The sequence below is a fragment of the Arachis hypogaea genome, chromosome 13, assembly GCF_003086295.3.
Source record: "Arachis hypogaea cultivar Tifrunner chromosome 13, arahy.Tifrunner.gnm2.J5K5, whole genome shotgun sequence".
Taxonomy (NCBI): Eukaryota; Viridiplantae; Streptophyta; class Magnoliopsida; order Fabales; family Fabaceae; genus Arachis; species Arachis hypogaea.
In genome coordinates this window covers 21869702-21941790 of record NC_092048.1, presented here as the reverse complement: position 1 = coordinate 21941790, position 72089 = coordinate 21869702, and the positions used below count along the sequence as shown (strand labels likewise).

The following is a 72089-nucleotide window of genomic DNA, read 5'->3' as shown; positions in this document are numbered from 1 at the left end:
CATATTTTCTATGTATCCCAATATGGAGTGGCAGAGAGTTGAAGATGAAGAGAAGAAAATGAGATGCATGTAGAAGAAAATAAAATCACCTTTAGCTTCTGACCTCTTCTTGATACAGATTGATGTGGGTGATTAAATTTTAACCTTTTTGCTAAACCTTCTCTTTCTTGCTTCTTTGGTGAACAACTTAGGAGTTAAGCTTTCTCTCTCTCTTTCTCTGAGTTCTAACCATGAGGGAACAGGTGAACGTTGCTTTTGGTGAAAGCAAATTGGAGGAATTTGAATGAGATATACAATCGGGCTTGGATCGGTTATCATTCATGCAACCCGTTTGATATCTTTGACCTATCTGAGTTCATTTGCTTTGATTCCTTTGGACTTTCTTTGTTTGTACAGCCCATCAACCTTGTTTATATTTTTCATCCACTTGGGTTGCTGCTTCATATTGATTTTTGGCCTGCAACACAACACCAAAATAATTAAAACTGATTGGATAATTAGCTCAATAATCTAATATTTATCATCATCAATTATGTTAGTTAATTTCTTAACTCAACAGACACTTATCCTTCCTGCCATGAAAATTTAGAGACAATACTTCACTGCTTAATATACTGTAAAATTTCTAAGGAGATCTGGGTGCGTTTTTCCTTGAATGGGTTCTTCCTAGCTGTGTCCCCCACTTGCTTTCATCAATGGTGGCAGGCGATGGTTAGAAAGCTCAAATTGAATCGAAACGGTAAAAAAGATTCTGCTATTTTGGCGATCCTTCTCTGATATAGCTGGAAGGAACGTAACTCTTGGGTTTTTGAGAAAATAAGAAGACCTCATCAAAAGTGATTTCCGCTTCCATCAAGCTGCTGGTCGAGCTCCAGATGTTGCACGCTCTATCAAGTCTTTTTTTTCCCTTGATTCAATAATTTTTCTTCTTCTTAAGTTTTTTTTTTTTGCTGTAGTGATGTATTTGGGAAGACACCCCTTTTCTTTGTTTGATTGATCTATTGTTGGACAATTATATTTTTTTTATTAATTAATAAAGTACTCTTAATTTTGAGAGAAAAATAATTTGTTGTGAATCTAAATTTTATTTAAAAATTTATCGTTAGTCAATAAATAACTGTTGCACAAGTTGAGATTTGAACGTTTAACACTTGCTTAAATGGCCAAATAAATTAATAACTGAACCAACTTAAGTTGTTTATCGACTTGTATTTTACAATTGAATGTGTACATGTATTGGTCCACCACTGAGGGATAAGAAATAAGAAATGGAGAATGACATACAATAGTTGCCTCATCGGGCCAAAAGGGCAATCAATCTAAGAAAATGTCCGCAAATTTCTCAGCTAGTGAGTAGTGACTACACATATGGACAAGCCATACCTGCAAAAAAAACAACACCGAGCAAAGCAAATCTTTCCCTTCTTTTGTCACCTTATAATAATGCAGCCAAAATTAAATAAAGAGAACTACTATTAGTACTCTACCTTCGTCAAAAAGAAAAGAAGGAAAGTTACAAATATTGCAAGGGCTTAGTTGACCTTTATATTTTTTATTTTATATTTTCTATTATGAAAAGATTGGGTGGAAAATTCTAAAAATCACTGTTAATAGTATATTATATTTCTCATCAAGACTCATTGGATCTTTTTAAAATTCAAATCTTAATTTTGAGGATAAAATGTGTCCAAGACTAAGTTTGTTCTTGTTGAGCTATATATTAGCTCTGTGCATTCTTCAACAATCTATATGGATCATGAGAGTTAAGCTCGTGCAATTCCTTCACTACCTGTATCAAGGCTCTTGTTCAAGCAAATAAATAAAACAATTGTTTTCCAGCCACAAGATTGATTGGAAGCTAAAGAGAGACTAGCGGTCCAAGTAATATTCAAATAGTTGACACTTTGTTGCGCATCACTCCGAGATGGTTCCTTATCAATCCTCATTCTTGGAAATCATAGATATATGAGCAAAATGAATTCAAATAATGTTGTTTAGAAGTGTTTTATCACCTTTTAAGTTGAAAAGTTACTTGAATAAAATATAGAGATAGTAGATTAAAAACTCAGTTATCAAGATTTTCTTGTATTCTAAATTTTTAGAGTTTTAAATTTGTCATTTCTTATGATAGGGTATATTTAGAAGGATTTTGACACTCAAGTTAGCATAAGTTGCAAGAAGCATTAAATTAAAGATCAAACATGAGTACATGTGTTTGAAATAATTTATATATCATGAGATTATAATATTATGAATTCATCTTTTTTATGTGATTTCAAGGTCACAAATTGTCTTTTAAATTAGTTGATTCTATGATAGTGAACTACACTTATTCTGTGAGATCCTGAGTTCAATTTTCTTACGCCTATATATAATAGTATTGTAATTTTTTCTTTAATAGAAAAATGATAGTTACAATGTAAGCCATCAAACTCATGAAGTTGGTTAGGTAATATAAGTATCAAGTAATAAAGAATTATTGTTATTCTATCTTTAATACTTTTAAAACGTAAAAGTCTTTTTTGAAATCCGAGATAATTTCAATTGTCAATCTGGATCTTTGGAATTTTAGATGCACTTGAGCTCGATTCTTGGTATTGGACCTAAAGAAGTAATTTAGAATAGACCTCCAACTCGAACTCGAAGTTAAGACATCAAGTTTCGAGTTACAGTGAATTGACAAAATCTTATTTTTCTTCGCAAAAACTAATTCAAAATTAAACTGAACTGAACTAACTTTGAAACAAATTCAAAATTAAAATTGAAATTCTAATTAAACCTAAAACTAAATTAAACTAAAATTAAATAATTAGCAAACAATCTCAGCAACAATTTTTCAACAAAAGAGTCATCAACGTAGAAAATAACAAAATTAGAGAATTCTAAACACTTTAATAATTCAAAACCTAATGTATTGAATCTAACCTAAATTAATTAACCCTAATTTACTAAGATTAGAAAACTAAATCCATTAGATTTGAAACTAATTCAAAATTAAATTGAAATTCTACTCAAACCTAAACCAAATTAAACTAAAATGAAAGAAATTGAAAAAGAGTTTCTCAAGAACCTATAATAAAGAACAGAACAAGAAATAAGGAAAGAGATGGATGTTACAGCCTTGGTCACCAAAGTATCAGTGGTGGCAGATGATGGTAATGGCAGATGGTGGTGACGGCGAAGGAGAGAGAGAGAGGGAGGGGAAGAAAGAGGCGTCGGCGTAAAGAATTGACGGCGACGGAGAGGGGTTTGCAATGGCGGTGGTCTCGGTGGCAGTGGCAAATGAAGGTGACGGCAGTTGGAACGAGAGAGAGAGAGAGAGAGAGAGAGAGAGAGAGAGAGAGAGAGAGAGAGAGAGAGTTCGAATAAGGGGGAAGAGATTCTTGATTTGAATTTACGACTCTTTTATCGTCGAATTTTCTGTAGAAAAATTACCGTCTCCATTGCGGGTCACCAAAACGCATCGCTTCACTAAAATCTGACGGTAAAGAATGTGCCAATCTAATTTATTTTCCCTCCAACTATTATCGGCGGATTATCATTGGAAAACAGAATCTGCCGGTAATTATTACTTAACCTTACAAATTCGACGTGATTATCGCCGATAAATCCGACAGTAAATTTATCGCTATTCTGCGATGATAAATTCGACAGTACTCATTATTTTTCTTATAGTGCAATTCTGCAAGTATACTTTGGTTTATTCTTTCTCATTCTTTAATTACTAGTTATGGATGCTTGTTACTTTTATATTTAATTTGATGTTAGGGAATAAATTTTTTCTTGTTTATCTTGAATCTATGTTTATTTGAATTATTCTTGCCTTTTTTGTTAATTTGCTTAATTTAAATTTAGATATTATTACTTGTAATGTTAAGTTCTATTCATACATGCCGAATGCCAAATGCCAAATGTTTAATAAAATATTTTTAGCTAATTCGAAATAATTCTCTTGTCTTAGCTTAAGAATAGGATCTATTGGATAAAATAAATTAACTTGTATCTGCCTCAATATTAGAATCATCATGAATGATTATGAGAGATAAAGAAGTTAGCAAATAAGATAAAAATATAAGAAACTAGAAGACTCCACACATTGCCAAGTTATTTGAAGATTTGAGAATTTATAACTCATATATTATTTTTTACAAAATTCTAGAAGAATCATGAATTGAAAGTTTCAAGTTGTGACTAAACTTGAAGAATTTGAAGCAAAATTGAATAAGAAAGTTGACTAGTCAAAGTTTCTACTAGTTTCTTGAATTATTACAACTAGTGTTTAGTTGTTATAAGAATTATTATTTTATTATGAAACTTTGTCTATAGACTTAAACTCCATGTACTTTAATTATCTCTTCACATGAGTGAAAATGTATTGAGTTATTAGAAATTCTGTTATACTTTATGAGTGTGTTGTTGGTGAATTTGAGAGCCAAAAAAAGATAATAGTGTTATTTATATGAGTGAGTGATCTTGGAGCCAATAAATTGTGAGTATTATACTTACATTTGGTATCAGAACTAGTTAATCCAATGCCAAGTGTTTGAGAGATTGTGAGGTGTGAGAGAGTTCTCACGTATTTGTTTGTTCATAGAGTCAGCATAGCAAATATTTTCACTGTTGTGTGGTCCGATCCCAAATTAGATGGAAAACTTGTTTACAGTCATTGCGGGCTTTGATATCTACCCATTTGAAGACTAGAACCTATGAAATTTTATTGAACTGGATTTGCAAGAAGGAGCTAATGCTGCCTAACAGAGGAGAGATCAATTGGCGCTATCTCAAATTCATCAAGAAGTAAAGTGTAAAAGAGGCATGAAACACGTTAAAGCTGTCGTACAAAGGTGCTGATAAAGTCTAGAAAGCAAAGCTACAATCTTTATAAAGAGAATATGAAAAGTACGAGATGTCTCAGAAACAGTTGAGTAACATTTTACTTGTGTTATAGATCTTGTCAATAAGATGAGAGTCTATGGAAAAGATATGCCCGATAGCAAAGTGTTGGAAAAAGTTCTTCGCACCATGCCGATGAAGTATGATCATGTGATGACTACAATACTAGAGTCCCATGATATCGATACCGTGACGATTACAAAGTTGCAAGGAACCATGGAAAGTCACATAAGCAGAATATTAGAGAAGTCAGAAAAATCAACCGAAGAAGCCCTGAAAAGCCGGGTGAATTTAAATAATATTGCAGAATTAAGCCATACACAATAAGGACGAAGTCGTGGTTTTAATTTTCAAAATAAAAGCAGAGAAAACTTTAGAGAAAGAGATCGCGAAAATTACAACCAAGGAATGTATAATAATTTTACACAATATAATCAAGGAAGAAGTGAAACAAATTTCAGACCTATCAACCGAGAAAGAGGTTCAGACAATTTTTATCAAGAAAGAACAAATTTCAATTTCTTTCCTTGTTGAAAGTATGGACACAAAGCAACATATTACATATTTAAATTTATGAGTAACAATCAAGCACACATTGCAAAAAATCAGCATTAAAATAATGATCATAATTCGGGTACACAAACTTTATTTTTTACAAGTAATTCATGTGCTGAAGATGAAAATATATGGTACCTGAATAATGCTTGCAGTAATCATATGTTTGGTAAAAAAGAAAAAAAAAATTTCACTAGATGATTCAGTTAAACTACTATTGAATTTTGGTAATAGTACAAAGATCCCTATTGAAGAAAAAGGGGAAATACCAATTAGATTGAATGATGGTTCTATGAGTTCTATTTTTTATGTTTTCTACGCTCCTGAACTTTATTGCAATTTATTTAGTATGTGGCAGTTACCTAAAAAGAATATAAAATAATAACTTATCATGGATATTGCACTATGTTTGACAACAACAAAAGGTTCATAGATAAAGAAAAGATGACTTCAAACATAATGTTTCTATTGAAAATTCAATATGCTAATCCCTCTTGCATGAGTTCTGTAATACTTGATGATAGCTGACTGTGGCATATGCAGTTTGGGCATTTTTATCTTTTTGGTCTAAACTACTTGTCAAGAAAATGACCTATTTCTAGTCTACCACGAATTCATATTCCTAATTGTATTTGTGAGATTTGTTAACTGGAAAAGAAGCACAGAGATCCATTCCCTTGATGAGGGATAAATGTTGGTCTAGAATTTCTCAAAGAAATTTCGTTGCAAGCATAGTCTAAACCAGCAATTAACCTTCAATCAAAGTTTAAAAGGTTGTCACAATACAAATCAAAATAACCGGGAGTATTAGTCTCGGGTCATTCTCCCTAGGAATTGCAATTGAGTTCTCAATTATTAGTTATGACGGAATATTTTGGGATTTTGTAATAAGAGACAAGAAATGTAAATAATAAGAAAGTAAATGACAATTAACTAATAAAGGAAAGAAAATTCAAATGGTAAAAAGGTATTGGCAAGGGTTGATGGTTAAGGATCGCTATCCTTGTTACTAACCACAACATGATAATTGTTAGGATCAATCCCATTTAGTCATCCTCTAATAATTAAAGGAAAGTCAAATGAGTTTCATTAATCTCAATCCATAAGTCCTAGCCACTCACTAATTGAATTAGTGAAAGCTAGTGTCAATGGACACCAATTATCAATGACTTGGACATTAGCAACTCAAGGTCACCCAAGTAACCAACCAAAGTCAAGAGGAGAAAAATCTAACTCATAACTAAAAAAAAAATATTTTATCAAATACCTAGAATGCAATAAAAGCAAACATCATAAAATGTAAGAATTAATAAAAGTTATAACTAACATAAGCAAAAAATCAACAATAGCAACTAATGTAAACATCAAAGACATGAAAACATAAAATTACATTGAAAGGAAATTGAAATTGACAAGAAAGTTCATGAAATAAAATTAACAACATAAAGGAATTAACAAGAGAAGTATATAAACTAAGATACTAGAACATATAAAAGTGAAGGAAAACTAAATGGAAGCAAGATTAAAAACTAGATCTAAGAAGAAATTAAACTAAGAACCATAAAACCTAGAGAGATGAGAGATCCTCTCTCTCTAGAATTCTACATCTATCTAAAACTTGATGAAAACTAAACTATGACTACTTGTTGTCATTCCCCTTTCAATCCTTGGGTTCAAATGCATCAGAAATGAGTTGTATCTGGGCTTCAATGGGCTTAGAAATCGCTCCCAGCGTTTTGCCTTTAATGTGGTCACGTGCTGCTTATCACGCATACGCATGGGTCACGCGTGCGTGTCACATGGAAAATGACCTTCTCATGCGTACGCGTCGCCATGAATCCTTCAAATGCTCATTTCTTCATGATTTCTCCACTTTGTATACTTTTTCTTCACTTCTTCTATCCAATCCTTGCCTTATAAATCCTAAGATCACTCAACAAACATATCAAGGTATTGAATGGAATTAAAGTGAATTAAAATTAACAATTTTAAGGCATAAAAAGCATGTTTTCACTCTTAGCCACAAATTAGGAAGAATTATAAAACCGTGCTATTTTAGTGAATAAATGAGAGAAAAGTTGACAAAATCCACCAAATTCAATACAAAATAAACCATAAAATTGTGATTTATCATCCCTATAAGAAAGTCATAGAGAGACAAAAGATTACTTGAAATTGTGCATTCAGATCTTTGTTCTGTAGAAGTTCCAAGCAATGGTGGTAGCAGGTACTATATCACTTTTATTAATGATTTTAGTACATATACATGGGTATACTTTCTAAAACAGAAATTAGAAGTATATGATACCTTCAAGACATTAAAGACATTTGTTAAAAAACAAAGTGGTTGTAAAATCAAAATTCTCAGAACAGACAGAGAGACAGAATATCTTACATGTTCAAATTATTTTAAGCAACATGGAATTCAACACTAACTAACAACAAGATATACTCCTCAACAAAATGAATTTGTTGAAAGAAAGAACAGAACTATCATGGATATGGTCAAATGCATGCTCAAGTCAAAATAAATGCCTAAAGAATTTTGGGAAGAAGTAGTCGCAACAGCAGTTCATATTTTGAACAGGTGTCAAACAAAGAGTGTTCATGATGAAACTCCAGAGGAAGACTGGAGTGGAAAGCAGCCTTCCATTCATCATTTAGAGTCTTTGGGTATATTACTTATGCCCACGTACCAGACTAGTTAAGGAAGAAGTTAGATAACAAAAGCGAGAAGTGTATCTTTATTGGCTATAGCACAAACTCAAAAGCATACAAGCTCTATAATCCAGAATCAAAGAAGGTGATCATTAATAGGGACGTGACATTTGACCAGAAAGACATGTGGGACTGGAATACAAAGACAAAAGCAGCCGATTGTGATTCCAAAATCATATGATGAAGTAGAAGAAATGTAACCTGACACAACTGAACAACCAGAATCATCTAGAAGGCCTCAAAGAGAACAACGATTACTTGCTGGATTAGCAGATTATGAAGTTGGCAATGACAACAATCAGTCCAATGAAAAAATCATAAATTTTTCTCTATTTTTAGACTATGAGCCATTGAACTTTGAAAAAGCCTCTAGAGACAAAAATTAAAAAAAAAAAGCAATTATGAGGAGATTCATGCCATCAAGAAGAATGCCACATGGGAGCTGACAGATTTACCAATAGATGAGAAGCTGATTAGAGTAAAGTGGATTTACAAAACTAAGTACAAACCCAACTGTGAAGTTGATCGTTTCAAAACAAGATTGGTTGCTAAGTGATATAAACAAAAACTAGGTATTGACTACTTTAAATTATTTGTTCTCGTTGCTAGATTAGATACTATTCATATGATTATTTCACTTTCGCCTCAAAATAAATAGAAGATACATCAAATGGATGTTAACTTTGTATTTCTAAATAGCACTTTAGAAGAAAAAGTGTATGTTGAGCAACTTGCAGGATATGAAATTTCTGGAAAAGAAGATAAAGTTTACAGATTGAAGAAAGTTTTATATGGGTTAAAGTAAGCACCAAGAGCGTGGTACAAGAAGATTGATTCTTATTTCACTCAGAATTATTTCAAAGGATGTTCCTTTGAGCATAACCTTTATATCTATAAGACCTGTGATTAAACCGACCGTTTAGATAATATAAAATGATAATTTAATTGTCCGAAATAGGTTTAAAAATATAAAAATATTTTTTTTAAATATAAAGGTGAAATTTTAATTCAATCAATTTTTCTGAGTTAGAAAATGTATCTTTTGCGAAAGATTTTAGTAAAAATGTGTACCGGTGCTTAAGCCGGCAGTACCGGCTCTAGTCTGTTCGGTATCGTATTTTTAGAAAAATAAGATTTTGAAAATTTAATTTATTGTTTTGAAAAGACCAAAATAATTTAGAATGTAAAACCGAGCACTAATCTTAAAAGTTTTGGCCCAAAGTGGACCAAACGCACCAAAAATACTAACAAGTTGGACCAAGCCCAAACTGGGCCCAAGGTCCAACATATATAAGGCCATTTAATGACCATTCAGCTCATTTCACCCCAAGAAAGAGTGAGGGTTCGAGCATGAGAGAAGAAGAGAGGATATTATTCACCTTCTTCTTCATTTGGTCATATCTTGAGCTACGGAGCTCCGATTGACGAGTCATTTGCAGCCACGTGAAACTCTCGTTGAGCTCTTCATTTCTAGCTAAACTTTGTTAGTAAGAAATCGAAACTCAAGCTCCATTTTCCAGCCCTAATAATTCTGTATTTTTGGGTTTAGTTTTTGAGCAAATTTTGTGATTTTGATTATTAGGTGATCTCTAGTAGCAGGTAATTGTTGGATTTTATCCCTAATCTCATTGGGAAAGATAAGGTCTCACTAAACCCTTGTGTTTAGTTATTTTTGTAAATCCTTGGTTTGATGTGATATGTTATATGATGTTAGATTGAGGTTTGGTGTTAGAAATCGGCCAAGATATGGTTTCGATTTTCTTTATGTAATATGTAATGTTTCTGGACATTTAGGCTAGTGGACCTTAGGATAGAATTGAATTGGTTGTTGAAAATTGTGGATTGATGATGTATGATGATTTAGATGAATGTGATGATTTTGATGATATTATGATGTTGTTGTTAATGAATGATGTTGAGGATTGATATTGATGTTGAATGATGTAACTTATGAGGATTGAATATGTCATAGGATGGATGAGGTTTATGAATGGTTGAATTGTGCAAATTGGTTAATATTGATATTTTGATTTGGAAGTTGTGTATGTGTTTGATTTGTGGTGAAAAAAGTTGGAAGAGAATGAGTGTAATAGGTGTCAAAATTGATGGAAATGCTATGAAATAGTGAATTGACGTAGGAGGTAGTGTTTTATTATGTTTGGGTATGTTTTGAGTTGTTTGGTTTTGGAAGTTTTGGAAAATGAGAGAATTGTCACTTTTGGTAAAAACCAGTTTTTGGTGAACTTTGACGGATCATAACTGAAGTCTCAATTTTCGAAATTGGTTGAAATTTGTCTTAAATTAAAGTTCATTCAAAAATCTTTAAATTGATATAAATTTTAATGAAAATTGATTTTTGTAGAAGAAGTTGTGAACGTTTAAAGTTTGGTATTTAAAACTGATTTCTGGAACTTTACATAATTCTGCAATTCTAGAATGGAATGCATATGTGAACCCCACCCATACGTGAGCGTGCCATTCTGTTTGGCACCTATGCGTACGCGAACTCTTGTATGCGTACGCAAGATGGGCAAAATTTTAAGTATGCATACGCATACACCATGTTTTGCTGAAAATTTATTTTTCTTCATTTTTAAGGGTTCTCTAGCTTTCCAAACTTCCGTAACTCATCTTTAAGACTTGTGGTTAATAATTAGGCCTAAGACTAGCATAGCTGGGTTTATGTTTGATATTTAATGGACTTATATACGGATTTTAGAAGACGGTGACTTAGGTTTGATATGTCAATTGGGTGGTTCTGTCTTGTGAACTAATGGGGGGCCTGGTGATGATGAACTTTAGATATTAATGTTGGATGATGAGATTGGAATGACTATAAAAGGAATTGTGTTACGAGATGTGATGTATTACTGAATTGTTATGATTGGTAAGTCGTTGTGCGCCTTAGACAAGGGTTGTGGCAGTCTCCCGCTTGTCTAAGGTAGCAGTGCCGGCGTAGGGGTTAAGGCAGTCTCCCGCCTACGTTGAGATGTAAGGACTGTGGCAGTCTCCCGCTTACATAATCTTTCTGCTGCTAGAGTGAACTCGGGCACTATAACTCACGGGGCGCAAGATAAAGTGTTAGGCACTAGAAATAGTGAGCAGGGCACTATAACCCTAGTCGTGGCAGAAAAGCGACATCCCGAGGATGTGTTGGGCTGGAATTTTGAACCGACAAGTGATATCACGAGCCAAATAGGATAAACATTCATCATTTGTATCTCTTATATGCTTGCTTTCTTTGATTACTTGAGTTATGTCTATTTGAATAACATGGCTAAATGCTAGTTGAATTACCTGCTATATATGTATATTACTTGTGTTTTACTTGGTTGCATTAAATGTGTTTTACTTGGCGTTGAGGAGGATCGGGAGGCAGTGGCGATGGGATCGCACGAAGGTTAGGTTGGTGAAGGCTGTGGGATACAGCGGTGTGACTAGTTTTAGTTAGAAATCCCCTAGGTTTAGATAACCCTGTTTATGGTTTATAGTTTAATTTATTTATTTTCGTTAAGGCTGAATATCTGTATCAGTGTGAAGTTCTAGGATTGCTTTTGGCGTCCCGGAACCTTACATCTTATATATTGGGCACTGTTACCGTACTGAAAATCTCCAGTTCTCGTACCATATATTATTGTTGCTTTTCAGATGCAGGTCGTAACCTACCTCGGTGAGTTTGCGGATATGGTGACAGGGCAGAGGAGGGTCTTTCTTATGCTTTATTTTACCTTACTTTTGTTGTAGTATTCTCTCATCTTTTTATTTTAGACTTTATGGCCTTAGAGGCTTGATTTGAGAGATAAGTTGTATAAGCTGTTTTAAACTTTCAAAATTCTTTTGTATTTCAGTTTGACTAGCCGGCCTAAACTCCGCAGGCTGTGACTAGTCCTCTTTTTGTATATCATATTTATACATATATCTTGTTTAATTTAATTATTAACTTGTGTATCTTGGAGCTATCTACAAGGTTTTATATATGTTATGTCTTGTTATGTCAGTATGTACGCGTTTAGTTATTGTCTCATGTGTGAACGCTTCGCGTTTTTGTAATTCTGCTTTATACGACTTTGAGCTTTATTCCTTCATCGGGCTTCTAGTTATATAAATTCTTGGACACATATTATATATTATAAGCTTTAGAACTGTCGTGGCACTTTGTTATCTTTTGCTTTACGGCTAGAGGTAAAGTTTAGGGTAATGGAGTGTTACAATATCAAGTTTGTTGAGCCTGAATATATCTTGATCATGTGTCTTTATGTTGATGCTTTTATCTTTACCAGCAACAATTCAACCATAATTGCAGAATTCAGGAAGATTATGATAAAGGACTTTAAAATGATAGGTATGGGCTTGATGTCTTATTTTCTCAGCATCAAAGTCATTCAGAAAGATGATCGAATATTCTTTTCACAGGAGAAATACACAAATGATATTTTGAATAAATTTAAGATAGAGTACTCAAAACCAGTTCCTATTTCAGTCGAAGAAAAGTTTAAGTTATTGAGAGAAGATAAAGGAAGAGCAGTAAATCCCATTTATTACAAAGGTTTGATTGGAAGCCTAAGGTACTTGACTGCAATTAGACCAGATATTATGTTTGGAGTTGGATTGCTTAGCAGATTTATAGAGGAGTCTTGTACCAACTATTTGCAAGCTGCAAAACAGTTTTTTCGATATATCAAAGGTACTTTAAATAATGGTATTTTTATGAAAATACCAATGAAGTAAATCTTGTCAGTTACACTGATATTGATTGGGCTGGAGATATTGAAACAAGAAAAAGTATTTCAGGATTTGCATTTCATCTTGCTTCTGGTACAATTTCATGGTCTTCGAAGAAACAACCAGTAGCACTCTCTACAACAGAAGCATAATATATAACATCAGCAAGTTGTGCAACACAAGCAGTTTGGTTAAGAAGAATTCTTGAGGAATTGAACGAGAAACAAAGTACTCCAACAACGATATTCTGTGATAACAAGTCAGCTATTGCACTTTGCAAAAATTCAGTGTTTCATAGAAGATCAAAGTATATTGATATTCGGTTTCACAAAATTAAAGAATTGGTGAATGAGAAAGAAATTTTAATTGAGTACTGTCCTATTGAAGATCAAGTTGCAAATATTTTTACAAAGCCGTTGAAGACTAAGTTATTTTACAAGTTGAAGAAGATACCTGGAATGATAAATTCTACAAGTTTGATTAAAGGGAGGCAATGTTAGATAAAATAAATCAACTTGTATCCATCTCCATATTAGAATAATCATGAATGATCATGAGAGATAAACAAGTTACCAAATTGGATAAAAGTACAAAAAACTAGAAGACTCCATACATTACCAAGTTGTTAGAAGATTTGAAAATTTACAACTCATATGATATTTTCTACAAAATCCTAGAAGAATCATGAATTGAAAGTTTTAAGTTCATGATTAACCTTAAAAAATTTTAAGCAAATTTGAATAAGAAAGTTGACTAGTCAAAGTTTTTACTAGTTTCTTGAACTATTATAACTACTACTTAGTTGTTATAAGAATTATTATTTTATTTTTTTATATAAAGGCTTGAATCCCGTGTACTTTAATCATCTCTCCATATGAATAAAAATGTATTAGTTATTAGAAATTCTCTTATACTTTGTGAGTGTATTGTTAGTGAGTTTGAGAGCAAAAAAAAGGTGATAATATCATTTATATGAGTGAATGATCGTATTGAGTCACATAATTATTGTTAACAAATTATAATTAAAGTGGCTAAATCAATATAGTTAATATAATTTTTAATAAATTGATTTAAGGTCGTAATTGAGACAAAACGCGTTCAATTTGTTTTGGAAAAGTATAGGGTACCAACATATTATCTGCCAACTTCTACCAACTCTTATTTATAATTGTGTTTCATGGAAGTGTGTTCGTGGATGTGTCTAATAATTAATATATTTTAAATACATATATAAAGAGACACATCCAGAAAATATATCTATAAAGACACTTCTATTAAACACCGCTATAAAAAAGACATTTTTATTAGACACATCCACAAACACACTTCCATGAAACACAATTATAAATAAGAGTTGGCAGAAGTTGGCAGATATGCTGTTGGTAACGTAGCGGAACCGATTTATTTTTCATTTGGAAAGCACCATTGTGTTTTTGCTCAATATTGATATTGGGGGTATTTTGTCATTTTGTGGGTACAAGTTTCAACAGGTGAAAGGTGTGATGAGTTGGTGTCACCAGCGGCCTGGCAGAACCATGGCAATACGCGGTGGCGTGCTGCGTCAGAAACCCAGCTAGCTTTGCAGAGATCCTCGCACATTTTCAAGGAGTTGTAAGTGCTATGCAACACGGGGTGAGCGTGTTAGGGATGGTCTGCATACAGCGTACAGTTCCTTCTTCCAAAAACTAGCGACGCAGGGCTGAAGCTCTTTAGATAGAGCTCAACCCTCCTCCCCCCCCCCCCCCCATTTCATGCTTTGGTATTGAATTTGAGAGAAGAAATCTAAAGTGAGGAAGAAGAAGAAGAGAGTTAGTAGTGTGACTCCTTAGTAGTGTGTTTTAAAAAAAAGAGTAATTATACATAAAAAAAATTATTAATTTGTATTAATAAAAAATGGTACGTAATTATACGACACTTAAAAAACATAATAATTATTTGAATGAGTTGATAATTTTTTTCTTGTAATTTAATTTTTTAATTTTTTTAATTTTAATTAATATTAACTTTTTTGTGTTAATATCAGATAATGATACATATTTTAATATTATTATTTTTTTATTTAATATTATTATGTTATTTAAATTTGTAAATATTAAATTTAATAAATAATATCAGTTTTTGTATATTATTATTTTATTTTATATTTGTTAATTAATAAACAAAGAAATAATATAAATATAGTCGTATAAATTTTTTAAATTCCTTGTTATAATGTGATTATTTTTCTATAGATTTAACAAATAATTTAAATATTAATATTAATGAATTTTTTTTATTTACAAAAATAAATAAATAATATGAATATCATAATAAAAATTGTTCAGATATTTGTTATGATAATTATTAAGGATAATAATATTATGGGTTAAGTACTGAAATCGTCCTTAAGGTAAGGGGTGAAAATCAAATTCGTCCCCGACCTTTTTTTGTTATTAAAATCATCCTCAACGTTATAAAACGTTATAAAATCGTCCTTTTTACCAATTTTATTTTTTTTATTACCAAATTATCCTTTATTCAAAAATTATAAAATAAAATAAAAAAAAAGAAAAGAAAGGCTGAGGGAGAAAGAGAATCGGGGGAAGGGGGAAAGGGGGACGAGAAAGAGAGGGGGGGTGGGGAAAAAGGAAGAGGGGAAGGGAAGGGGAAGGGGAAGGGGGGAGGAGGGACGGCGCCGGCGAAGGGGGGAAAGGGGAAAGGACGCGGGGTGGGGCGGGGGAAGGGGAAAGGACGCGGGGTGGGGTGGGGGAAGGGGTGTGGGGGAGGAGGAGTGGGAAGGGGAAAGGGGGAGGGGATCGCCGCCATCGCGCCAGTCGTCGCCATCGCGTCAGTCACCGCCGCGCCTTCGTTGCCGCCATCGCGCCAGTCACCGCCGCGCCTTCGTCGCCGTTCCTCGCTGCCTCGCCGCTTCCGCCTCCGCCATCTTCTCTCCTCGCCGCCGCCACCGGTCTTCACATACGCCACCGATCTTCGCTGCCGCCGCCACTGCTGCACCGCCGCCACTGATGCACCGCCTGCCCTGCACTGCTACACCGCCGCCACTTCTTCTTCTTCTTCTTCTTCTTCTTCTTCTTCTTCTTCTTCTTCTTCTTCTTCTTCTTCTGTAAATTAGATTTTTGTTGTAGAATTTCTGAATTTTTTGTGAATTATTGCTGAGTTTTGATTATTGCTTATTGCTGAATTTTGATTATTGTTGTTGCTGAGTTTGTTGAATTGTTGCTGAGTTTTGATTATTGTTGTTGCTGAGGGAGGGGGTTACGGGAGTGGGGTGAGGGATGTTACAGGAAGGGGGAGGGGTTGGGGGGGTGAGGGAGTGGGCTGAGGGGGGAGGCAGGAGGGAGTGAGGGCGAAGGGGGGAGTGAGGGAGGGGGAGGGCGAAGGGGGGAGGGGTGGGGTGAGGGAGTGGGCTGAGGGGGGAGGCGGCAGGGAGTGAGGGAGGGGGGAGGGCGGAGGGGGAGGGCGGAGGGCGGAGGGTTGAGGGGTGGGAGTTTGGGGGGTTGTTTTAATTTTTTTAATATTATTTTAAATTATTTTTATTAATAATGAAGGGTAATATGGTAAAAAAAATAAAATTGAAGTGGAAAAGGACGATTTTATAACGTTTTGTAACGTTGAGGATGATTTTAATAACAAAAAAAGACCGGGGACGATTTTGATTTTCAGCCCAGACCTTAGGGACGATTTCAGTACTTAACTCTAATATTATTGTATGTTATTTTATTTTTTATTTATGATCATATTTATATTATTTAAATTAGTAAGTAAACAGTATATTATAATATCTTTTATTTTATTTTTTATTTATGTAAAGTAGTACAATTAAATTATTATTATATTATATTTTATTTATTTTTTATTAAATAAGTATTATCTTCATTTATTTAAATTAATAGATATATTTAATGAATAAATATATTTTTGTTGTACCACCGTAACAAGAATCTTATAGTTTGTAAATTGGATTCATTGGAGACGTGGAACCTGATGGTAGAAGACGCTTTACAAGCAACGAGATTCTACCATGTTTCTAGAATTGGGGTGATAAGAGAATTTTACCCCTTACTATCTATTTTGGTGAAAAGGTAGAGGCCGGAGACTCACACCTTTGTATTGTCAGTGAGTGAAATTACCGTGACATTGGAAGATGTCGCTCATATATTTGGCCTACCCATTGATGGACAAGTTGTGAGCGGCTGGATAAATAGTAGTGGCAAATTCCTACAGAAACAGAGCATTGCGATTTTCGGCTACAAATCCGTTGTGAATAGTTCCACTAAATCTTATATAAAGCTAGTATGGGTTCCCCGTATCAGAGACACAGAGCCATTTGGAGACTTTGGAGTCTATTCAAAGATACGTGAGATGACAAATTTTCTGTTCACTGGGTTCGACCCTATTTGTGGATAAGTCGACGGCATATGCCCACGCGAAGTATCTACCGTTGCTCTGCGATTTTGAGCGAATCCACACTTACAGTTGGGGGTCAGCATCTTTATAGGGCACTGTGTTGTGCATCACGGTATGATACTAAGGAGATGAATGGCCTTCTTAATCTTTTGTTTGTTTGTGCATGTGAGTGAATGCTATGTATTGCGCCCGTATCAAAACAGTACCTTCCAGCGGCTGACATACTGGTTGCTCGGAGGTAACAGTTCCTATTTTAGTTGTGTATTCTATTGACGATGCATATTTGTTTGACGACACATTTTTTAATTTTTTTAATGTTACGTGTTTTAGGTGGAGTCATTCTGGATGAATCGCAACGTGGTTATCAAAGACCACAGCGTCATTTAGGCAGGAAATAGACTACATGAAGGAGGTAAATGTTTAGGATTTGTATGTGTTAATATCCAACACTAGTATTAGGGTTCTAATTTTTTAATAATATGTTGCAGTTTCTGTGGCAGTTGTACAAAAGATTGATCATACCCGATGAGTTACATGGACACCTTGAGGTGTGTGACACCGTTGTTCTGTTATTGTCCTTCGAGTGTGTCGAATGGCACCCTGCGAACCAAGTGATGCGCCAGTTCAGGTATGCACACCCCGCCCCGAAGGTAGCAAGAGTCATTCTACCGGAAGAGCATTGCATGACTCTTCGCGGAGTGCAGTTTCATGACTGAAGAGTTTTACATGCGAGGTAGATAGCGGAATGGGGCATCCGTCGTAACACTCGGTTGCGGGATTGGCATTCCCTTCCAGCTTGGAATGATCCTGTGAAATCGTTCCCATGGTGCACGTGTGGTTATCGTTGTATCTGTGTATCTCCCAACAACTTTTTTTTCGTATCAAGCTGGCTCGTATAAGCCAATCACACCCACGCCCATACGTCTTGCATTTTGCATAGAACGTTTATGACTCAGACTCATGCACATTGTAGTCAACTCCTCTAGAGATAGTGTAACTTCTAATTGCTGCAACGATCGACTTTGTAGAACTATATTCCATTCCGATCTTGAACTCTCTATCTTTAAAATCAGCAATATCTACACAAAGCATAAATCATCATTCATTGATCCATCCAAAATATAAATTAAGAAAAATGTATTATTCACTTACCACGTACCTATGTTTACATATTCCGGAAATTCCGGTGCATGCATGGCGTCAAGATCCAAGTTACGCATAAAATGTGAACGTCCATCGGTTGACTAACTGCGGGAGGAATCACTACATTCTCCACTGCTGCCTCAACTCCCACATCACCATCTTCGTCTTCGTGGCCGGCTTCATAAGCAGCTTCGAAGTCCTATTCCTTGTCACTGTTCATTCCTTCGTACACTTCAACTCTATCATCCTCTATATCTGAATCATTTTGAATCTTATCTGCCACTACGTTTTCAAACTCAACATACAACTCAATTTTTAGCTGTCGCATCTGAGTCTGCCAGTGCATATGGAACATATTCTACATACTCGCTTCGTCAATGATCGGCATAATATCAAACTGTATTAGACTACCAAAAACTATAACGGGATTCTGGTATAGAATACTGCTCACTCTCCTTAACATATCGTTCTCCACGCTTTGACAGAGACCGTTCTGAAACTCCATAAACATCATTGTACATGGAACCACAAACAAAAATGGATTCTCACACACAATTCTCACTCTCTTATGAGTATTCCGTATAATCTCACCGTTGCGATGCACTACCAAATTTGCGGTAACCTCTATCACACCAGAAACACACTCAAACAACTCTTTTCTTCGCAATGAAATGATATCGAACTTTGCTTTATATAGGGAGAGCACTCAACACGCACATCACGTGTTGCATCGCCATCGAATCAGAGAGCGGCATGTCATCAACACGCCCCCACGTGTTGAAGCTGCCCTCAAATCAGACATCGACACGTCAGCAAGACGCCCTCCCTATGGTGTCAGTTCGCCCTATACGTGCTGCATCAGCACGTCCTCACACATTGAATATATGTATCTGACATGTCCACCAATATACAAATACACCAAAAACTTCTATTTCCATTAAAAACATCAATAAACTTTTCATATTATAAAAAAGGATTTAGATCCTCTAAATTTTGAATTTTACTTTAGAGAGTAAAGTTTGATCTCTCACCTTTGAATGGTTTCTCTCTCATATTTTTTCTTGGATCCATCTATGAAATAAATGGTAAGAGATCAAATTTTACTCTTTAAAGTGAAATTCAAAATTTAGATGATCCAAATCCTATAAAAAATGGCCACAAAACGCTCCCAAAAATAAAAAATAAAAAATTATGAGTTTGATAAAAACAAAAAAGAACCGTGGGGCAATTTGAGTTTGTTAAAAACAATAAAAAAATGTCAGGAACAATTTATGTTTATCGTAAAAATTAGATAAAGTGACCCAGAAATAATTTCTGCACATTACACGCATGTAAAACACCAAAACGTACCAATTTTTAGTTAAACGCTAGATATGCTGCCATAATAAAAATTATTTCCTCCATTTAAGATGCTACATAAAATGTTAATAGAGAATGTTAAAATGCCAAAAGTCAACGATGAACAAAATCTCATTCGCAGTTTCCCACTGACTTCACAGTTTTCACATATGGAGCTCTATGCATAGTGAAAGCTCTACCTCTTCTGCAACCGTTTTCGTACGGAATCTCGGGTCAGTAAAATCAAAACATCGTTTTCCAAGAGCATTTCACCTTCCAAAGTTACAAGCCTCGCTTCGCTTTGCTTGCTTTCTTCGTTTCAAACATGAAATGACCAACCTGACCTCCCATTACGCGCGCAAATGCGGAATTAACGCCTTAACTACCGGTGGGACCCACAGTAAGTCACTCAGTGGCACCCTTCCGTAAATAACCGTAAAGAACGCAGGACACAAATGTCAAAACGATGGTGCATTTTTCTTCTATAAGAAACCCAAAAACCCTTTTAACGGTTTCACTCAATAAACCCAAACTCAGTAGTAGTCCCCTGAACTCCCCCTCACACTCTTTGCGCCACTTAAGTGTCGGCAACGCCCACAACGACACCGTTTTTTTCCCTCCTACTACCAGGGGTGGCGCGCCCACACATTATTCTTACAAACACAATGCCGGACTACCGTAGCTTCGCCTCGTCGAATCTGAGCTTCTTATTTTTGTTTAGCATTGTGTTGAAGCTCATGGTGCCGTGTGCGGCGGAGATACAACCTCAGCGCCATGCCACCGACCTACATTGGTATCCGGGGACCGCCACGTGGTACGGTGATCCCGAAGGTGATGGCAGCACCGGTAAGTTCCTTCTCTCTGGCATTATTACTTGCATGACTCGCTGAGTTGACTCAACGAGTGTTATCAGTGAATTTTTGCAGGTAATTGTGATTGTGAGTGAAAAATATGAAGGTAGAAGCAATAAAATTATGAACATAATAATGCTAACCACTTTGAAGTCACATGATTTTTACTATTCAATTGTCGAATGTCCGCGAATGGACGTTTTCACTTTTTACTGTTTTAATTCCGCGTAAATGAGTAAATACCGAACTCGTCCATATAATTACATGAATTCGTCAGTGATGTAATTTGTTATAAATTGGCGGTTGTTAGTGACATTTTGTGGGTAATTGGGGAATTCAGGTGGAGCATGTGGGTATGGGACCATGGTGGATGTGAAGCCATTGAGGGCGAGGGTGGGGGCAGTGGGTCCCCTATTGTTCATGAATGGTGAAGGGTGCGGCGCGTGTTACAAGGTGAAGTGTGTTGACTCATCTATATGCTCAAGGAGAGCTGTGACGGTTATTATCACCGACGAGTGCCCCGGCTGCCCCTCTGACCAAACACATTTCGACCTCAGTGGTGCCGCCTTTGGCCGCCTCGCTATCGCTGGCGAGAACGGCCAGATCAGGGACCGTGGTCAAATCCCCGTCATTTACCGAAGGTCAGCATTTTCCATCTCTTTTCTTTTACGAAGTAATAAATTTTAAGAAGGTTTATTTGATGATCAACTTTTGTGATTAGTAGCTATCAAATAACTATCAATGATGATTTAATAGTGTGAGATTGGTATGAGATTTTATCCAATGGCTCACCTTTCTCTGCTGGTTATATGCTGACCAAAATTCAATAAAATTACTGGTCCATAGACTTTTTCATATTTTATTAATGTCGCAATATTAATTAAAAAGAAATTCTAGAAGATAATAAAATTTTATTATTTTTACAATTATTTTTAATTATTAATTATTAATTTAATTCATTTAGTTTATTAATCTAATAATATACTTTGGTTTATATTTTTAAATATTAATAATTAATTAATAATAATAAATAATAAAAATTTTGATAATCTTTTATCATTTTTTTAATTAAATATTTATATAAAATTTAAGGATCTCCTACCCTTATTGTTTAATAAATAAGAACTCATAAATAAATTTGTTTTTCATTTTTGAAAGGAGAAGAAAAACAAAGAATGTTTTGTATTTCGGTCTTTCCATTTTTGACTGCTGAGTTTTTTTTTCCTGTAAATTAAATGGAACTGGTTATTTAATACTGGAATTGTTTTCTGATGTTTCCTTTATTTCTTTAGCCATGTTGTCAGGTCACTATTAAAATCACTCACTGCCAACATTTAGTTATATTGATTCACTTTATCTGTTATTCTGTATTTATTGTATTTGTTATTCTTGTTAAATTTCTAGCTTTATCCCTCGTATAATTTTATATAAACTTTACATGACCATGGTGTAAAAACTGGCAAATAAAATAGTTAATTAGACATAAAATTTTATTCAATTAATTTCTTAACAAAGAGTTAAAAATATTAAAGGTTTTTTCTGGGAGTTTGCTCCAGGCCTTTTCCCTGCTTGTGTTGACCCTTTGACTAGTTCTTTTCTTTTCTATAATTTTCCCAAATTTAACTTTTGACTGCTTTTGTTAGTTTAGCTTTTCTTGTAGTATTTACCGAACTTTTCATGTTGTATTTTCACTGTCCTGTGTATTTCTCTATATATTGGAACACTATCATGTTGAATCTTGATTGATGCACCTTATTATTTTGTAGATTAAAGGAAAGGAACATTTTGAAAAAATGTCAATTTGTGTAGTAAACGAATTTTGTTCTTTGATTGTCTGCAGAACACCATGTAAATACCCTGGAAGAAAAATTGCCTTCCATGTCAATGAAGGTTCCACTCCTTTTTGGTTATCACTTCTTGTTGAGTTTGAAGATGCAGAGGGAGATTTAGCCTCCATGCATATAAGAGAGGTATGCATTATCTTCCTTTTGCTATTTATATGTTATTTTTCATGCTTTTAATGCTTATTCCTTAATTATCTCAATTTATATTTACATGAACAATAAATGTATTAAAATATGAGGGAGAACGAGTTTAAATAATTGCACAAGAGAGAAGCATGAGCTTCTGTTCAAAGAACAGATGCTACTACAGCTAGCCTCGATTATTTATCCTTTTAAGTACAATAATTTATTGAGACTTATCATATATTTTATAGGTAGAATCCACACTTGATTTATTTAAGTAATAAAGAGCAATGGGTTGCTAATAGTCTACTACTAATCTGAATCTTTGGAATCCTTGGAACACTGCTTCTTGAAAAGTGTTTCAGATTTGACCAAGGGTAATTGGCCTAAACGTGAAATTAAGCATCGTGGTCACTAGATTTCTTTTTTTTTTTTCCCTGATCAATGTAAAAAGGGAAATGTAGAAGAATAGCATGTTAATATGTTATGTTAGTCCCATGTCCAGAATGGACAATTCACATTTACAAATGCTGCGGACGTGTCTCCTTAATTCATGTGCCTTTTTTTTTCTCACCACCTTTTTCAGTTTAGATTAGATTATCTTGGCAAATTTTGCAATCGCAATTTGCATTACTCTTTTCTTTCATCTATATTAAATATGATATCATTATCATAAGGTCATTCCTGATACGCATAATCTGGCACATTGGCATGCAATATTCCTTTTGTGGTGCTTTTACTGTATGCTCTTATTTTGGGACCATTGTTGTGTGTTTCATTTCATACCTCTCCCCACTGAGTCTTATCTAGGGACATAAAGTTAATGCATAGGACCATAAAGTATTTTTAGGTTTTGCAATCTTATTTGCAATTTGACATAATAAATAATACAATTCTCTACATAAGATAATAATAGATATCTCTGCTCACTGAGAAATTATTATTGAATAATTCTTATACTGTTCTTTGAGGTAAGTGGGACCAACCCCAACTAATTTTATTTGCAAATATTCACAGTAAATAAGTAATTATGTTTTTAGCATCTGTATCATCCTATGCCACTCTAACATTCACTTTTCATCTTAAGTTGTGTTCAGGAAGTAATTTAAGACAAAAATAGTAAAATACTAGGACAATGGAGACATAAGACAAAATGCTGTGTTTTCCGTCATTATTTTCCTTTTTTCCAGTTTGGGTAAACAATAAAAATTGGACAAATTTCATTCAAAACTAAAATATTTTACCTATTGTCATATCTTTTTTTCTAAAAACAAAAACAAATTTGTGTCTTCATATTTCTATTTTTAGACAATTACTAAATAAGGCTTTAAATTTTAATGTGACTTCGATACCAACGATCAAAATTTTGTTATTCACCTTTATTTTAGATTTCAAGCTATCACATAGTTTTTAATAGTACTGATGGTGTGTTTTCTTGTTTCATTTGTGGTTGGACTTTGGTATTGGCAGGGAGGGTCAAGTGAGTGGCTGCAGATGAATCATCTATGGGGTGCAAATTGGTGCATTATTGGGGGTCCTTTAAGAGGACCTTTCTCAGTGAAACTAAGCACTTCCTCCGGAAGAACCCTCTCTGCAAGAGATGTTATTCCTACCAATTGGGTTCCAAAGGCCACTTACACTTCTCGCCTAAATTTCTACGCCTAAGGTTCCTTCCCAATCTTGGTAATTAATCATCACTTCTTTTTTTAACCTGGTTATAAAACTTGGTCAACTCCCACAACCCAAAAAAATAGTCTTCATATGCCTTCTTACGTGGATTTCCCTTTATATGTTGCCAGTGCTTTGCACAATTTTACTATTACAATAGTTTTTCACTTGTTTCCTTTTTTTTCACCCTTTTCGTTTTTCTTTTCTTTTTTTTTTATAAGAAAAGTAGCCATTTGGACTTTGGAGTGCATAGGCATAAGCGGCATGTATCCAAAGGATCCTTTCTCCCTTTTCTTATTTATTATTAATTTTTTTTTTCTCAGTTGTCTTGATTGATTTTGTATACCTACCTTTCTGGTGTGTGTAATTGTTGGTAGTAAATGTCATATGTAGCCCTCTCCAAAAGAGGAGAGAGAGCGTGTAGTGTGAATTGCGTGTAGCACTGTGTGTGTACTGGGTGGGCCTGTTGGGCTCTTTAATGAATATTTATTTTGTGTTCTTGAATCTTGATTCTTGAGTGTCTATGTTTTGCCTTGATGATCATGTGTGAAAAACTGAAAAGTGCAGCAAGTGGGGTCTTATAGCTCTGTTATTTTTATCCTTTATATTTTTTCATTGCACTAATTAATTTCCATGTTGACCAAAAGAAACAATAATGGACACGGATTTATTACTACTTGTATATATTAAACTAGGAATTTTTGGATCAAACATTTTTTAAAGTGACAGAGTTGGTAGAGTGATAAAAGAAAGAATTAATTTTTTTAAAATCAAGAGAATGGGATTCCTATATGATAAAAATTACAAATTTATTGATAATTACAAATTCAACTGTGATTAATCTGTTATTCTATCACTTTATTAATTTTCTTACAGGATTTAAATTCCGAATTTTTCTACTCTATATTTAATTCATATCATGACCATAAGCAACTTTGTCTTCATGGGAATTTGGTTGATGCTACCAAATATAAATTACGCATTAATTATACTTGCTAAATTTTCATAAACTATTCGCAACTATTTATCATGCGAGGATTCCTTCATGTACTGCATGAATTAAGAAAGTGGAAAACACATAAGCATGGGATTCTGTACCACTACCAACAGTTCAACACTCCTCTAAGTTAAGACAAAGCATAGACCAAAAAAGCAAAATTGAACGGTTGGCAAAATTTTAATTCATGAATTCTATAACTCTGATGAATTGTCAATTTTAATGGTAAATTAAGGAGCCAGTGTGGTCCTTGAATTCCTTAAGAAGAAGGACTATATATTGATTGGAAAATGTAATTAATGAGTATGTGATTATGAGAGTTCAATATAACCTAATTGATGACCATATATAACCAAATTTAAAAGCGCTGCTTTTATAACGCCTATGCTTAAATAATGCCTAGCTTGCTTTTGAAATTGGAAAACTAAATGAAGAAGCGGGATAGATATTGGAGGAGAGAGCTTTGCTAGAGTTTCAACCTAAGAAGAAGATCTTGTTGAACATCTTGTTGAACGGAGTACTAAGAAAGTTAAAATTCGAGATAATATTGAGCTAAACCAACCGTCTCGCGATATGAAAACTTTAAAATCGGGTGATACAAATTCCTCCGTAGTCCCTAAAATCTCCTATAAAAAGTCCTTCTTAACCCTGACTGGTAAGAGTCTTGCAGGAGGACCGGAGGACAATGATGATGGCATGGCAGACGATGCTCCAAATCCTAAGGACTACTGGTATGAAGAGAATAATAATCAGAATGGAGATGACAATCCGTTCAACCCCTGTCCTATGATTCCAGTTTTTAAAGAGGAGTTTGAAGACTGGTATAGGTCTTGCAAAAGTGCCTTCATTATCAAGTTACTGGGCAAACGAGTGAGCCTAGCCTTTATGAAACAACGCCTTAAAAGAGATCGGGTAAGAAAAGATTCAACTGATTTTATTGATATGAACCTTGATTACTTTCTTCTTCATGTTTCAGACGAGAAAGATTATTACCACGCTCTTATGGAAGGACCTTGGATGGTTTCAGGGCATTATTTGATAGTTCAAAAGTGGAGACCATTTTTCTTGTCGTCAGAGAATGTGGTACGCAAGATTGCGGCTTGGATCAGTATCCCGAACCTCCCTATTGAGCTCTATAATCAACGCTTCTTATGGAGGGTTGGGTCAGCTATTGGACATATGCTTAAGATTGTTGCACTACATCTATTCATTCTCGAGAAAAATTTGCTAGAATTTGTGTGGAGATTGACCTTGCTAAAAAATTGGTGTCCCGTATATCTGGGGAGCAAACTGAACATTGAATATGAAGGCCTTCATCAAATTTGCTTCTCTTGTGAAAAATATGGGTACAGGTCAAACTTTTGCTATGAAAATCAAAGAGTTCAAGATCAGCAAATTCCTACTTCTGAGAAAAGTAAACCTTCCGACGATGGCCAAATTCCAGTGAGTGAAGGTGATAATAATGAAAATAATGGAGAGCAAGATTCTGCACGTGATTTTTGCATTGGTTAAGCTCCCCCGGATTTTGGGCTGTAGATGTTGGTAAAAAGACCCATGAGGAGAAAGAATGATTTTTTCCTTATTAAAAAAGGTAGCAATTATGGCAAGAATCCATATTCCAATATAGAAAGGGATGAAAATCACGACTATTGAGAAGGAGGGTCACGTTATAATATTCTATATGAGGAGGCCAATGATGACATGCACGTGGAGAATCAAAATATGATGGAAAGTGACGAGTCTAAGGAAGGAGAGTTGCAATTAGTCCAGGTTGAATCTCAAAAGGGAGTAGGTAATTCAAAGAAAGTCTCAAAGTCTGGAACTTCCAAAAATAATTCTCTTCAAAAGAAAGGTCCAATCCCAAAAATGGGTGGTGCAAAGAATGAGAAGATCAATCAGCCCAAACAAAAGAATTATGGTAAGCAAGTGGTAGTCCCGATCGAAAATTCCAAAATTCCTTCTTCACCAAAAGCTAAGTGCAAGGACCCTGATGTGGAAGCTATGGAGCTAGTTACGTTGGATAGTATGAGGAGAATTTCAAAGGAGCAATGGGAGGCTTTCCTTCTCTCAAAAGAGTCTCAACAAGGTATGCAGAAGTAAATGACTAGGAGAGATGCCACATCCTCTCACGGTGGTGGTAGCGGTGCTGGTCGGGAACCGCTATCAAATACCCAGCTAGGGAGACCTCCAGATGTTGATATGGTCTCTTTGCTAAAGAATAAAAAACACGATGGGATACCTCTCTACGACCGCTCTGGTTCGAAGCAGAGGGTGTATGCCCAAATCTGAGGTGCCAATTCTCTGTAACCATCTTTTTCTTTTGTTTCCTTATGAATATTATTAGTTAGAATTGTAGAGGAGTTACTGGCAAGGTGTTTTCTTCTCTTATTAAGGATTTAAGGCGCGAGTTCGATGCCAATTTTCTTCTTCTTTATGAAACCCACATTAGTGGTGATGGGGAGAAGCAGTCAGAAATAATTTGGGTTTGGATGGGAAGTTGTGGAGGAAGCTATTGGACACTCTGGTAGTATATAGGTGCTGTGGGACTCTGTGGTTTGAAAAGTTGATATCCTAGGACGTAATAAACAACTTGTTTATATGTTGGTCTCCTGCAATAATACCTCTTCTTAGCTTCTTACAAATGTGTATGGGAGTCCTCAAAAGGTTAACCGTAAGATTTTGTAGAATAGCTTAAGGCAGATTTCTGATAATATCAATCACCCTTGGTGTGTAATGGGCGATTTTAATGCCACCCTTAGTGATCATGACAGAAGAGGAGGTGCTCTTAGGTCTAATTCTGGTTCCTGTTTGGATTTTCAGTCATGCATTTCGAATTGTGGTTTAATTGATCTGGGTTTCAATGGTTGGCTCTTTACGTGGAGATGAAGAAATTTAGTGGTTAGATTAGATCGTGCTCTTGGCAACTTGGATTGGTAGATAAACTTTCCTGAGGCATGTGTAAAGCACCTCCTTATGTTAAAATCTGATCATGCCCCGTTGTGCGCCTGTGCCTCCAACTTTCATCTGTGTTGACTACTAATGGAGGTAAAAGACTTTTCCATTTTGTAGTTGTTTGGCTGATTCATCTTGACTTTGATAACATGGTTGGGAATTCCTAAAAAGTTGAAAATTTTTGGACCGATGCTATTAAGAATTTCAGAAAGTCTTTAAAGGAATGGAACTTTTCGATTTTTGGGGATATATTTAAGAGAAAGAAGAGAATTTTGCACAAACTTCAAGGTATTGCTAAGGTTCTCGCTAAAGCCTGTAATAGTTATCTTGAGGATTTGCAGTTTCAATTGTGTAAGAATTTTGAGGAAATCTTAGTGCAAGAAGAACTTTTGTGATTTCAAAAGTCTAGGGCTAAGTGGATTGAATTTGGGGATAGGAACACTAGATTCTTTCATGACTCCACCATGGTGAGGAGAATGAGAAATCGGGTGCTGTCTCTTCAGAATGATGCGGGTGATTAGATTTCTAATAAAAATGATTTAGAACAGCTCGTCTTTTCCTTCTTTGCTAATCTCTACCAGGATAGTTCTGAGGCCCTCCTTTTGCTCTAAATAATGCATTTCTGCCCCGTTGTGATGCTGATATTAATATCATCGGGCATATGGTGATCCCGATAGAGATTAAGGACGCCATTTTTGGTATTGAAAGTTTGAAAGCTCTAGGAAGAGATGGGATTCAGGCCATCTTCTATCAAAATTAGTGGGATAGAATTGGTGTCGATTTTTGTAATTTGGTGCAACATATTTTTCTCAATTCCACCTGTGTTAGTGGCATCAATGAGACGTTCATTACTCTTATTCGTAAAGTCGAACATGTTTTTAACATCAAACAAATGCGGCCGATTAGCTTATGCAATGTCTCATATAAAGTGATCACAAAAGTTATTGATAGCCGGATGAGAAGGATTATGGATAAGTTAATCAATCCCACCCATTATAGTTTTGTTCCTGGGCGGCACAGTTCTGATAAAATTATTATTACTTAAGAAGTCATTCTCTATGGAGAATAAGAAGGGGCAGAAAGGATGGATGACTATCAAGATCGACCTAACAAAAGCTTATGATAGATTGAAGTAGTCTTTTGTAAAGGATACATTAATTGATGTTGGGCTTCCCTCCCATATTTTTGTTCTCTGTATTGAGGATGCTTGAAATGCTTTCATGTCAGCTCCAAGACGGCGGCTAGGGATACTCGCAAGAGAAAAAATATTTTATAAAAATACTTGTATTTAAATAACATGTGAAAAAATAGAATTAAAATTAATACATTTAAAGATATTGAGAATTATGAATTTATAGAAAAAAAAAGGAGAAAAAAACTAGTGAAGCGACTAGTTTGGTGCACGACATTCAATTTCAATGACTAAAATGAGTCATTTAATGCAAAGTGAGGAACTAATTTGGTGCATCTATAATGATGACATAACAGATGACATGTGGACGGATACTATTGCGACACGTGACACAAACTGACACATGACTATATAACATTGTGACACGTAGTACAACCGTCTGCGTCAGTATGCCACATGTCACTGGTCAACACATCATCATACCATTACACGTGGCCAAACCATGAAGTGATACGTATCACTAATAGTCTACGTCATCAAGCCATGTCATTAAACAATTTAACAAATAAGGACTAACATGGTAAATTTTTGTCAATCTCAGAGACGTAATTGGTGCAATTAGAATCTCAAGAACGATTTTAGTGCACGATGCCAATCTCAAAAAACCATTTTAGAGTTTAATTCACTTACGACTCATTCAAAATTACATATAAAAAATATTAATAATTAATTAAATTTCTATTTTTGATAATGTCATCCTTTACGTGATTTTTTTATATTATATTTTGTATGGATTTATAAAAAAATGAGTGGCATTATTAAAATAGAAATAACGTTATTATCTCAGAAATTATTTTTCATATGGAATATACATTGGTGTATTTGCTTAATATTGGAGAAGGAGGTGTTTTGCGCCGTTGTAGGTGTCAGGTTCAACACGCCGGGGGACATGGTGATAGGTCCGTCAGAGGCGTGGTAGTTCCCCAGCAACACACAGGGGGTGTGGTGACACGGCGAGCAGGCACGGGTGGCACATGCAGGGGGCGTGTTGCCTCTGAATCTTGAAAATGTTACAGGTCTTCGCTCGTTTCCGAGGAGCTTGCAGGCGTGTTGCAGGTGGTCTACATGCAGGGGACACTCCCACCCCAATAACCCACGACTCTCATTGAAGCTCTATAAATTGAGCTTGTTGATGGAATGCATCATGCGTGTGTTATACGATGCAAAGTGTGTGTGTTACACTGAGAAAGAAGAAGAAGATAGGCTGAAGAAGAGGGGTAAAATAAAAAGCTAACCGTGTGTTGTGATACGAAGAGTGTGTGTTAATGAGAGTTAGGATTTAGGTGTGTTTAAAGAAAAAAAATTATTAGTTTGTGGTGATTAAAAATGGTACATAATTATACGACACTTGAAGGACATATCATTAATTATTTGGATCATCTAATTTATGTAAGTTGATAAATTTTATTATTTTATGTATTTAAATTAAATTTTTTTTTAATTTTTGTTGTTGTTAGTTTATATGAAAATATAATATTATTATTTTAGTATGATTATTTTTTTTGTATTTTATTAATATTTTCGAATAATAAAAAAATTTATCCAATATAATTATATTTTATTTTATATAAATGTAAATATTATTTATATTTTCTATTTTTGAATATAAATATTATTTATATTTATTTATTTTTGAATATAAATAAATAATGATATTTATTTATCTTTGAAACTAGATATTATTTATATTTATTTATTTTTTAAAATAAATATTATTTAGATTTTTTTTTTCGAATATAAATATTATTAAATATTTTATTTATTTTTGAAAAAAAATATTATTTATATTTATTTATTTATTTATTTTTGAAAATAAATATTATTTATGATTAGAAATAATAATATTTTATATTTATCTAAATTATTATTATAAATATTTATTTCTAATAATTTTTATTTATTTAAACTAATATTTAGTGAATAAATATATTTTTGTTGAATCAGCCAAATAGAAATTTGATGGTTCATATACTGGATCCCAACGCAGACGTGAAATCCGATGGTTGAAAACTACTTACGTTCAATGGGATTCTACCATGTCTCTAGGATTGGGTTTATAAAAGGATTTTACCCCTTATTAGCTGCTTTGGTGGAAAGGTGAGTGGGGTTACTGTGACACTGACACTGGAAGATGTCACTCATATATTTAGCCTACTCATTGATGGAGAGCATGTGATCGGCTGAATAGATAGTAGTAGCAACTTCTTACAGAGTCAGAGCATAGCGATATTCAGTCGTGAACCGGTTATTAGTAGTTCTTCGAAATCTTATATAAAGTTGGGCTGGATTCGGGGTATCAGAGACGCAGAGCCATTGGACACCGATGAGTTTATTAAGAGATACATCAAATGCCAGATTTTCTGTTTGTTGGGTTCGACCCTATTCACGAATAAGTCGACCACAAATGCCCACGTGAAGTATCTACCGTTGCTTCGCGATTTTGAGTGGATCCATACTTATAGTTGGGGGTTAGCATGTCTCGTGCATCTTTACAGGGCACTATGTCGTGCATCACAGTATGATACTAAGGAGATGAACCACTGTGGCGTCAAGATTCAAGTTACGCATAAAAGGTGGGACGTTCGTCGGTTAACTAACTGTGGGATGAACCACTACATTCTCCGCTGCTGTCTCGACTCCCACATTACCATCCTCGTCTTCGTCGCCGGCTTCATAAGTGGTTTCGAAGTCTTCTTCGTTGTCACTGTTCATTCCTTCGTATACTGTAACTCTATCATCCTCTATATCTAAATCATTTTGAATCTCATTTGCCTTTACGTCTTCAAACTCAACATACAGCTCAATCTGTGGCTGTCGCATCTGAGTCTGCCGGTGAATTTGGAACATATTTTGCATACTTGCTTCGTTAATGATCGGCATAATATCAAACTGTATTAGACCACCAAAAATTATAACTAGATTCCGGTACAAAATACTACTCACTCTCCTCAACATACCATTCTCCATGCTTTGACAGAGGTCATTCTAAAGCTCCATCAACGTCATGGTGCATGGAACCACAAATGAAAACGGATTCTGACACACAAACCTCACTCCTTCATAAGTATTCCGTATAATCTCACTGTTGCGATACACTACCAAGTTTGCGGTACCCTCTATTACACTAACAACACAATCAAAGAACACTCTTCGGCTTGGTTTGGTAAAACTTTTCAAAGATGTGCTTGTACTTTTTAAAAGCTCAAGCTCCTCGTTTTGTATTTGGTAAATAAAAAAGATCATGTGCCTGTACTTGTAACTTTTAAAAAATCGAGGTACTTTTGAAAGCATCTAAGGTAGAGTTTTTTAATGTTGGTTTGTGCTTTTTCAAAATTTAAAAGTCTAATATAATCTCATATGTTAACTAATTTTCAAATTTAATACTTACATTTATGTCTATTATAGCATTTTAAAATTTTAAAAGCTATTTTACCAAACGCAATTGTTGTTGCTTGTATTTATTGAAAGCTATTTTTAATTTGATTTATCAAACATAAATGTTACAACTTTTAAAAAGTAAAAGCTTTACCAAACTAAACCTTCCTCGCAATAAAAATAGTTCTGAGATTTGCCCTATATAGAGGGGAGCATTCAGCACGCCACCCACGTATTGAATCGTCAGCCAATGACAGTTTGCCACGTGTAACACGCCCTCCCCCCTCTCCCAGTACTGATTCAGCACGCCCCCCATGTACTGTAGTTCTATGCAACCAGACTTCGCCACGTGTAACACGCCGTCCACCGTGCTGACTCAGCACGTCCTCCCATGTGTTGCAGTCCCATGCAACTAGACTTCGCCACGTGGCAATCACGCCTCCTCCCCCCTCCCCCCTTGCTGCATTCAACACGCCCTCTATGTGTTATGACTTTCATGTGACACGTCCATTAATTGATAAATACACTCACTGCACCTATTTCTAGCTAAAACATCAATAATAAACCCATAACCAAATTTTTTAACCTTATTATCTCTTAAATAAAATATTTTTTTTATTTTTCGTTTTTATAAATTGCTATGATTTGTAGTGTCATTCTCTCCTCATAAACTACTATGACTTATAGTGTAGTTTATGTCATGTCATTTTCTCTTCATAAATCACTATAACTTATAGTAATTTATGCCAGGAATTATTTTTCATATGGAAAGCTTGTTGGTGTTTTGGCTGAATATTGGGGAGTGGGGGTGTTTTGTCGGTCTGTGAAGGTCACGGTCAACACGCAGAGGGCGTCGTACCGCTGCTTGTCAGAAGCTTGTCAGCACCCCAGCAACACGCCGGAGGCGTGGTGACGCGGGACGCATGCAACTCCCTGGCAGCACCCAGGGGGGCGTGGTGGAGCAGGCTTTATAGATTCCCAATGTGCTCAGCAACACAGGGTGGGCGTGTTGGAAGCTGCCTACATGCAGGGGACAGCTCTTTCACCCTAGTAAACAGCAAATGTTGCTCATGGCGCTATAAAAGAGCCTACCCACCCCCGGTATATGCATTAGTTAGAGTGTGTTAGTGAGAGAAGGGTTGTTATTGGTTTTTGTTAGAGAGAGGAAGGGGGATTCGAGGAAACAAAGAAGAAGAGTGAGAAAAAAATAGGAAAAAAATATTACTTTGTATTTATTTTAAAAAATGGTTCGTAATTATACCGTTCTGAAGGAACATATTATAAATTATTTAGATCATCCAATTTATGTAAGTTGGTAAATTATATTTTTATTGTGTATTTAAATTTTTTTAATTTTTGTTATTTAACCTGTTAGAATATAATTATTTTGTTATTTTTGGATTAATTTTCTGTTATAAAAATATTATAATGGAATATATATTTTATAATTTTTGTTATGAATATACTAATGAATAAATAAATATTCGGAGTTTTTAGAAATAAATATGCATGTGGAACATGTATGCTCAAAATTTTAATATATAAATATTAAAATAATAAATATATAAATTGTTACGGTCCTGGACTTCCGCGGGTCAACCCGACCCGAGCTCCACCCGGTCCGACCACATACCTCTCAACCGACCCGGACACGCGTCCCGTACGGCTCTCTCACAGCTATAGGACTGCGTCCTTGGGAATCTGGGCCTGCCCTCCAGAGGGGCCCAATACTGACATGTATATAAGGGGAAGACTGGCTCTTCCCCCGAGGTACGTCATATCCCTACACTACACTTACTCCACCTGCACGTATTCTGACAAGAGCGTTGGAGTGTCTTTGCAGGTGACATCCCCCCTCACACAAAGTGCTCGGGACCTCGCGCTCCCGGACTGGAAGACCGTGATCAGACGAGCCCCTTCCTTCATCCCTGAACCTGACCTGAACCGTCCGGTAACCGACCTACCGAACATTGGCACCGTCTGTGGGGACTCGTCCATGGACTTCGTACTAGTCCAGACTGGGACTGGCAGCGAGGCCGCGCCTCCCGTGCTTGGGGGAGGCGCCGTTTCGACAGAAACCCGACAACAGCAGAGGTCGCCTCCGAGGGACACGACGCAGACTCACGAAAGACGCCCCTTCGGAGGTACTGGCGACAACCATGCCAGGATAATGCAAGAGTTGCGCCATAGGATGCAAGACTTAGAGCGCCGGCTAGCCGAGAGAGAACGGGACCAACGCACCCCGGAGCGGAGCCCCACCCGCTCCCGTTCAAGGAGCCACTCGAGGCGCTCACCCAGCCCCCAATACGAGTCGGAGAGCACCGGGGGACGGGGACGAGCCAGAAGAAGGAGTCGGGACCCCATCATTTACGCTCGACACGAGAGACGGCGGGCGTCGAACAGAGGCGAAGAGGACGCCCGTCGGGAGAACGACGAGCCGGGGAGAACTACCCGGGGACCAGTGATAATAGGAGCGACCCCTTTCCACCGTTCTGTGCTCGAGGTCTGGCTGCTGAAACACTTCGACAAGCCAACGGACATGAAGTATGATGGAACACAAGATTCACTGGAACACTTGACGGCCTTTGAGGCCAGAATGAACCTGGAAGGGGTAGGAGACGAGGTCAGATGTCGTGCCTTCCTGGTCACCTTGGCAGGCCCAGCGATACGGTGGTTCAACAACCTCCCGCAGGGCTCAGTGACTCAATTCTCCAACATTAGCCACGCCTTCTTGGCTCAATTCACGACCAGGATTGTCAAAGCCAAACACCCGATCAATCTACTAGGGGTGACACAGAGACCCGGAGAGCCGACCAAGAAATACCTGGACCGTTTCAATGACGAGTGCCTGGAGATTGACGGTCTAACGGACTCGGTAGCAAGCCTGTGCTTGACGAACGGGCTCTCGAATGAGGACTTCAGGAAACACCTTACCACAAAGCCCGTTTGGACAATGCAAGAGATCTAATGCGTAGCCAAAGAGTACATCAACGACGAAGAAGTCAGCCGAGTCATGGCTGCCAATAAACGGCAGCCCGCCTACAACCAAACACGACACTATGAAGGCAGAGAGCGACCAAAGGAACACGCCAGGGACGGCGGCCCGAGTAAAACACCCAAACCGTTCCCCCGAGTTGGGAAGTTCACCAATTATACCCCCCTCACGGCACCAATCACCGAAGTTTACCAGCAGATAGCGGAAAAGGGGATATTGTCAAAGCCCCGACCTTTGAAGGACAGAACGGGAGGAAACAAGAACCTCTACTACGAGTACCACAAGGGTTACGGACACAAGACCCAAGACTGTTTCGACCTAAAAGATGCCCTGGAACAAGCTATCAGAGATGGGAAACTTGCCGACTTCTCCCACCTTATCCGGGAACCAAGAAGACGCAACCAGGACCACGATAGCGAAGACAGATCCCGGTCGACAAGGCGACGGCAGGAATCAGAGGGTGACGACCACGGCCTTACAGTGGTAAACGTGGTAACGGCCAGAAATACCGCCCCAAGGTCAAAGTCAGTACAGAAAAAAGACGCCAAAGTCCTAGCGGTCTCCACCTCGACTGTTAGAAGTTTCCGAAGTACCCCGCCCATCTCCTTCGGCCCGGAGGACCAATGGTTTGACGAGGCACCGGAAAGTCCGCCCATGGTCATCACGGCCAGGGTCGGAACAGGCCTCGTCAAACGAATCCTGGTAGATACGGGGGCAGACTCGAACATCATGTTTCGAAACGTTTTCGATGCCCTGGGACTAAAGGACGCCGACCTGACGACCCACCAGCACGGTGTGGTAGGGTTGGGGGACCACTTCATCAAGCTGGATGGAATCATCTCACTCCCGACCTCTGTAGGACAGGGGCAAAAACGACGAACAGTCATGGCGGACTTCGTGATATTACGAGACGCCACAGCCTATAACATCATTCTGTGGAGAAAAACCATCAACGACCTGGGGGAGGCCATCAGCACAAAGCTGCTGGTGATGAAGTTCGTCACCGACGACGGATCCATAGGATCCATCAAAGGCGACTTGGAAACGGCGGTCGCTTGCGACCACGCCAGTCTCTCTCTCAGGAAAAAGTCCAAAGAAGCATCTGGGGTCTTCCTTGTTGACTTGGACGCCAGGATAGACGACAAACCCAGACCAGAGCCAGAAGGAGACTTGGAAAAATTCAGGGTCGGCGAGGAGGACGATAAGTTCACATTCATAAACAAGAACCTCCCCCACGAGATGAAGGAGCCTTTGATGGAAATGATCAGGGCTAATGCCGACCTCTTCGCCTGGACGCCTGCCGATATGCCCGGAATAGATCCCCAGCTCGTATCGCATCATCTAGCCGTTAAGGCGGGAACCAAGCCAGTGGCCCAGAGGAGGAGAAAAATGTCCCAAGAAAGGGTAGAAGAGGTAGCCAGGCAGACGGCCAGCCTCCTAGAAGCAGGATTCATCCGAGAACTGGACTACTCGACCTGGTTGTCGAACGTGGTCCTGGTTAAAAAACACAATGGGGGATGGAGAATGTGCGTGGACTACTCTGACATGAATAAGGCGTGTCCCAAGGATTGCTACCCCCTACCTAACATCGACGCACTCGTCGACGCAGCGGCGGGGTACCGGTATCTGAGCTTCATGGATGCCTACTCAAGATATAATCAGATACCGATGCACCGACCCGACGAGGAAAAAACGGCATTCATAACGCCAGGGGGATCTATTGTTACAAGGTAATGCCTTTTGGCCTGAAAAATGCTGGGGCCACGTACCAAAGGCTGATGAATAGGATATTCAGTGAACATATAGGCAAAACAGTAGAAGTCTACGTGGATGACATACTCGCAAAGACCACACGACCCGACGACCTCCTGAGCGATCTTGATGGCATTTTTTCCTCCCTACGGCAACACGGCATGAGGCTTAATCCGCTCAAATGCGCGTTTGCCATGGAGGCCGAAAAGTTTCTGGGATTCATGATTACTCAAAGAGGAGTGGAAGCCAACCCCGAGAAGTGTCGAGCAGTTCTCCAGATGAAGAGCCCAGGTTGTATCAAAGACGTCCAATGACTTGCCAGGAGGTTAACGGCTCTATCCCGATTCCTCGGCGCGTCAGCAGCAAGAGCTCTGCCTTTCTTCAATCTAATGAAAAAAGGAATGACGTTCGAATGGACCCCAGCATGCGAAGAGGCATTCAACCACTTCAAGCAGATCTTAGCGGCACCACCGGTCCTCAGAAAACCCAAGGCCGGAGAACCGCTCTACCTCTACTTATCAATAACCGAGGAAGCACTTGCCGCGGTGCTCGTTAGAGAAGAAGGGAAGACCCAACAACCCGTTTACTTCGTGAGCAGGGTCCTCCAAGGACCAGAATTGAAATACAGCAAACTGGAAAAACTGGCGCTGGCACTCCTAATCTCTTCCCGAAGGTTAAGACAATACTTCCAGAGCCATCGTATAGTCGTAAGGACGGATCAGGCGATTCGCCAAGTGCTGCAAAAACCTGACTTGGCCGGTAGGATGATGACCTGGGCCATCGAGCTTTCCCAATACGACCTACAATATGAACCCCGACATGCAATCAAAGCCCAGGCAATGGCAGACTTTCTGGTAGAAGTGACGGGGGAGCCCCCCAAGGAAACGGGCACACGGTGGAGGCTCCACGTTAACGGGGCCTCCAACCAAACGTTCGGGGGAGCAGGGGTCATCCTAGAAAGCCCTGTAGGGGTCATCTATGAGCAATCGACTAAGTTCGAGTTTCCAGTGTCGAACAACCAAGCAGAATACAAAGCTCTCTTGGGCAGACTAATACTAGCTCGGGAAGTCGGAGCGACAAAGGTCGAAGTATGCAGCGACTCACAAGTTGTCACCTCACAGGTGAACGGAAGCTACCAAGCCCGGGACCTCCTCCTGCAAAAATACTTGGAAAAGGTTAAAGAAATAACGAGTCAGTTCCAGGAGGTCATCATCCAACACGTCCCACGAGAAAGGAACACACGGGCGGACCTCCTGTCCAAGCTGGCGAGCACAAAGCCAGGGTCGGGTAACCGGTCCCTTATCCAAGGCATGGTGAAGGAACCGACGGTCGCCCTCCACTTGACGAAGTCGAGCCCCTCATGGCTAGACCCCATCACCAACTTCCTGGAACTCGGCAAGTCGCCTGAAGATGAGAAAGCAGCCAAAACCTTAAGAAGAGAGGTGGCTAGGTACGCAATCATACAGGGACAGCTATTCAAAAAGGGACTCAGCCAGCCCCTATTGAAGTGTTTGCACCCCGACCAGACAGACTATGTGCTTAGAAAAGTCCACGAGGGGTGTTGCGGACACCACATCGGGGGCAAAGCCCTAGCAAGGAAGCTCATCTGAGCAGGATACTACTGGCCGACAATGATGAAGGACTCAAAGGAATTTGTTAAAAAATGCATAAAGTGTCAACAAAACGCCAACTTCCACAAGGCACCGGCCTCCGAGCTAAACTCTCTGACGACTACTCGACCTTTCGCACAATGGGGAATCGACCTCCTGGGGCCTTTTCCGGTCGGCCCAGGACAAGTCAAATACCTCATTGTCGCCATTGACTACTACACCAAATGGGTGGAGGCTAAACCGCTGGCTACGATATCGTCCTCCAACTGTCGGAAGTTCATGTGGAGGCAGGTGATAACCCGTTTCGGTATCCCGGAGGTCGTTATCTCAGACAACGGGACCCAGTTCACGGACAAGAAGTTCATGGAGTTCCTCTCTGGCCTAGGGATAAAGCAGAAGTTCTCCTCGGTAGAACATCCCCAAACAAACGGGCAGGTAGAAGCTGCAAACAAGGTCATCCTTCTTGGTCTAAAGAAGCGCCTAGACAATAAGAAAGGAACATGGGCTGACGAACTCGCCTCCGTCCTATGGTCTTACCGGACAACTGAGCAAAGCGCTACGGGGGAAACTCCCTTTCGCCTAACATACGGGGTCGATGCGGTAATACCCGTCGAAATCGACGAACCGAGCCCCCGACTACTACTCGCGGGCATGAGCGAAGCGGTCGAAAAGGACCTGGTTGAGGAAACAAGGGAAATGGCTCACCTATCAGAAACGACGCTGAAACAAAGAATAGCCCTGCGTTACAACGCAAAAGTCCTCAAACGAGATTTTGAGGAAAGGGACCTCGTCCTGCGACGCAACAACATCGGCATCCCGACCCCAGGGGAAGGCAAGCTGGCGGTAAATTGGGAAGGTCCCTACAGGGTAAGGGAAGTACTCGGCAAAGGCGCTTACAAGCTAGAAAGACTCGACGGCAAGGAAATACCCAGAACATGGAATACGGGTAGCCTAAGAAGGTTCTACTCATGACCAGACGACTCGCCGACCTGAGAACCCAAGCAAATTGTAAATACTCGCCTTGTTCGCATGATGATCTATCTTTTTATTTTATCAAATACTCGCCATATTGATTAATTTGTTTAGCTAACGACTAACTCATACTTGCCAAAAATTTTCGTACTTGTCCACTACTTTCCCACGTGCGCCGCACACGAGCGCCCCTAAAACGGCAGACCGGGACTGATCACCCCGGGGCCATCTTCCTCACGGCCAAAGCCAACTACGACGACAACACGACCACGGCGATCCAAGCCATAACAAACATAAAACGGGAAAAACGGGCACGAGCCCACCCCCAAAAGAAACAACGACAGCAAATATAGCAAACGGCAACTCGGCCAAACGACTAAATAAGCATAACTTACAAAGAGTCAAAACAAAAACGAGCAATAAGTTGTTCAGCAAATGCATTACAAAATATCCTAAGTTACAAGACCTCACTTCTTCGGCATGTCAACAATCTTTCCGTCCTGGATAGTCTTGAAAACACCAATTGACGACATGTCGAAATCAGGAGCTGCGATCTTTAGCTGAGCCTTCAGGGCATCTTCGGTCGTCGAGATGGCGTTCTTCCCTTACTCCCTGGTCACCTTAAGCTTCTTCTTAAGCTCTGCGGCTTCGGCTTTAGCGGTTTTCGCCTCTGAGACGGCCTGCTCCCGCTCTTTCTCCAAGGCGGCAACCCGACCCTGAGCGGCATTCAGCTGACCCTCCAAGGTCATCTCACGCTCAAGAAGCTGGGCCACGGTCTCATCGGACGCCTTCAACCTCTCCGCAACAAATGACGCTTTCTCCTCAGCAGCGCTAAGCTTTCCCCCCATCTCGGACAGCTGACCCTGGAGAAGCTCAACTTGGGCCTTGAAGTCATTGTTCGCCTTAACAGAGGACTCAAGCTTCCTCCGGAGCGCCTCCATCCCCGATAACTCGAATTCAGCCTTCCGAGCTATCACGGCCCCATGAAGCAAGGTGCGGTACATCCACCTCGCCTGCCCAGACAGCTCGGTCTCGTGAAAATGCTCCTCGGTCCCGGGTATCAACTGTGAGTCAATAAACTTGGTAGCATCAAAGTTCCTTTCCATTATGGTAAGGGCCCCTTCCGGGCTGGAAGACATCCTTCGCTTCTTGGGAGTATGGATGAGCTCCACGTCACTATCCAGCTGGGGGGTGAGAGACGCGTGCCCTCCAGCGGGCCCTTCCTCACGAGTAGGGAAAGCTTGGACCCCTTCAGCTTGTTTCCCTGACACGTCGGCATCCTGGGGAGAAAGCACAGCCTGATTCTCTTTCTCCCCTGAAGGATCCTCTGACTTACCGGCATCCTTCTCTTCGGAATTCTCGTCGTCACTTGCTTCAAAAAAGGTCTTCATTAGATTCTCAAGACCAGTCACGGTGGCAAACATTTCCACTGCAACAAACAACAGGCGCATTAGTCGTTAGATCGGGAAAAGAAAAACAACAACAAAGAAACATAAGCAAACAACTCACGAATATAGCTCCTGGCGGCCTCCCGTTCACCCATAAGAAGATGAGGGTTCACAGGGTTCTTTTCAAAAATGGCAAAAAGTACGTCAGCTATTTGCTTATCTATAGGCGACAACCTCTTGTACGTCACCTTGATGAAAGGATTCGACCCCGCACCAAAACTCCAATAAGTCTGGATAAGGCGCTCCCCCTCTAACGACAACCAAAAGGGGTGACGACCTTTGACAGGACGAACTTTGAAGTACTTATCTTTAAAGCCATGGTAGGAGTCCTCAAAAAGGCCAAAAATTCTCCTACCCTGAGCAGAACGGAAAGAGAGAAACCCTTTCCTCGCCTTCCCCTGTTTGGAAGGGTTGGTAAGGTTGAAATAGAAGAGGAAGACGTCCACCGAAACCGGCAGCTCCAGGTGCTCGCAAACCATTTCGAAGCAGCGGATTGAAGCCCAGCTGTTCGGATGAAGCTGAGAAGGGGGGACGGATATCCGGTTCAGCAGCGCCATTTGAAAGTCGGAGAACGGTATCCGAACGCCAACTTGTGTGAACATGGACTTGTAAAACCAAATCCAATCAGGGACACGAGGAGAGTGGAAGTTGAGCTCATAAATACGCTCATGGGGGGCAGGGACAATGGCCTCGTAGTTGGCCTCCTCGTCAGTCCCCCCACACAAGTAGCTGGCTTGCCGGAACTCGGTCAACTCCTCCAAATCCATTTGGTTGGGCGAACTCCTGATATCGTCAGTCACCCAGGCGTACGGGTCGTAGGCCGCGCCAGATCCAGAAGACCGGGAAACAATGCGAGGCATACCTACATCGGGGTACCACTCTGTTAGACTATGAGGTCGGGAGTCCACAAAAACCCAGAAACTACGCCTTTTCAAACTCATGGCCAAGAACAGTCAAAAACTACGCCTATCACGCAAATCACCCAAAACCTACCCAGGAATGGTACCCCTCCCTTAATTCGTCTACCCCACCATTGGAAGGCCATTCGGCTAAAGTAAACCAAGCATGCAACAATCGCAAACAACAACTACGCAGCAGTAAAATATAGCATAAACACAAGGGAAGAGGAAGCAGAAATTACCTGAGTTGGTTGCAGGAACTTGAGAGGAAAAAGAAGGCACGAGAAGGCTTGAACAGGGAATTTTGGATATCAGGGAGAGAGGAAAGTGAAAATGGCAAGGGTAGGAGAAAAAGAGAAAGAAACTGTTTAAAAACCACCACAAGGAGCGCGAAAAGAGATAGGGACAAAATGGTATTTACGCACGGGGTTTTAACCCATTATGAGCATTTAACGCTCAGCACGAAGAACGAAGCGGCGAACGAACGACTCAGCAGACCAAGGGACACGCGCACAAGAAACGCGCCTCTCCCACGGCCAGCCGACTCGGCGACAACACACGAACAAGGACATCACACACCACCGATCGCCTCACGACCATCACTGGCGCGTCGGGGGCACTGTTACGGCCCTGGACTCCCGCGGGTCAACCCGACCCGAGCTCCACCCGGCCCGACCACATACCTCTCAACCGACCCGGACACGCGTCCTGTACGGCTCTCTCACAGCTATGGGACTGCGTCCTTGGGAATCTGGGCCTGCCCTCCAGAGGGGCCTAATACTGACATGTATATAAGGGGAAGACTGGCTCTTCCCCCGAGGTACGTCATATCCCTACACTACACTTACTCCACCTGCACGTATTCTGACAATAGCGTTGGAGTGTCTTTGCAGGTGACATCCCCCCCCTCACACAAAGTGCTCGGGACCTCGCGCTTCCGGACTGGAAGACCGTGATCAGACGAGCCCCTTCCTTCATCCCTGAACCTGACCTGAACCGTCCGGTAACCGACCTACCGAACATAAATATTTAAAAATATATTGTTATTAAATATTAAAAAATAAATATTTTGACGTTTGGAAAAAAATCAGTCATTTATATTTATTTAAAAATAAGTGTATATAATATTTAAAGAAAAAAGGTTAATATATAATTTTTTTATTATTTTTCTTAGAATAAATTATTTTTCTGTGAGTTTAATTAATAAACGGTTTGTATATTAATAAATAAATAGATACACTTTTTAAATAAATATGCTAATATTTGTTAATTATTTTAATAAATAAAATATTAAAATAAATATAAATATTAATAAATGAATACATACACTTTTTAAATAAATATGCTAATATTTGTATATTAATAAATGAATATTTATTGCTTATCTAATCTAATAAATATATTTTTATTGATGTAGTCTAACAGAAATTTGTTGGTGCGTAAACTGGATCTGCTACAGACGTGGAACCAATGGTCGAAAACTACTTACGCACTACGGGATTCTACCACGTATCTAGGATTGAGGTGATAAGATGATTTCACCCCTTATTAGCTGCTCTGGTTGAAAGGTGGAGGCTGGAAACTCACACTTTTGTATTGCCGGTGGGTGAGGTTACAGTGACATTGGAAGATTTCACTCATATTTTTGGCCTACCTATTGATGGAGAGCCTGTGAGTCGATGGACTGATAGTAGTAGCGACTTCCTGCAGAGTCAAAGCATCGCAATATTCGGTAGTGAACCAGTAGCCAGTCAATCTTCAAAATCCTATATAAAGCTGGGTTGGGTTCGACGTATCAGAGACGCGGAGCCGTCGGACACTGAAGAGTCCATTAGGAGATACGTCAGATGTCAGATTTTTTATATGTTAGGGTCGACCCTATTCGCGGATAAGTCGACCGCATACGCCCACGCGAAGTATCTACCATTGCTTCGCGATTTCGAGCGGATCCATACTTATAGTTGGTGGTCAACATGTCTCACACATCTTTACAGAGCACTATGTCGTGTATCACAATATGATACAAAGGAGATGGATGGCCCTTTTAATCTGTTGTTTGTTTGGGCATGGGAGCGAATGCCATGTATTGCACTCGTACCGAGACATACCCTTCCACCTGCTAAGATACCAGTTGCCATGAGGTAATAATTCTTAGTTTAGTCATGCGTTATATTCACTATGCATGTTTTATTTACGGTTACTTATGTAAATTTTTTCAATGTATCATATTTCAGGTGGAGTCATTCAGAACGGACCACAGTGTAGTTATCGAAGACCGTAGCGAGATTTAGGCATGATATAGACTACATGGAAGAGGTAAAAATTTATTGTTCTTGTGATTCCTAGTTCCAAACGTTAATGTTAGGATTCTAATATAGCAATAATATATGGCGGTTTGAGTGGCGGTCATACGAAAGATTGATCATACCCGACGAGTTACATGGACATCTTGAGGTGTGTGGCACTTTTCCGCGTAAAAAGTTCATTTAACCGATAATATGTTGCTCGGATCAGCGCCACCACAGGTAGATTACGGGCACCCTTCAACACTGAGTTAATGCACTCGACAAGGTTCATCGTCATATGGCCCCATCGATGTCCCTCGTCGAATGCCAATACCCAATGTCTGAGCCCAATGGCATTGCACCACCTGGCATATGCCTCGCCTCGCTCTTCCAACCTCTTATAGTTGATGTTGTACTCCTCCACCGTTCTTGAATACCCTATATTGACAACAAGTTTTTGCAAGTGAGGGACTTTGAATGCCCTTAGGAAGTTGCTGTCGATGTGCTTTATACAAAATATCCACCATGCTCTTGGAGGTTGCCAGTCACCTCCGGAACGATTTACTGCTGCCCGGATTGACTCATGTCGGTCTGAGATTATACCCACACCATCCTTTCTAACAATATGCATCCGCAGATTCCTGAGAAAGAAGTGCCACGCATCAGCTGTCTCCCCTTCCACCAAGGCAAAAGCGATAGGCACAATGTTCTGATTCTCATCTTGTGCAACAGCAACCAGAAGTGTATCTTTGTATTTTCTGTATAGGTGTGTGCCGTCAACCTGAACTAGGGAATTGCAATGCCTGAACGCCCTAATGCATGGATTGAAACTCCAAAATACGCGATGAAGTATTTTTACATCGTGCGCCTCCTCATTCCAGTTGTACAGTGGTCGTGTTTCTATTTGGACAGTTGAACCAGGCATCTTCTAAACCATGACTGAGAGCCACCATGCAAAGCTTGTTAAGAATCCTCCCAACCACCGAAAACTTTGGCTATGGACTTCTGCTTTGCCAACCAAGCCTTTTGGTAACTGATGGTATAGTTGAACCTTGACTGGACTTTCGCTATTATAGATTTCACCTTGATGGACGGGTCAGTCTCGACCAATGGCCTTATAGCCTCAGCAACTATATTCGAGTCCAACTTGGAATGATCCTGTGAAATCATTCCCATTGTGCACATGTGCCTACCGTTGTATCTGCGTATCTCCCAACAACTTTTTTTCTGTATCAAGCTGGCTTGGATAAGCCAGTCGCACCCACACCCATACATCTTGCATTTTGCATAGAATGTCTGTGGCTCAGACTCATACACATCGTAGTCAACTGCTCTAGAGATAGTGTAACTTCTAATTGCTGCGACGACCGACTTTCTAGAATTGTATTCCATTCCAATCTGGAACTCTCCGTCCTCAGGATCAGCAACACCTACAGAAAGCAAAAATCATCGTTCATTAATCAATCCAAAGTATAATGAATAAAAACGTATTATTCAGTCATCACGTACCTATGTTTGCATATTCGGGAAATTCCGGTGTATGCATGGCGTCGAGATCCAAGTCACCCATGAACGGTGGAACATTCATCGGTTGACTGCTCGAGGGATGAACCACTACATTCTCCGCTACTGCCTCAACTCCCACATCACCATCCTCGTCTTTGTCGCCGGCTTCATAAGTGGCTTTGAAGTCTTCTTCGCTGTCACTATTCATTCCTTCGTATATTGCAGCTCTATCATCCTCTATATCTAAATCATTTTGAGTCCCTTCTGCCTCTACGTTTTCAAACTCAACATATAGCTCAATCTATGGTTGTCGCATCTGAGTCTACCGGTGAATTTGGAACATATTTTGCATACTTGTTTCGTTAGTGATCGGCATGATATCAAACTGTATTAGACCACCAAAAACTACAATAGAATTCTGGTACAGAATTTTGCTCACTCTCAATAACATACCATTCTCCATGCTTTGACAGAGACCGTTCTGAAGCTCCATTAACATCATGGTGCATGGAACCACAAACGAAAACGGATTCTGGCACACAAACCTCACTCCCTCATGAGTATTCCATATTATCTCACCGTTGCGATACACTACCAAATTTGCGGTACCCTCCATTACACTACCAACACTCAGGCTGCGTTTGTTTACAGAGACAGGACACTAAAACAGGAACTCTGAGATACAAAATCGTGTTTGGCAGAGGAGACATGGACAGAGACAATGTGTCCAAAGACACTGAATTAGTGTATTTTGTGTCCATCTTGACAGGAAGGACACGGAGACACTAACAAGAGACACAACTTATTTTTTATTTTTTTCATTATTCTTGTTAATTTTTCATAATTATATTTTTTATTGTTATATTTTTCATCTCAAATTTTTTGAATGAAAAAATGAAAATAAATTGAATTTTCACAATTTGTTCTAGTTTATCACCAAATAGAATACAAGAACACAAAATTTTGTGTCTCTGTCCATCAGTGTCTTGTCCTATCCTGTTCTCAGTGTCTTGTCTTGTTCTGTTCTTAGAAACAAACGCAGCCTCAAAGACCACTCAAAGCACACTCTTATTCAGAATGAAAATGGTATCGAGCTTTGCCTTATATAGAGGTCAGCATTCAACACGCCCCCCACGTGCTGCCAGCTTCAACCAACCAGGCGTCGCCACGTGTCAGCACACCCCAACGTGGTGACTTAGCACGCCCCCCACGTGCTGTCTGGTTCAACCAACCAGGCCTCGCCGGCGTGCTGACTCAGCACGCCCCCCATGTGCTACCAATTTCAGTCAACCAGCCGTTGCCACGTGTGCTCCACGTCCCTGCATGATGAATGTAACACGCCCCCTGCGTGGTGCGCCTCTCACCTGACACGTCCACCAAAGTGTAAATACGCTCCCTTAATCCATTTCTAACCAAAACACCATCATTTACTCCATAACAAAATTCTTGAGCCAATTTATGCTTTATATGTAAAAAGGTAAAATACTACAACTCATAGCGATTTATACAAAAAAAAAATTGTATACATACTTAAGCAAATCTCACTTATTGTAATTGTATAATTTTAAATCTCAATTAATTTAATAATATAATTTGTTCTAAATTAATAGTGAAGATTAAAATATATATTTTTTAATTTTATAAAGATTTAAACTAAACAAAGTTATATAGATCAAATTAAAAGTAAATATTTTATAAAAATGAAAAACTTATTTAATCCTTAAATTTTTAACATAAATTAATTATAGTGTTCAAAACTTCAAAGTTAAAAATACAGCTACCTTCGATTCAGTGGCGGAGCTTAGTTCAGACAAGGGGGGGCCATGGCCCCCCCAAACTTTTTATAAAAAAATTAGTAGTACTTTTTCAAAAGATAAAAAATAATTCAATTGGTTTAAATACTTTACTATGACTTAAAGTACCCAATAAATTCTGTACCTTACTGATATCCTCGGCTAACAAAACTCACAATCGAGAACAGGTCAAACACGTCGCAAGTGCCAAGAATCTCACATCAACAAACTCATACATCGATTTCCGGTAACAAACCCTAAAAAGCCAAACACTACTCAAACGTCCACCTTCCTTTACTACGCGGTCTATTTAAACAGACGAGCAAACCTCGTCTGGGGCAAGTGAAAAACAGTGATCATAAGCTACTAGGAAAAACGACTTCATAGCACCAAACCCTACAAATTCCTTATTTTTACTTTTGCTTGTTGAAGTTTATATTACCGAGCACTAACTTGAGTGTCGGAGTCCTTTTTGCAGGTTCCACGCCGAGGTCTTCAGTTCCGAGGAGAATACTTCCGAGCCCCTGACGGAGCTTGTAGCCGATCACACTTCGAAAGCTTTATCTCGCAAGGAACAAGTTCAATAAGCAACCCTCTCTCTACCTTTAAGTTCAAATATAAAAAATTAGATATTTTTATTTATTTAATTTAATATTATTTTATATTTTACTATTTATTTAATTTAATTTTTTATATGATAAAAAATAATAGAATATTCAATAAGTATTAATATTATTGTATTTGTATAAATTGATACAAAAAAATTTAATAAATATTATAAATTTTAATATTTATCCTTCTAACTTCTTTTTTACATATTCTACATGATATATATTCAAATTTTTATATAAAATAATAATAAAAAAAATCAAAGAATTGATGCATTTTTTAAGAGGAAGCCTAATATTTAAGAAGGAGAACATATAATTTTTACAATATCAATACCTATAGATAGTTCTTATACTTTAATGAATCACGAAAAAAGTGAGATACAACCTTCAAAAGTTCAAATAGTTACATCTGATGAGTTTGACCTTAATTTTTTAGAACGAGACCCTGAAAAATGGCTTTAAATTTGGCAATATCACCTAAACCAGAGAGATGAGATTAGACGAGCTTATCTTAAATGGGTCCATATCAAAAGTATTTTGAGAATTATCTTCTATGTGGCCCCCCCAAAATTTTGTTTCAAGTTCCGCCACTGCTTCGATTGAATGTAAAATTGTAAACCACAACCAAAACTTTAAAATACTGAAAAAAAAAAAAAAAAACTCTCGGTTGTCGAGGCTAATCCATGCTTTTCCTTCTGCGTTGGTAATACTTTATTTTGGATAAGAAATAATCTATATAAAAATACGCATTATTTGTGATACTGATACAGTATGAAATATGAAATGTAGTTTTATTCGTACAGTGATTTAATTTTTGTACCAACAATAAAATAGCTCACGAGAAATGGCATGCGTGGTTATTATGCCGGAAGCCCGGAACCAATTTGCACACGCGAAAGTGATCTAAAACATTCATATTCTATTGTGCTATAAAAAAATCTGTAAAAAATAATGTACTATAAAAAAGCAATTACCAAATATATTCATAAAATAATCTTCCTGCAATATGCTATACTTATATGTCCACACACCACTCGCACAATTATATACAGAAAAAGTATAAAAAATTAATTTTTAGTTAAACAATTTTAATAAATAAAATTATAATTTAAAATTTAAAATAAATAAAATAATTTTAAAAAATTAACTAATATTAACAGAAAAAAAAATTAACTATCTAACATTCCTCTTACATAAATCACTAGTCAAGTGTTGAAGAAGTTGTTTTTTTAGTGAGATATCAACGGCACGTTTAGAAAATTTTAAAAATAATTTTTTTGAGTTTTTGACTTATAAAAAGTAGAGTAATTTTGTAGAAGTGAGTTTATATCAACATGATTTATATTTGATAATTTTATATTAAAATTATTTTTGATAAAATAAATATTATTTGAATAATATTAATTAAAATCACTTCTAAATAAATAATTAATTAATTACTAAAAAAAATAATATTAAATTATAATATTATTTTTTTAAGTATATTTAATCTTTTTTAATATTTTTTATATAATATTTTTTATAATACTCTATTTTAGTATATTATAATTTTTTACTATTATAATAAACATTAATATTTATTTATAAAATTAAAAATAACATATAAAAATTGACAATTTTTTAAGTATTTTTTTATAATCAAAGTTAATATTTATTTATTAAATTAAAAATAACATATAAAATAACACATTTTAGTATTTTTTAAGTACTCTTAATAATTTTATTTTTATTATTATTTATTATTAATTTTTTATTTAATTTATAATTTCTAATAGAAACAATAATACATATTATAAAAATTAGAAGAATAAACAATGCACAAAAATTAGAATAATTATTTTAATACTCTTAGTATTTTTTTATTTAGTATTATTTTAATGATAAAATTTTATTACTTATGACTCTATTGTTATATATGATTAATCTTATATTTATTTTGTCTTTTTTAATAAAATCAATAATTCATATTATAACAAAATTACAATAAAAAATTTAATAAAAAATTAAAATATGAAAAACAAGTATTAAAAGTGATTAAAAAAATTATGGAGAAAACCAACAACCCTAAATGTACGTTGAGTGAACGGAGAAACTATAATTTTTTATTTCAAGTGAACGGCCTTTTGGGATACAAAATCACTTCTGCGTTCAGAGAAGAAAAGTTGTTGCCAAACATCAAAGAACAACGTTCAAAGAACTTAAACGCACTTCTATCCTCTCTAACGTGGTTGCCAAACACACCCGTAGTAGTATTAATGTTTGATACAATTTTCAAAATTAAATTGTAACTTTGTAAGAAGCTATTTAGGAGCTTATAGAGAAGTTAAAAAAAAAAACTTCTCTCATAATATTACTATTTTTTATCACATTTCTATAAAATAAACATTTTTAGAACTAAAAATCCAAATACAAAATAACTTATTTATAAGTTATTTTTAATATAGTCATTTATTGTTTAAGCTATTTTTTAAAAGTAATTTAATTAAGCTGTTTATTCAAATGAGCCTAAATTACACTACCTAGTATTTTTTTTTTTTTGAAACCAAGCAAGCACAACACATTAAAGTTGAGCAAAAACAAACAACCATAAAATAGTAGCATACAAAAGAAATCAATCCTCCGGCATCTCCGGCATTGCCATCAACACCCAAAAGGATTACTTCCATTCCACTCTTTATAGCTCAAAAATGTCCTGGTTTGAATGATCTCAACACCTGCTCTTTTATTATTGAAGATTCTGGCATTACGTTCCAACCAGATGTTCTAAATCACTGCAAAGAACGCAGTTAGCCACGTCTTCTGCTCTTGTTTCCTATTGTGCAGGCCGATCCAACTCTCAAACAGTTCTTTCATGGTTTCAGGAACCGCCCATACTCTACCAAAAGACCTCAACCAAGTGCACCACACCTGCCATGTGAACTCACAAAGAAGGAATAAATGCTCAACAGATTCTATCTCCTTGTTACACAGTACACAAATATTATCACTATGAATAGCAACACCTAATTTAGTCAGCCTTTCCTTGGTATTAACTCTACCAACTAACACAAACCATCCAAAAAGCTCAATTCTCGGAGGTACCAAACCTCGCCAAAGTGATCTTGTGAAGCTATAGCTCGTGATCTCGTCCGACAGCGTCTCCGATTGTATGACCTGCATAAAAGAGTTAGTAGAAAAGACACATTTATTATCAAACTTCCACACAACATTGTCCTCGCTCCCAGATGACAACTGTACAGGACTTAACCTCTCATGAAACTAATGGACAAGGTTCAGCTCCCATTGGAACAATTCCCTCCTCCATTGAAAATTTCATATCCACACTAGGCCATCCCAGAATCTGCAATCCCCAATGACAGATCCTTGTTGGCTTAAAATAGAGAAGAGTCTTGGAAAGCTCACTTTCAGAGGGCCACCTTGAACCCAGTTATCTTCCCAAAACCGGGTTTTCCTACCATTTCCAACTTCCATCGCCAGGCCACTAACCATTTTCTCTTGAATCCGTTGGTCTTTTATATTCAACTGACATATGTCTTTCCAGGGCCCTCCTTGTACCGGTAAGGTCTGATCTGCTAATCGGACATTAGGATTCAACTTGTTACATGAACAAACAATCTTCTTCTACAACGGGCAATCCTCCTTTGAGAACCGCCACCACCACTTAAACAAGAGCGCTGCATTTCTAAGCACTGCATCCCCAACCCCCAAGCCCCCTGCCTTTTTTGGAGCCTGGACCAGCTCCCACTTGACCAAAGGTATGCCATAGTTACCGTCCTCCTTGCACCACATAAAGTTCCTTTGTAATGCAATCAGCTTGTCAGCCACCGCCTTCGGCATCTTATACAAACTTAAGTAATATATGGGCAGGCTATTCAGTACCGCTTTGATGAGGACAAGCTTACCTGCTTTATTTAGAACCTTCGCTTTCCATAAGCTGAGCTTCTGTTCCACCTTCTTTATGATTGGTTTCAAGTCTTTACCAGGCACGGATTTGCTCCTAAAGAGATCCCGAGGTATTTAACAGGCAAGACAGCTTGCTTGCACCCCAGTAGGCCACACACATGACCAACCCATCCTTGCTCACAATTTACCGAGATCAGATTCGATTTGTCAAAATTAATGCTCACCCCAGACATCAGCTCGAAACACCGCAACAGCCTCTTATAGTTTACAATTGTCTTAGTCTCCGGTGGGCAAAACAGAATGGTATCATCTGCAAATTGGAGGTACGACAATTCAATATGATCTCCTCCGACCAGGAGCGGAGCAATGCGCCTGTTCCTTACGGCTTCCCCAAACATTCTATGCAAAACGTCGACAACTATTACAAACAGAAGTAGAGAAAGGGGGTCCCCTTGCCTGAGTCCCATCTCCATCTTGAACGGTTTGGATGGTGACCCGTTTACCAGGACTGACATAGTAGCCGTACTAACACACTCCTTCACCCAACTTCTTCACCTTTGGCCGAAGCCCATCTTATGTAACACAATATCCACAAAACTCCATCTTACTCTATCATAAGATTTTTGAAAATCCAGCTTGATAATAGCCGCTATCTTTTTTCGCGTCTTCAGCCAATGAACCGTCTCACATGCTATGAGCGCACCATCATGAATTTTTTTACCCTTGACAAACGCAGTCTGAGTTTCTCCTACCAACCCCGGCATAACTGATCTCATCCTTCTCACCAACACCTTCGATATCACTTTATACACACACCCCACCATACTAATCGGCCGGAAGTCCTTAACCTCCTTTGCACCTTCAAATTTTGGGGCTAGCGTCACCCAGGTGACATTCACATCCGTTGGTAGCTTAGCACTTTGGAAGAACCCCAGCACCGCTGCAATGAATTCATGACCAATGTCCTCCCAGCATTTCTTTATGAAGTTCATATTGTACCCATCATTCCAAGGGGCCTTAGAAGATTCGCAGTCCCACACTGCCTCCTTGATTTCCTCTTCCGAAGGCAAAACTTCCAAGGCTTCCGCCTCAGCTCTATGAATCTGTTTCACCAAACCATCCCTGACACCAATCCTCGGAGCGTATTCCTGGCGATATAGATCCTTGTAAAACCGCCTAATTGCCCCTTTTATTCTTGCCTGATTCCGTACAACTCGTCCATGAATCATCAGAGCATCTATCCTATTATTCCTTCTTCTGGTCGAGGCAATGTTATGAAAGTACCTGGTGTTCTTATCCATGTTAGCAGCATGCTGGGATCGAGACATCTGTTTCCAGTGGATTTTCTTCCTAATGTACCATTTTTCACAAAAGCTCACCAGCGCTCTCCTTCTAGCCTCCGTTGTACCATCATAGAACCCATCACTAACTAGATTGTCCAGCTTTTTGATCTCCTCCTCAAACCTTTGCAGTCTCTTGTCCATGTCACTAAAGTTCTCCTTATGCCATTGCCGCAGTGGTATTGTTAAAGCCTTTAGTTTACATGTGAACTGAGCATCTCCCAATCCTCTCCATTCATTTTTCACCATCCTTAGAAAGCCCTCATGCATAAACCAGGAATCTAGGCTTCTGAAAGGTCTCGGGCCCCCTCCTACTCTAGAACCTTCCACAATCAACGAGCAGTGATCGGACAATCCCCTTGGACTACCGATTAGTCGAATATCCGGAAACTTCTCAGTCCATTCAATATTGACCAACACCCTATCAATCTGACTGCATGATCTACCTCTGAACCAAGTGTACTTCCTATCAGTAAGAGCTAAATCCATCAACTGCATGTCATGCACCCACCTCTTAAACTCTTCTGATGATGCCGGCAAACTAGTCACCCCTTTGCGATCCTCAACTTGCAAAATTTCATTAAAGTCCTCAAAAAGTAGAAAGGAACCTGGCACAAACCAGCAACATAGCTCAGTTCTTCCCACACCACCCACTTCTCCTCCCTCCCATGCGCCCCGTACATCAAACAAAAAGCACAAAGAAAGTTAGTCTTTGTTAAAACTCCTTCAACGCACAATCACATCTCTCCTTTATAGCAATTACGTACTTTGAATGCTACATCATCCCAAATCAATTACAGACCTCCAGCCGTCCCAACAGACTCCACAAACTCCCAACCCACAGTACTATGTCCCCATATTCGTACAATATCATATTTAGTAAGCACCTCTCTTTTTGTTTCAATCAATCCTAGCATGTTCAAGTTATACTTTTGCTTTAATGATTTCACCATGCCCAATTTTCCGTCTCCCCTCCTAATATTCCAACAGCTCACAATCATTTAAACAAATTCTTACTCACCTTAGTCTTATTCTTTGGCCGACTCCTTCTCGCCTTTTTTTTTTGCTTTGCCACCTTTCTCTTCGCTGCTATTTCTTCATTTTGTGCTTGCAAAATGCCCATAATATCTTCTTCGACATCGTACAGCACATTGCCCGATTCCACTGCCAGTGCCCAGGTTGCTTCATTTTCCTGCATCTGCTGTTCCTGTGTTACGTTGTATTCATCTCCCCCTGAATGCTGCCCTATCTCTGTTTCAGGCTCTTCCCCAGCCAGCAAGGTTTCCTCACCGTTAGCCACCTCCTGTCTTCCCACATCGATTGCTCGGTTCGCTATCAACTTCCTCTCCTTTCCGATTGCCCGTTCTAGGCTGCTCACTGGGGAACTCGCACAAGGAGTCATGCCCGCAATTCCCCCCGCCTGGTCCAATGGCTCCCGCGTCACCCCCAACCTCCCCAACGACAGTCCCCTCCACGATCGGGTTCGATCCCTCCAGATCAGCCATGCAGTGTCGGGTCCCAGCTACCAGTGGTTCTGAATCGCTGGGTCTCACCTCCCCTGTGTCTCCGTCAACATCCTCAAGGGCCCCTGGCCAACCACGCAAGGCACAAAGCGGCGCTCCCATCAACAAAACCATTGGAGCCTTCGTGACCCGCGGAGCACCCGACCGGCCGTGCCTTCAAGAGAGATAGCTCCAGGATCCCGTTCAGCCAAACCCCAACCCTGGTCTAGCCCATCAGCTGCCCCACACACCAACCGCTCCTCACAATTGAACCGCAGCCCACTTGTCTTGTGTTTGGCTGTTGGGCCACTTGAAGGCAAGCCCAACTCACTCCCCTTAACGTTACAATTCACATCAAGGTAACACAATGATGGATGGCCCACATGATAAATAACATACGGTCTAGCATACCCTGTAAGATCCCCTTCTCCCCCAGTACCACAGACCTGCGTAACCGTTCTCTCAGACTCCCCCTCATTAGGCATCTCAAATCCCTTAGAATCTGCTTCTGTATTATCCTTGGTACAACTAACAGAATCTGTTTCATGCGTATCCTTTTTGAAATTCAAATAATCAACGTTAGCATCATTCAAAAACACATCTTCAATTACTATTCTATCCTTCCCATGTTCAGCCACCGTAGCACCATCAGGACCGCCGCTGGATCCCACTGCACCGCCACCTTCGTCGGGTCATTGCCAGAGGCGCCAAGAATTCCATTTGCAACACAGCCTATTGTGCTCCCCCCCCCCCCCATACTTTCAGTCCCACAAACCTCCGAATCCACCTCCTTCACAAAAACTTCAAACACAGCATTCCCAACTGAAATTTGCACCCACTCTCGATTGACATCAAACACGCCTGTATCAACTTGAAGCCTTCCAGTTCTAAATGATTCACCTTCTTCCGTGGGTATAGCACACTTAATCACGTCGTCCCACTGCCCTCCTATTTCCTTAAACGTTTCCGTCGACCATACATGTAGCAGGACGCCGTAGCACTCCAACCATACTCTGCGAGCCTCGCAGCGGTTCGACTCCTCCTATTTCGAGAGCCTATGGAAGAAATGCAACAAATTATCCGATTTGAAGGTAAAAGTTTCGTCGGTATGTTTCACGATATCAAAGATTAATAACACTTTAGACGCCCCGATCTCCCTGACATCCACAATGTGAGGGATATTTTTGCACACTATTTTCTTCAACGACCGTAAGTCCAGTGGTTTCACTACCTAGTATAACGAGAGATTTATGATATTTAGCGATAAAGTTCACGTAGTCATTACAACTTACAGCCATGATTGTTACCTTTTTTTTTTTACTAAAAATAGGAGACTCGAACTCGCAGCTTTTTAATTGAGTATGAAAAGATTATGTCATTTGAGTTATAACTCATTGGCAACCATGATTGTTACTTTGCTACACTTTATGTCGATATTGTATCAAAATTTGTTGGATTAAATATTTACTGCTAGACCACAAACTACGGGTGATATTATCACTTCCAAGATTGATAATATCATTTTTTGGAATATTTTTAAAATCATCCTTTATCATCATTAATTATTTTTCAAAAATTTATATTAATAACATAAAATAAAAAATTATTTTCGATTAAAATGTGACAACTTTCTCTCTCCGAAGACCATAGTTGTTGATAAAGGTACAGTGGAATTTATAGTAACGCTAATTAACAATTTCCATCTTCTAGGATCAGTTGGACACTCGAACACACTTATTTTCATACCACATATAACTACTAATAAGAACACTACGTTAATTAAGGTCTTTCATTCTAAGATTAGGGTAGGAAGTAAGTTAAGTTGAGTTAAACTAAAAAGATTTAGTTCAGTTCTCAAAAATTGAGTTTGATTTAGGTTTCAACTCATTAACAATCGAGCTTATTTATTAAGTTTAAGCTCAATTCACTAAAAGCTTACGAATTGGCTTGAGTTTATGAATTGGCTTAAATAATAGCACCATAATCTATAATTTTATATCAATAAATTATAATTTATATATTTTAAAAAATTTAAAAAGATCAACTTTATATATTATTTATCTATCAATAAATTATAATTTTTTATTTATGTTCTACATCAAAATTATATATAAAAATAAATATAGAATTTTTAATAATTAAGATCATTAATATATATATATATATATATATATATATATATATATAACATTAATAATTATATATATATAATCGAGCCAGCTCATGAGCTAATGAACTGAACTTATCCAAATTTAAGCTCGGCTCATTTAATTTATAAGCTCAATTCCAAACTCAAACTTGACTCACACAAATTTAATTTATCAAATTATTAACGAATTAAATTCGAACCGGCTCATAGCTACTCACTCTCAACTCACCTACGGCTAACATTAATAAAATAAAACCAACACAGTTGTTTATATCTTACACTACATAGGTCTACCATTACAATGGCTACTGGTGAAGCATACACTGTTCAACATATTAAAAATTCAATGGAGAATCAAAATAGAGAGAAGAAAACATATTAAATCAGCTAATCAATCCCCTTGAAACAAAATGATTAATAAACTAATAAAGTAAGAACTCGGGGCCAAGTCAAAGTTTCCACACTGAAGTGAAGTGTTTTTCAGCCTTTAGGTCTTTTACCGCTTTGTGGTGTCTGCCACAAACACAAAGCCTTAAACCCTTTCTCTCTACTCTCTCCATAGCCTCTTCAATTCAATGCATCCAAAACTTGCTGGCTCCAAACACCGAACCCCAACTTTGAGTCTCCATTTCTCACCTCAAAAGAAGAGACAACAACAGAAAAAAGCAAACACATTCCTTGGAATATGTAACAAAATTTACCTAATATCTCGGCATTGCTTAGCTTAATGTCCCCACATTTGGAAATTGAGATTTTTATAGAATTATTGTCAAAGCTTCAAAATTTCCATACCCCATCTTTAGCAAGGAAGGATCTTCATCATTTGCAGTTAGAAAGAAAACCCCTTTTCACTTTGTTTATTCACATTGTTAGACCCCACATGTGACCAAAAAGAGAAAACAGCATAATACAATTTATTAGAAGTAATTTGAAGTAATTACTAGTTTGTACATTACTAATCACTATTATCTCAGATGGGTGTTCCTCACTTTACACTCCTCTGCTTCATTTTACTACATTCATGGAAGATTGCAGCTTACAATGATGAAGATTGGAAGAAAGCCACTGCAACATTCACCAAAGACACTGATGAAGGATCTCTCGTTACTGGTACTACATTTTCATTTTGATAAATGACAATGTCTTAGCATAAAAAACTACAGTAACTGAAAAATGTGGATTTGCATGTGTTGCAGAAGGAGCTTGTGGCTATGGAGATATTCACAAGGCAAGTTATGGAAAACACAGTGCTGGATTGAGCAGCATTTTGTTCAACAGAGGGAGTGCTTGTGGGGCTTGCTATGAGATCAGGTGTGTTGACCACATCTTGTGGTGTGTTATGGGAAGCCCTTCTATTGTTGTCACTGCTACAGATTTCTGTGCTCCAAATTATGGCCTCTCAGTTGATTATGGTGGATGGTGCAACTTTCCAAGAGAGCATTTTGAGATGTCACATGCCGCATTTGCCCAAATTGCAAAGAGTAAAGCTGATATTGTTCCAGTTCAGTATAGAAGGTAAAAAGGATCTTTCACTGATGAAAGATATAGAATGTGTTTAGTCACTATAGATTAAATTACTTCAGTCGTTTTACCAAATTTGTAATTAAGTCCCTATAGTTTTAAAAACCAATTGGGTCCCTGCACCATTTTGAACTTTGTAATTAGGTCCTTATCGTGCCAAAAATGTTAGAGTTATCAGAATATTCTGAAAATGAGAGGACATTCAGGTTTACAAATTTACCTCTAAGCGTGGGTATCTTCGATTTGGCGAAGGATATTCTGCTAACTTTAATGTTTTTAACATGGGAAGGACCTAAATACCAAATCTAAAACGTGTAGGGACTCAATTGGAAGCTTTTAAACTATAGGAATTAGCAAAGTAATTTATCCGTAAGTATATTATGACAGAATACAGAGATATTGAAACATAGACAAGATATTAAAGTTGTGACAATAATATCCCTTGTAAAAATATGAGTGAAGTGTAACATGTTTATATACTTTGCAGAGTGAAGTGTCAAAGAAGTGGTGGCCTGAAATACACAATGAGTGGAAATGCTCACTTCTATCAAGTTCTGGTAACCAATGTAGGACTTGATGGTGAAGTGGTTGCTATGAAAGTGAAGGGATCTAGAACAGGGTGGATCCCAATGGCAAGGAATTGGGGGCAAAACTGGCATTGCAATGTCAACCTTCAGCGACAACCTTTGTCATTCGAGGTAACTGTCAGCAGTGGAAAAACATTAACATCTTACAATGTTGCCCCGGCGAATTGGCAATTTTCGCAGACATTTGAAGGAAAACAGTTTTCAGAATGAGTAGAATCAGAACTTCAACAGAAATGCTGAATTTTGCAAACTTTGCTTTATGAATCCAATGACAGAGCACAAGCTTGATTGTGCAAATTTTGCTCATGATTCATGATCTAGATTGGTTCAAGTCTCTGGTTAAAATGGTTAGAAAGAAAGTTTAGTAATATAAAGCTGAGCAAATGGGTCATGTATGATTCTAATCCTTACAATTTCATCAATCAAAAGGCAGCCATTGATGGAATATATAGTCAGTCAAAAAGTAATAGCTATATGAAGCAAACAAATCAGTCTTTTTTCTATCTAGCAAGTTATTTTGTTGCTTGAGCTTTTTCTAATCCCTTAAGGGTATTTTTAATTGTGGGGTAAAAATGAAGTCAAAATTTTCATAGATAAACTTAACGCATAAAATATACAGAATTCTCCACCCAATTTTACCCCCAACCAAGCATACCCTAAATATGAATATATCTTAGATCTTCCCCACAGGAAAGCAGAGTTTGATTCTGAATTTCTAAGCTCAATTTATCAAACTTCAACATTTACACCAATGACACTTTGGTCAAATATTTTTTCTATACTACAGAGTGATACTTCTAAATAAATATCTTCATAAAACTGGTTGAAATTGTCAGAGCTTATTGAATATAAGTTGGAGTGTATACTATGGAATCCTTGTGCTTCAATACTAACTAATAACAACCATAGAGGATGAACTAAACTGCCTATGACACGTCTAAGAAAAGTGTTACAAAGATTTTAGAAACTAATTCAAGGAATTCTACTTTGATTACAAATGTAAAAGCAAGATTAGAGCAAAATCTATCAGCAAACCATGCTACAAAACCTGAAGGATTGATTATTTGATATGTCAATTCTCCTCCTAAGCACTAACTTTAGCAAATTCAAAAGAACACAACTCATGTACACATAGGAAATAATTACTGACAAAAACGATATAGTCTTGATTGATATGCAGCTGCTAGCATCGAATGAGCAGCACAACCACTCTCAACTTCAGGAGTATTAGCGCCTAATAACTTGCTACATAATTCTTTGTAGTGCCATGTTTATTAGACTCGTCCATGTGTTTAAATTCGTTTGCATTAGCTTGCTTGAATTGTAACAGGTTCAAGAATTTGTTTCTTTGAAAGTTGTATGTCCAGCTCCTAATATCCTTCTTCAATGCTTTCAACCGCTTCCTCCAATATGCATTGCAAACTCAACTCTACCACCTCAATTTCAGCTTCTACTAAGTTTCCTTTATTAATAACATCAGACAAGAAGCACACTAACATATTTTCAGCATTTATAAGAAAATCTCCCACTGATGTTACATTTTTATCATTGATGAATTCTGCATATAACACCAATAAATTCTATTTTCTTTTCTCCCTTGACCCCATCTTCCATCTTCCGACTTTTCTTTACAATTTTCTTGGCTCCTACACTTGGCCATTCCTTCCAATGGTAAATGATTTCTTCCCAAACTTCATTATCCTGTATTTGTTTATCTTCAAACAGTTTTTTGTTCTTGATTCTCCAAGTAACCCAGATAATAGTAAATCATAGATTAATCCACCGTCTTTTTTTATTTTTTCGCATCTAACCACAATTTGGTGGCACCATGCCTCAAAAACATCTATAATTTTTTCAGATTTTACCCAGCAAATTTCTCCTAGTTGTAACGTTTTAACCCACAGAGATTTCACATATGCACAGTGTATAAATAAATGGTTCTCATCTTTTGTAATTTCAATGCCATAATTTATGACTTCAGGTTGTGGATGCGTCAAATGTGGTTTTGCAAATCATATAGCCAAGGAGAGTAATAATAGATAACACCAAATCTGTACATATGATTGCATATTCCTATCTAATATTTTGGTTCTGTGATTATGTTTACTCAAATAAGTGACAAACTTCATGGTGTGGATGTGATGGTATTTGATGGAGAAATAAACTCTCAATATTAAATCTTTTTAATTGTTTGTTATTATTTTTGCTCATAAATTATGCTTTATTATAGTAGTTATTTTTATCTTTGTTGAATGCATTTTTAATTAGGGCCAATGGAAATAATTCACAAAATCTTTTGTTGGAAAAACACTTAAAAGATGATATTAAAAAATTATTTATAGATTAAATATACAATTCGTGCTTAGCCATAGACTTGGGTTAAATATACATATAATTTTATAAACAAATTATAACAAAGTAGATTAAATACACAGTCTGTGATTAACCATATACTAGGGATCTAATTATTATAACTAAATGTCACTTAGTATTCATTGTTTGTGTAACTATATTTAAACAAATAAACATAATAGTTTTTACATTTGAGTTGAATCTATTCATATCGGCAAAATTATTTGGCTTCTGAAAAGGAGACGATGTAACAATCTTATACATTGTACAATAAATTTTTAACAAGAGTAGTTTTTCAAATTAAAAGTAATAATTATTAGTATAAATAGACATATTCAACAAATTTTTACAATAGATCAATATTTGGCCCGCGCGTAGGGCAGATTTTACACTAGTTTAATTTATAAATTGAAACCAATATGATCAACATTTAAGGGCGTCATTTACTACCCTATGGCCTGCCTTATGGACAACAGATGCCGCATGTAGCCAATAGATGAATTCAACATATCAGAATAAGAAAAATGTATGGAGACCTATTTTTGGAATTAGTAGTTCACATTCTTGATATTTCACTTATTTCAGCACACCATAGGTTGGGATTGGAGGGATAACTCGAAATCTCTCTTATTTTTTAAAACAAAAATAGAACCAAAAATTAAGCAAACTGCAAACTTAACAGCGAAAATAAGGAAAACGTAAATAGCACAACAAAGCTTTTGTTAAGCAAAACATATATTTAATAGGACACCTTACAAAGTAAATGCTTAATTGAATACATTGCCCAACAAAGGCACCGCTTTATCGGTTAGGTTGCATTTATTTTTGAAACCAGGGCAAGAAAATACATTAAAAATAAGACATAAAGCACATAGACACAAAATTTAGTATTCTTGTATTCTGTTTAATAATAAAATAGAATAAATTATGAAAATTTAATTTTTTTTTTATTTAAAAAATTTAAGAAAAAAATATAATAATAGAAAATTTATAAAAATAATAAAAAAATAAAAAATAAATTATATTATTTATTAGTATCTCTGTATCTTTTCTATAAGAATAAACACAAAATACATTAATTTAGTATCTCTAGACACAATGTCTCTATCCCTGGCTCATCTATCAAATATGATTTTGATCCATATCTCATCTATCAAATAGGATCTTGTGTCTTTATGTTCCTGTCTCAGTGTTCCATCCCTATAAACAAGCACAACCTTACATGCTAAATGCCTAACTTCAAACAACGTTTCCACCGAGTTATTCAAGTACTACAAAACTTCGGCCATAAATCAAAGAAATTATAGATGATGCCTATGAATTTAACAAGTTCACAAAAATAAAATAAAATAAAGAACTCTCCAACTATTTCTTAACCAACTAAACTATGAGTTAAGCAGGTAATACAAGTAGTTTACAGTTTAATATAAACTAAGATGTGACAAGTGAAGCTACTTCTACAAAGGGCGAGAGACAAATCCCATGGCAACCATCTTTTCCACCAAATCCTCATGCAGTTTAAGCTGCCCTGCTTTCCTCAACAGTTCTAGAACCATTTCATAAACAGATTGATTAGGTTTTAGTCCTTTTTCTTCAACCATCTCCTTCATAAACTTGTAGCCATTGTTCCAGTGCCCCTTTTCACAATACATTGAAATCAAAATTCGATAAGTATTCACATTGGGCTCAACTTGATTCTCATCCATCTCCTTCTTCAATTTCAAAACCATATCAATTGATTTTGAGTCCGCGAACATTCTCATCAATATATTGTAAGTTAATGTATTAGCCTGGCACTTCAGCTCCTTCATTCTAGCATACATCCTATGAGCAGCATTAACATCATGTAACTGAGCTATGCATCCAAAAATTGAATTGAAACTTGACGCGTTTGGAGAAACCCCTTTCTTAACCATTGAGTTGAGAACCTTCACAGCTTCTTCAAGATTCTCATCCCTGCAATGACTCTCAATTAGGAAATTATAAGTAATCGTATCAGCAGGACAATCCAGCCTCTTCATCTGATTGTAAACTTGCAAGACCTTTTCAGTCCTTCCAGCCTTCACATGAACTCGCATGAGACTATTGAAAGTAACCGCATTAGGATCGCAGCCGGCATCAATCATCTCTGAGAAAACATCATGAGCACGAGAAATCTGATCACACCGGCACAGTGAGTCAATCACAATGCTGTAAGTGTATGTGTTAGGCTTGATTCCAGCCAGTTTCATATCCCTGAAAACCTCCTCGGCTTTCGCTATATTCCCAGCCCTGCACCAACCATGAACTAAACTAGTGTACACTATAACATCAGGCTCAAACCTATCCTTAAGACTATCAAAAAATGATTGAGCTTCAATTGCTCTTCTCTTCCTGCATAAGCTACTAATCACAATTGAAAATGCAACAATATCAGGGAAGCAACCAAAGTCTTCCATGCGATTAAAGGCGTGAACCGCCTCCGCAGCCAATCCGGCCCTCACGTATCGTCGGACAAGGACAGAAAACGTGTCAATGGTTATTTTGACTCCGCGAACTTTCATCAAATTGATCAAATGCCATGCCAAATCGAAATGCCTCAGCTTTCCGGCAAGGTCGATCATCTCGTTGTAGGGCTCAGGGGATGAAGGGAAGCCCTCGAGGGAGGTGGCCCAGTTGAAGAACGCGAGAGACTGGAGCAAGGGGATGCCATGGCGGACACCCCCGCATTTCTCGATAACCTTGCGGGCGACGGCGGGGGAAACAGTTTCTGTGGCGGAGATTTTGGAAAAACTGATGTTGAGATCGGGTATGGTGAGATTGGGGGTGGGTGAGGTGGCGTTGGGATTAGGGTTTTTACGGTAGTGGTCTTTAATGAGAGAGTGAAAATTTTCTGCTATAAGGGTCTCTTGGGGTGACAGGTTAGTGGTTTGGGCAGTTTCTGTGGTTTCGTCTGTGTCATGAGCTTTTGAAATCAAAGCTTCGGAAGAAGAAGAATAGAGTTTGAAAGTGCAGAGTGAAAGTGAGGAAAGAGAGCTGTATGAGCTAACCCTTTGTTTGATGAAGGCCATGAAGAGGTATGGCACGCACTGCCACTGAGCAATTTAACTGAATATTGCACTTCAAGGTGACAGAAACTTCTCCGATGACTTTTGAAATTGGGAAGTGATGATGATAACTGAGAGCGGCTCCCTGGTTGAGTTATTGGCGGCGCTTTAGAATGGCAACTCCCTCGGCATCAATAGTTCACGCAAATCTCCTCATTCTGCATAAGCTAGACGAGGGTAAATTAGGTGAATAAAATATTTGACAAAGTATAAACTAGAGAGTTTATGTAAATGTTAATAAGATTTTTAATTCAATATAGAAAATTCGGACAGAAAAAACAATAGAGATCAGTTCATGAAACAAAACAAATAACTCCTATGCACATCTTTAAATTTAGAGTAAAGACTTAATTCGACTTTTGTTCATTTTTATCAAAGATAAAGTAATTTTTGTCTAAAAAAAATGAACATTTAAATTTTTAATTTTTTATTTTGGTATAATACGGTTTTTCTCTTAAAAAAATTATTAAATAATAATAAAAATTAGTTTTATAAAGGTTTTATTTGTATTTTATGGGATTTTAAATCCTCACAAAAATTTTTCAACAATATAACTAATTACTATCACTACTACCATTATCTTTTTCATCTTCATTATTATCACTCCTACTTCTATTATTTTTACTGTGTAACCATACTTTATCATCATCATTATCTCCTTTACCATCATCATCACAAATACCAATATTATCAATATTAAAGTTTTCTTCTTTCATTTCTTATTTGATGTTATTTTTTTCTTTAAAAGGTATTGTACTATAATTATTTTTTTTGTGGCATCATTTTTATCAATGGTTTTTCTTCACTTAACCACCATTGACAAAGGAATTTTTTGAAAACAAAGTTATTAATAGTTTGTGGAGGTTTAAACCTCCCACAAAATACAAATAAAACTCACACAAAGCTAATTTTTATTATTATTTAATAAATTTTTTAACAGAAAGACCGTATTGTCCCAAAATAAAAAGGTTGAGAGTCGAAGTGTCCATTTTTTTTTGACAGAGATCACTTTATCCGTCGTTAAGCTGTAACAGTTAAGTTGAGGATTTGATCAAAAGCTGAGAGAGTACCTTATCATCCTCATAAACCACAGTAGAAGAAATTTCTTATTGATGATCTTATCAAATTTGTTCAATACGGAATAAAAGAGTAAGAATTTAAACAGCTAAAAATTAAACCTCAAGCACAAAAACGAATTGATACAACGACATAATATCTTAAAATAATAGGAAAAATGATATACAAGGCTCAAGAAAGGAAAAAGTACAAAGAGAACAACAAATCAAATCAATTAGTTTTACATACAAATATAATTCATCTAAACCTATCACAAATTAAATCAATCAGTTTTACATACAAATACAATTAGCATCAATACATTGAAAGAGCAAAAAGCTAGTATAAAAAATTAATAAGAAATACTATATAAAAAAAGAAAAAGAAAAATCTCACCTACAGCAGAAGCAGAAACCAGAAACAGTCAGGGACGTTTTCAATTTGGGATCGTCGCCGCATTGCACCGTTGCAAAGCAAGCCGCCAGCGAGACAGCAGATCTTCGACGGACGCAGAGCAGAGCCTGCAGAAGAGCCAACACGATGACAAACCGGTTTTAAATCCAATTTTTTAATATCCAAATTTAAAATCCGATTTTAAATTTAGTTTTTTAATATCCAAATTTTAAATTCAGTTTTTTTTTTTAAACCAGATTTTTTAACCAAAAATTCAATTTTAAAACCAGTTTTTAGAAATCCATTTCCAAATCAAATTTTTTAACCAAAAATCCAGTTTGAAAACCAGTTTTTAGTAGGGATGGCAATACCACATGAACCCACGGGTACCCACCCGCCCCTATCCGTTCGGAGCGGGTAATTACTCGCCCCGCACCGGGACGGATTTTTAGCGGGACGGGTTCTTGGGAGAGGTGGGGCGGGGTCGGGTTTAGGTAATACCCGCCCCGCTATATATATAATATATGTAAAATAATTAGTAAATAATTAATAATATTGTATCATACTTAAATTTTTATTTTAATTTATGTTATGTATGTGATAATAGTTATATAAATTTTGAAATTTTATTTTATTTATTGAATTTTAATAATTATAGGGGCGGGTTAGGGTTCAACGTTTTACTACTCGCGGGTAGAAACGAGAAGGGTTCTATGCCGGTTGTTGTACGGCGGGTAGAGCAAAAACCCGCCCCGTTGCCACCCCTAGTTTTTAGAAAATTCGATTTTTAAACCATAATTTTTTTAAAAGTAAAATTTAGGGGTGAGCACGGGTAGCGGGGTACCCGATTACCCGTCCGAACCCGAACCGAACCAATTAAATTGGTTCTGTAATCAACGGGTAATTGGGTCCAACCCGAACTAAACTAATGGCCTTTGTTAGTGATTGGTTCGGGTATCGGTTCTGGGATGCGAAACCCAAACCAACCCGTGAACCCGATTATATATTAATTAAATAAAAAAATAAAAATATATATATGACTTTTAGTGGCTTTTAATGAGATTATTCACTATTAATACGTTTGGATTTTAATGAGTTTAGTTTTTAATATATTTAGTGTTTAACATCTTTAGATTATTTATATTTATATTACATGTTTATTGTACTTGATGAATTTTTAAGATAAAAATTTAGTTTTTTTATGAATTTCAAAGTCATTGGGTACCCAATTACCCGAACCGAACCAATCTGTTGTTAATCGGTTTGGTTTGGTTCGGGTACATACACAAAAAAATATAAATCCAAACCAAACCGAACTAATTATATTTTGATCAGTTCGGTTCTAATTTTACTTTGAATCCAAATCAAACTGACCCATGCTCACCCCTAGTAAAATTAATACTAAAGCCTTTTTAAACTATATAAGTTCATTACAACTAGAATTTGGTTCTTTATAAATCTAATGACAATCGCTAATCTAAATAACATTTAATCATTCTCAAAACATCAAAATGATCCCACTAAAAATTCTTCCTACAACAACAACCACAAAATATCAAAAGATCCAACAAAATCATCAAACAACCACAATTTTTGAGAAAAATATATTTACAAATAACAATATATCTGCAAATACATCAAACAACCACAACCTAATATTTCTCAAACGCTAGCATCAGGTGCTTCAATATAATTTCTAATCGTGGTGCCAACTCTTCTGCAGCCTCCTGTTTGAAGTAAACCAAATGTGGGCCATACATAAAATTAAGTAAATTGGATAACTGAATATGATTCATTAAGCGAAAACAAACAGATATTGTAGTCAGAACCTCTTCAAGTGTTGCAAAAGCTGAACAAGCAGCCTCTTGCACCCGCTTAACAATTTTTTCCAGTCTTGGCATCCTCTCCATCTTTCATAGATTTACCATCTTTGTTGTCTTCTTTGGGCGGCAGAGGGTTCTGTTGAAGCTTCAAAATCATTTGGTGCATTCTCGCAAGATTTGTAGGCTTCCCAGGCTTGGGACCCTGAATAGGATTGACTTGATGCTTCTTCTCAGCTTCTGCTTTCCTTCCTCTCTTCTCAATATTGGCAACTTCAGAAGGGATCATCTCCGCTATTGCCTTCCAGTAATGTTTGTCAGCTTCTTTGTGAAACTTCGCTTGGTTTGCCAAGTATATCTGCATATATTCTTTAAAAAACATGAGAAATGACACAAAATGAATAATGTTCCGCAAAAAGGCAGAAGGGAACTTCACTATTTCTTCTACCTTCTCCTTTCCTCTGTTGGTAGCTTTGCTTGTCTCACAATTAACCTTTCTTTTTTCATAGAAAGCTTGAATATATTCTTCAGCTTCCTTGATAATTTGATTCAGTAACTCCTTTTCTCTTTTTTCATTTTCCCCAAGATGAATGGCATTTTCACTACACCAGTGGAAGTCAAGAATAAAAATTGCACTTAGAGGAGGAGTATACAATTATATTAACTTTTTGTTTATAATAAGAGAGAACTATACTTATTTCACTACTCAGATTTCATTATTTCATACACTTAAACATTCAGAACTCACAGATTTAATGAAGGGACAATAAGAAAGCTAGCTTACAACCTACAATTAAAATCTTTACATCACAAGCTTTTAGTGGAAAAAGAAATCCAAACAAACATAATTAATTTATCTAATTTGCCATGTACACCTCTTAGTAAGAATTTCTGTACATGGGGAAGAGAAAATAATAACAATCCAACAAGAATGATAGTTAAAAGTGAAAGAAACCATTCGGAATCAGTGTTACTTGTTTGTGGTCCACAGAACAGTTCAATTACCTCAACTCTTTCAAAATTAATAAGAAAAAAAACATAAGACCATATTCAATGCATAAACCATATCCGCTCACCTTCCAAGAAATCTTTAAAGATCATACAGAAACAGACAGAGAGAGAGGAGAAGGTTAGTCCCAATAGTAACTAATTTGATCAGCATTTTCAATTCCCAAGAACTATATTGAATATTTTTCATGTTGAGGTTTTGTCCAGGGACAATGTAGAAAACAAGAATGAAAGAAAGCAAGAAAGTGAATGGGATGGATAGTAGAAAATGAATCTAACCGTCGCCATTGGCGTCTGGCGAAACCTTGTTGTTCTTGTTGGTGCTGGGCGTCGTGATCAAAGAATGATTCGCATATCTGAGAAGGTTGGAGTTGATACAGTGCATTGTTGTTGTGGTTGCTTTCGTCGTCTGCGTCGATGACAATAGACTCCTTCAACGCCATATTTTCTGAGAAGTGCTTCCCTTTTTTACTTGTTTCTGTTTATGGGTGTTTTCTGCCCCGTTCTGTGTCCTGGTCTTCGAGTTAAGCCCAAAGTGGTCTGACGCCGGCGTCGTGCCCCAAAATCGTGATTCTAGTTGTACCAACGGCAACGGTTCACTAAGTTGTTAAGTCCTGATTCATTTTTCATTAACAGTGTTGATGTCGCTTGATGACACTATTAGTGAAATATGATATATTGAGGTAGACGGATAATCTTGTTTAATAATATTATTTGATTATTTGTTAGTTTATATTATGTGGTACAATATTATTTATCTATATTTTATTAGGATAAAGTATATTTTGTGTCTTTTGAGGTTTGACAAAAATTTTAAAAATACCTTCTAAATTTTATTTTGTTTCAATTTTGTCCCAAAAATTTTCGATTTGCATCAAATATATCCCTGACAGCTAATTCTTTAAAAAATTTAAGATCAATTTAACAACAATTTCATAAGAACAATCCTTAATACAAGCAAATCAAGCATAATTTTCTAATTACTGAAGATATGAATTGGAATCAGAATCTTATTCAAGAATTATTTCCCCAAGACGTTGCAAATAGGATTTTGTCAGTTAAAATTCAGCAGAGTAGGGACAAATTGCAATGGAATTTGAACAAATCCAAACAATATGATACAGTTTCAGGTTACAGAATTGGCTATTTATTTTACCATCCGCCTCTGGAGCTTTGCCCTAATTATATGCAACAGAAAAAGCCGTGGATTGATCTATGAAAGTTGAACTTGCCTCACAAAATTAAGCTATTTATCTGGAAAGCTCTCCATGGCCGGCTCCCGGTACTTTCTCAGATTCATCACCGCATCCCATCTATATCACCAATATGCCCCTGCTGTCATGAAGCAACCGAAACAGTCACTCATTGTTTGATCGATTGCTCTAGAATTAAAGATGTATGGTCTCAGAGTTATCTTTGTGACTGTCTTCCCCCTCAGAGTCCTAACGACTTTTGGACATGGTGGATTGCATCAACAGAGATGCTTAACCCGTTGAAGAATACTGACCGTAATCCTCAATTACTTGCCATCATTTGCTGGAACTGCTGGAAAACTCGCAACCAGTTGATTTTTGAAGGTTCTACTTCAATGCCGTCTGCCATTCTAGCAAGCTCTGTCAAGTTGCTCCGTGAAATCCAAAGAACTCTCAGTTTAGGTCGTCATCTCCACGAGGCAAGCTCTTAGTTGCATTCAATTTGATTTATCATTCTTTCTTCTTTAAGATTTTTTTCGTTTTTCGACCACGCACCGTTGGATGAATACCTTCAGTGTAGTGTTTTTGGGAAATCCCCACCTTTCATTATGCTGTCCTCCTTTTGGACATCTTTGTATTTCATTTTTCAATAATTAATGAAATATAACCTACTATCTTTGGAAAAAAAAAATCAAGCATAATTTTCATGCATTATTGTTAGATTAGTCTTAAATTTTTTTGAAAATTTAGCCATCGAGGGTATATTTGATGCAAATCGAAAACTTTTAGGACAAAATTAAAACAAAATAAATTTAGGGATATTTTTAAAACTTTTACGAAACTTTAGGAACAAAAAGTATACTTTGTCCTTTTATTTATTATGTTATTATTATAGATATATTAAATTAGTTTTTAATTTTATATTAAATATTTGAATGAATATTCATCTCAATTTTTGATAATTTTTTTAAAAGATTTCAAGGTTTTCGACAAAAAATATTATTTTCGGTTCTTAATATTTAATTTTGTAAGATTGATTAGTTTCTTTATCAATAATTTCTCTTTAAAACATATTTGTATAACATATTAATTACTAATATATTTTTTATTTAATTTTATAAGTAAAAATAATTTAAATCTCATAGAAACAAAGATCAGCCGAAAAAAAATTTTTTTGTTGAAGACCTCCTTGTCTTTTAAGTCTAGTTGTCAGAACCGAATCGGTGATCGAACCGGTCAGGTTACTGGGTTACTGGATTACTAGTTCAACCGGTGAGTCACTGGTTGAACCGGTTGACTCGGTCCTATATAAATAAAAAATAAAAAATAGTTACAAATTTAAAATTAAAATTTAAAATAAATATTTTTACTAATATTTTAAAAATATCAAGCTATTTTAAAATAATATAGAACAGGAATAATAAATATTTTATTATTTTTACTCTATCATAAATATTTTAATTTTGTTTTTATATTAAAATAACTATTATTTTTAAATTTCAATAATTTATTAATTAGTTTATATTTATT

The 72089-nt window shown here is 37.3% G+C and overlaps 6 protein-coding genes across 9 annotated transcripts; 3 read left to right on the top strand and 3 right to left on the bottom strand.

Annotated features, from left to right (window-relative positions):
- The first annotated feature begins 20290 nt into the window (after positions 1–20290).
- Positions 20291–27899, top strand: LOC112737648 (expansin-B3). Of its 3 annotated transcripts, none has more exons than XM_072211434.1 (5): positions 20291–20622; positions 20968–21268; positions 22468–22597; positions 24065–24277; positions 25930–27899. In XM_072211434.1, exons 1-4 carry the CDS (start codon positions 20442–20444, stop codon positions 24257–24259), a joined length of 807 nt encoding a protein of 268 aa, XP_072067535.1. In that variant the 5' UTR covers positions 20291–20441; the 3' UTR covers positions 24260–24277; positions 25930–27899. The 3 variants fall into 3 exon arrangements, with proteins under 3 accessions (XP_072067535.1, XP_072067536.1, XP_025643419.1); XM_072211435.1 differs by lacking the exon at positions 25930–27899 and adding an exon at positions 24484–24766; XM_025787634.3 differs by lacking the exon at positions 25930–27899 and having other exon boundaries at positions 24065–24766.
- Positions 27900–37926: 10027 nt separating this feature from the next.
- LOC140177486 (uncharacterized) lies at positions 37927–39135 on the top strand. The gene is made up of 2 exons (XM_072210599.1): positions 37927–38413; positions 38534–39135. The coding sequence occupies exons 1-2, from the start codon at positions 37927–37929 to the stop codon at positions 39133–39135; spliced, it is 1089 nt and encodes a 362-aa protein (XP_072066700.1).
- Positions 39136–44890: 5755 nt separating this feature from the next.
- On the bottom strand, positions 44891–45664 carry LOC112732971 (uncharacterized). The gene has a single exon (XM_025781812.1). The coding sequence runs from the start codon at positions 45662–45664 to the stop codon at positions 44891–44893; it is 774 nt and encodes a 257-aa protein (XP_025637597.1).
- Positions 45665–58063: 12399 nt separating this feature from the next.
- Positions 58064–60162, top strand: LOC112737647 (expansin-A20). Its single transcript, XM_025787633.3, has 3 exons — positions 58064–58653; positions 58740–59058; positions 59552–60162. Exons 1-3 carry the CDS (start codon positions 58518–58520, stop codon positions 59859–59861), a joined length of 765 nt encoding a protein of 254 aa, XP_025643418.1. The 5' UTR covers positions 58064–58517; the 3' UTR covers positions 59862–60162.
- A 2851-nt stretch (positions 60163–63013) lies between these two features.
- LOC112737646 (uncharacterized) lies at positions 63014–65362 on the bottom strand. The gene has a single exon (XM_025787632.3). The coding sequence runs from the start codon at positions 65051–65053 to the stop codon at positions 63461–63463; it is 1593 nt and encodes a 530-aa protein (XP_025643417.1). The 5' UTR covers positions 65054–65362; the 3' UTR covers positions 63014–63460.
- A 2566-nt stretch (positions 65363–67928) lies between these two features.
- Positions 67929–69941, bottom strand: LOC112737645 (clathrin light chain 1). 2 transcript variants are annotated; one of them, XM_025787631.3, is made up of 4 exons: positions 69646–69928; positions 68807–68960; positions 68368–68716; positions 67929–68265 (listed from the first exon to the last, which is right to left on the bottom strand). In XM_025787631.3, exons 1-3 carry the CDS (start codon positions 69807–69809, stop codon positions 68414–68416), a joined length of 621 nt encoding a protein of 206 aa, XP_025643416.1. In that variant the 5' UTR covers positions 69810–69928; the 3' UTR covers positions 67929–68265; positions 68368–68413. The 2 variants fall into 2 exon arrangements, with proteins under 2 accessions (XP_025643416.1, XP_072067534.1); XM_072211433.1 differs by having other exon boundaries at positions 67929–68716; positions 69646–69941.
- Between the last annotated feature and the right edge of the window lie 2148 nt (positions 69942–72089).

Coding starts and splice junctions, on each gene's coding strand:
- LOC112737648 (XM_072211434.1), top strand. CDS start 20,442: ATGCCGGACTACCGTAGCTTCGCCTCGTCGAATCTGAGCTTCTTATTT. Junction 20,623..20,967: donor CGAAGGTGATGGCAGCACCG/GTAAGTTCCTTC, acceptor TGGGGAATTCAG/GTGGAGCATGTGGGTATGGG. Junction 21,269..22,467: donor ATCCCCGTCATTTACCGAAG/GTCAGCATTTTC, acceptor GATTGTCTGCAG/AACACCATGTAAATACCCTG.
- LOC140177486 (XM_072210599.1), top strand. CDS start 37,927: ATGACGTTCGAATGGACCCCAGCATGCGAAGAGGCATTCAACCACTTC. Junction 38,414..38,533: donor GGAGCCCCCCAAGGAAACGG/GCACACGGTGGA, acceptor TCGAGTTTCCAG/TGTCGAACAACCAAGCAGAA.
- LOC112732971 (XM_025781812.1), bottom strand. CDS start 45,664: ATGCCTGGTTCAACTGTCCAAATAGAAACACGACCACTGTACAACTGG.
- LOC112737647 (XM_025787633.3), top strand. CDS start 58,518: ATGGGTGTTCCTCACTTTACACTCCTCTGCTTCATTTTACTACATTCA. Junction 58,654..58,739: donor TGAAGGATCTCTCGTTACTG/GTACTACATTTT, acceptor CATGTGTTGCAG/AAGGAGCTTGTGGCTATGGA. Junction 59,059..59,551: donor GTTCCAGTTCAGTATAGAAG/GTAAAAAGGATC, acceptor TATACTTTGCAG/AGTGAAGTGTCAAAGAAGTG.
- LOC112737646 (XM_025787632.3), bottom strand. CDS start 65,053: ATGGCCTTCATCAAACAAAGGGTTAGCTCATACAGCTCTCTTTCCTCA.
- LOC112737645 (XM_072211433.1), bottom strand. CDS start 69,809: ATGGCGTTGAAGGAGTCTATTGTCATCGACGCAGACGACGAAAGCAAC. Junction 68,961..69,645: donor GCCAGACGCCAATGGCGACG/GTTAGATTCATT, acceptor CCACTGGTGTAG/TGAAAATGCCATTCATCTTG. Junction 68,717..68,806: donor CCAACAGAGGAAAGGAGAAG/GTAGAAGAAATA, acceptor GAATATATGCAG/ATATACTTGGCAAACCAAGC.